Here is a 72089-nt window from a genome sequence, read left to right as displayed (position 1 = left end):
TATTACCAAAGTCCACCTCTGCTCTGGGTCTGTCTTACATTTTCTAGGAAACAATCTAATTTAATCTGAATATTATTTATTTCATTTTTAGTCTTAGTGTTTGGGGTTTTTTCCTAGTTGTGAGTTGATTTGCTGCAGGTTTTTTTTTTTTTGCAAAAGCAGAATAAAAAGTTTTCAAAATAAACAAGTAAATAAAAACTGCTATGACAGCGTTACTTGAAAATTTCATTCTGCTGAGGCATTTCAAGAGAACAAATGGTGAGAAATGCATGTGGAATAAACACCAGCGTGAGCTGATTTTGTAACTACGGTGAATAAGTGTCTCTCTATGCAGCAGAGTTCTTTGTTTTTCTGTCAGATGAAGGATGTATCAATAGCTATGACGTGAGCTTTATGCGAAGTGTCACCATTACTGGCGAGAAAGAAAAGGTGATATTCACATGGTGTAAATACTGAATTTAGGTTTATTGGTGCATGTGTTTATTTGAACATAGTACTGTTTATAAAGAAAAAGAAAAAAAGATTAATACTATGGGAAATGACATTTAAATCTCTCAAAACACCCTGGATTCACAAAATGACCATCAATGTTTTGCCTCTACTTGCAAACATATCCTTTTTGCTCTTGATGAATGCTATGACAATATAAAGTTGGTATTTTTGTCAGATGGGCTGGTGAAAATTCAGGAGGAATTGAGGAATGATAAGGTCTGCATCAACAAGTTTCAATCACAAAGTCATATGACATTTTTGAAAAACAGACTGTGTTGAAGAAAATATATTGAGTGGTTAAAATTGGATATTGTGTGAGTTAAGTGCACTTAGGCTGGATCTATACAGGTAAAAAAATGCTACAGAAAAAAGTGTGTTATGAAAGTTCTTAATGGAAAATCCCATTGGTGGCTGATCACTGCTTTGCAGCGCCATCTTTATAACACAGTTATAATGATATAATTGTCGAGTCCTTAGTCTATAATAGCAAACCCAAGGGATCTATTTCACTGAACTCAGTAGGAGTACTTCTGAGTAAACAAGGGCCCCATCTACACTATACATTTAAAGCAGTATCATACGACTTTGAACAGTCATGGCTTCCCCAAAACATTATGGGAATTGTAGTTTGTTAAGGGTGCTGAGGCCTGCCAACCTAGCAGTTCGAAAGCACCCCCGGGTGCAAGTAGATAAATAGGGACCGCTTACTAGTGGGAAGGTAAACGGCGTTTCCGTGTGCTGCGCTGGCTCGCCAGATGCAGCTTGTCACGCTGGCCACGTGACCCGGAAGTGTCTTCGGACAGCGCTGGCCCCCAGCCTCTTAAGTGAGATGGGCGCACAACCCTAGAGTCGGACACAACTGGCCCGTATGGGCAGGGGTACCCTTACCCTTACCCTTATGGGTGCTGAGAGTTGTTAGGAGACATTGTTTCCTGCTTGGCAGGGGGTTGGACTCGATGGCCCTTGTGGTCTCTTCCAACTCTATGATTCTATGATTCTATGATCCATTCCCCTTCCAGAGCTATGATTTCCAGAGTGCCCTAAGAAGGTAAAGAGGAATTGTTTGATAAACAGCACTGGGAATTGTAGCTTTCTGCAGAGAATTGTAGCTTTGTGCACTTCATTAACTACAGTTCCCAGGATTCTTTGGGGGAAACCATGATTTTAAAGTGGCATGATACTGCTTTAAATGTATAGTGCAGATGTGACCAAGTTAAGACTGTACTGGCTATTCCACATATAATATCATAGAATTGGAAGGTCCCATTGTACTGTGGAAGTCAACTAATCTAACCTTGGCTCGGTTCAGGATCTACAAGACAGGATTCCTATGACTGAAATAGACGCTAGGATTCACGTTGTACCTATTTACATGAAGACTGACTCTGACTCTCTCTCTCGCTCTCTTAAGTATAAGGAAATAAGCTAGTTATAATTTATGGCAACACAAATACTCAAAGGTAAATTAAAGGACAGATAAACATTTGCAGTCCCAGACATCAGCAGCCTATTATCAGCACACAAAGAGGAAAGATTGCTGTAATTGTACAACTCCTGAACAATAAACTCTAATTAGATTTCTCTCCACATCAGAGATTTATTTATTTCTTTTTCTTTTTAAAATGTTTTCCAGTTTTCATGAAAGGTTTAGGGGGGAAATGATGAAGCAGATAATGATAAGAAAGAAAGAAAAAATGAAAACAAAACAGAAACCTGAAGGGCAGTAGGGAACAGACAAAACATTCTACGCTAAGCTTTCAGTAATGACCTTGTTTTAGCATTTTCTCACAATAGAAAAATGATGACTCACAACTCTATGATGCTGCAATTAAGCATCATGGGTATAATCAAGTATCAAAAGCATCGTTCCCCTAGATGCCTCAGAGTAATTTATGTTGTTGATTTGTCAGTCAGTCCTGTGTATCTATTTATCTATGGCCCTTTGATGATTACTATAGCTCTATTCAATTGTTTGCTGAGTAGCTCCACCCCTTAGGTAATGTGCTGTGTATCTTTCTCCACCTTCCCGACCTCTACACATGCAACAGAAACATCTGTAGAAAGAGAGTGTGTGGATGCATAGGTGTACATGCAAAGGCTCCTAGGTGAATCTGGGTCCCTATTGCACCAGGTTTTAGGCTGTGTGGTAACCTTAGCACATTGTCATCACCATAATTTTATTATTTATAATTCACCCATCTGACTGGGTTACCCCACCCACTCTGGGCGGCTTCCAACAAATATAAAAGCATAATCAAATATCAAACATTAATAATTTCCCTAAACAGGGCTGCTTTCAGATATCTTCTAAAAGTCAGATCGTTGTTTATTTCCTTGACATCTGATGGGAGGGTTTTCCACAGGGTGGGTGCCACTACCAAGAAGGCCCGCTGCCTGGTTCCCTGTAACCTCACTTCTCACAATGCAGGAACCACCAGAAGGCCCTCGTAGCTGGACCTCAGTATCCAGGCTGAACAATGTGGATGGAGACACAGGTATACAGGGCCAAGGCTCTTTAGGGCTTCAAAGGTCAGCACCAAGGCATGCAGATGTGTGCCAGATGGGCTCCTCCAGTGCTCTTGCATCATGCCAACCTCCCTGCCACATCCCCCCTCCCCTCCCCAGTGAACAATTTTTTGTTTGGACGTTAGTATAGTGACTCTGCTCCACCCAATTCTGGTTTCTTAACATGGGACAATAATTACTGAATGGGCTTTTATCAGTGACTTTAAAGGGTGTGAAGGGACCCAGAGACAACATTCAGCCAGAATATTTATTTAAAAAATTAACAAATCTTCATTTTGGTACATGTTCTCATTCCATATCAAATGAAACAACCAATTTCTCCCTGAGAATTGAAGCAGAGACCTATTTAGGAAGCATTTGCAGGCAATGACTCTCAAAACTAGTCCCTTGTCCCTGTCAATGGGTATCTGGAAAGTGAGACTTCATAAGGCTTAGTATGGAGACTTACAGCAGAAAATTCAAATGAAAGTGCCCCTTGCCCTCAAAAGTGAAAGTTCTGTAGGAATTATCTTGCTACTGCAAAGAGCTTAGGGGTGTGTGTGTGTGTGTGTGTCAGGCAGATGAAAGCCTTGTGTGAAAAGGACAAGACCATCGTCTCCTTTGGCAACCACTTCATCTTCTTCAACACTGCTTGTTGATTCCCTGCTCCCATTCCCACCCCCATCACTTTAGCTTTCACGTCTCCCGCTTTGACACAGATTCCTTCCTCTCCCTTCATTATTTCAGCGGTTGACTTTCTCTGCTCTTTGTCTTTACTTGTCTCCTTTAATTTTCTTTTTCTGGTAGAAGCCCTTAGCTCAATTTGTAAACTTGGGTTGTAGAAGCAAAAGCGCTGCATTGCATGTGTCTAGAACTAAATATGCATTATGAATTGACTTGCCGATATATTCATTCAGAAAATATAGCCACAAATTGACTACAGGGAGCATGGGCTGTTTTGTCTCAATAAACTCCCTCCACCTAAGCTTGTTTTCCTTCTGTTATTCCTGCAATCATTCCATACACACACACAAACAAAAAGCAAAAAACCCCAGAAAGGGCACTCTGGGACCTTCACTCCACTGTTTTGAGCAAATGAATTTAAAGAGGTGACCAGAGCACTGTCTAGTTCTGTTGTCTTGGATGACTCTCACTTAGTGAGTCTCGGGGACATGGATAAGCTGTTCAGTCTGATCTGGGTGACCACCTGTGCTCTTGCCCTTTATGGCTAATAAAAGTAGCAGGGAGGGCATAAACAACTGGGCCAGGAAGGAGATTAATGCTTCCTTTACCAGAAGAGGGCGTGGTCACTGTCTACTTAAAGGAGGGAGCGGTAAAGCCACTCCTCCAGAGACCCTATCTGGAATTAGAAAATCTAAATAATTATTGACTGGTCCCCTTGGGGAAGGTTCTTGGGGAAGGTTCTTGAGTGGGTGGCCATGGGCCACATCTGTGTTCTCTTGGATGGAACTGGTTTTCTACATCTATTTCAATTGAGATTTAGGCCTGTCAGGAGTTCAGACTACACTTGAGTAGGACCCTGGCAGAGAAACATGCCCTCCTGGTCAATCATTCTGGAGCTTCATAAGCTTTCTTCAGCCCGAACATCACAGCGACCGATGCCAACCGACAGCGGCACACTTAGGGATCCGCAGAGTTTGCGCATCATGCAAGCGATAGACCTCAGCAACTCAGTATTTTGGCTAATCTACTTTATTTACATATAAACACACAGAGAGCACTGCAACATGGCTCCCTCTCTCTCTAGCATCAGACAGCAAAGAGAAAAAGAACCAAGGACAATAGTCCCACTTCACAGAACACAGTAACACAAACATTATGTCTTCGTCACTTCCCACTCTGTGGAGACAAAACATACAACAATCCCATGACTGCAAACATGGAGCAGGAATTCTAACACTTGAGTGGGTGGCCATTGGCCAAGTCTGGGTTCTCTTGAATGGAACTAGTTTTCTACATCTATTTCAATTGAGATTTAGGCCTGGTTTTGGCAGATAAAGTGCCTGGGTCATCCTGTATGATGACATTTGTCAGGAGAGAGGCAGGGCAGGAGAGAGGTGCCTGTCAATTACCCTTGATCTCTCAGAAGCTTTCAGTACCATTTACCACGGTATTTTTCTGGAGTGGCTGTCCATGTTAGAGGTGTTCGGCACCACTCTGCCGTGGTTCTGACCCTAAGGTCCTTTATAGAGGGCGGTGCTTGGGGAGCTCTGTTTGATGCCATGGAGCCTGCAGTGTGGACTTCTGCAGATTTCCATTGTATCCTCCATGCTATTTAACATCTATGTGAAACCACTGAGTGGGGTCACCCAGGGTTTTAGAGCTTACATTGTCAGCAGTATACTGATGTCAAGCTGCTCTACTTCTCATTTGAATCCTTAGGTGTTTGTGTCAGTGGTAGAGCAATGTTTTGCATTGATAATGGAGTTTATGAGAGACGGTAAACCAAAGTTTAATCCAGAAGAGACTTGGGCACTATTAGTGGGTGGTTCTGTATCCTGGATGGAAGCGATGTGGATGGGATTACACTTTCTCAAAAGGACCAGGTAGATAGTTTGGGAGTTCTTCTAGATTTATTACTGTTGCCTGAGGCTCAAGTGGCACTGGTGGTGCAGAATGTCTTTTGCCAGGTTTGATTGGTACTCTAACTATGCCCCTATCCAGACAGGGGCAGTCTAACTTCTGATGTCTATCCTCTAGTAGCCTCCAGGCTAGAATACAGCAATATATTATTGAAGACGGTTCAAAAACTCTAGCTGGTGCAGCAGCCAGATCACTGAACTGGGTAAGGCAATCTGGGCATGTAAAACAAATTCTGACATGACTGCACTGTCTACCAATTCATTTAAGGGATCAATTTAAGGTGCTGGTTTTGACAGAGAAAGCCTTTTGTGGCTGAGGACTCAAATACATCAAGGACCACCTCTCCCCCACATGAATGAAGAGGGACCCTGTGTCTGAGGCCCTTCTCCATGAGGGTGGTGTGGAGGGCGGTGACACAAGAACAGGCCTTTTCAGTGGTGGCTCCCTGCTTATGTAATGCTCTCCCTAAGGACATATGCCTGGTGCCATTGCTATCTATTTTGAGGCTCAGACAAAGGTGTTTCTTTTTATCCAGGCTTTTGGCTCTTAATCTGGAGGGGTGTAGCTATCTGTGATCTCTTTTAGTGTGTGAGATCTCTCATGTTACCGCTCATCATACCTTGGATGTTGATGAGACCTAGAGGAGGTGCTCACCTGAGGATCTTAGCACCTGGGCAGGTTTGTATAGGTAGATATGATCTTTCATATAGCCTGGGCTCAAGCCAGGGCTTTGTAAGTCATAAACAGCACTTTGAATAGAGAAGCCTGGAGGCTCACATTTGGCTGGCAATTCTGAAGTTCCTTTTCCCTAGTCTGATCTGACAAAACATTCTGAAGCTACTTGTGGATTAGATTTGATTCGGATTGAGCCTTATTGTTTGCAATGCACTTGTATCCCAGCTGGGCCACTATGTTGGAAAAATATATCTGGACTTTCAAGGAACAGAATGAGCAGTTGCCTCGGCCAAACCAGCCTTGCATACTCACAATATGGCATGAACTGTTTGGCTAAGAGTGTCATAGTTTACCCTGTGAGATACTGATGAGGCTAGCAGGGATTGAATCCATTGCTCCGCACTGATTTCAATGAGTTTCCTACATGTAGCTCAGTGTTGGTTGCCTAACGGATCAATACAGTATGCACAGTGACCTGCTTCTTAGCTTGAATGCTGCTGCTCCTGTAAAATTACTTCTAAGGATGATCTCTGCATGGAAGCGGTAGCTATTGCACAGATGCGCCATGGGGGGGATGTAGTATAGAAACACTGCGGTTACGTCTTCCCAAATTCTCAATTTTTCTCCTTTCTTCTTTTCAGTGTTGATGTGTATTAGTTGCACTAATCATTCCCCACCCACCTAGTAGTGGAAAGTGCATATTTCTATAAACAGGAATCATCTGTTGCCACAAACAATGGCAACCTTTGTTTGAAAGAGGAAGTGAAATTTTGCCTGTTCAGCTGCATATGAATAGAACAGATTGCCTGCTTTTCCAGAGATTGCTTACAGACTGACAGGCATTTAAATCAAAATCGTTTACCTATTCTTTATCTTCTCCTTTGTCTTTTTTTTTTTAAAGGAATAATGCCAATACACTGCAGATTGATTCTTTTTAGGGGCAAACAGGAGGTAGAGCATGGGGGGTGGTTCTGATTGTTTAGTGTCCATATAGTCCATCTTAGCACATAAATTTGTTACTTTTTTGTTACTTTGATTGCGCTAATAATTTGCAGAATGTGTGAATTATGTATGTAGAAGCCAGTTGGCTTCTTTCCTACCGGGCAATGGGACCAAGAGATTAGCCATTTCAGCAGTTTACTTGAATGCTAATGAACCTTGACCATGTTGCTGAAGCTTTATTGAGTCTTTCCTCCCCACATTACTGCTGATGTAGTTCATGCAATGTGCGTGAAGCCTACATGGGCCATCCTCCTGACATATGGTCCACGGCAACCTTTGTGAGGCCATATGGCACAAGCATCCAAGCCATTTCAGCTGGATTCATTCCAAATTTCACACAGCTATAAAGTCAAAGAGTGAAAGTCATCATGTCACAGGACTGAGAAGTGGACCAGGACAAAGAATCTCTCTGAGGACAGGTCCATACCATTGGTATGCATGCCATAATCTACAGTTTACCATGACCTACAGCTTCTGTGTGTATATTCCTCCTTACCTTGTCACCTTGTTGTATATCAAAGACGCAAGATTGTTGGGATTGGGATATAGATCAAAATAAGCCAAAGGTTTAGTACTGCATTTAAAACATTAAAAGAATCAATAAAAAGCTATGTTAAATGAAAATTACAAATGCATATAAGGTCACCAACTGGCCACTAAGTGTGCTTAAACACTGCTCTTCAGCTACTGCCTTCTTATAGACCGACAGAGAAGGCCTCATCCTCTGTAGATTACCTGGGTAGGAACAAATAGGAAACAATTATAATCAGTGTTGCTTGCTGGCTTCTGCAGGCAACAATTTTCTGTTATATAAACAGAGCAGACAGGTAAATCTCTACATTCTGCAGTTCAGGTGGGCAGGAACAAGCATTCTTTACTATTCTTGCTAAAGCAATATCACTTTTTATAGGTTTCTTCACTCAGCGTTGATAAGAATGATCAACAGTGGCAGATCCATGGTAACCACGGTGCTATTAGAATTTGGTGTCTCTACAGTACTATCACCTACACTGTGTATGTTTTTAAACTTTTTTATTTTTTTAACCATACAAACTAACCATTAATAGAAATGTTTATTTGAAAATTAATGTGTGTGCTAATATAGCCACTATATTCCTTCATTTATGTTGGAGGGACACATCTCCATCTGTCTCTGGAGACAGTAGAAGAGTGCACCTTTGGGGGCAAAGTAAAAACCATTGGAAAGTTACAGTGCCTGCTGTGGTTGTAGAGACCTATACAGGAGAGGCATGTTTTCTTGCAGCTGGGGCAGATGAAGGCATCCAGTTGTGCTGGATGGGGTTTCTTCTCTCTGCGTTCTTCACCGTAGTCATTCCTCCTCTGGTCACTGCTATGAATGAACAATCTGACTGTCATGTCTCCAGGCACTGCGATTGTCTGCAAGGGATTATCTCATGGCTTGGTTAATGTTGTCAGCTTCCCTGTCATATTTGCAGAGATCTTTGTAGTGCAGAGTGGGTCTGTCAGCTCCTTGTAGAACACATCCTTGGGGATCCTGCCATCTTCCATTCTGTGGACGTGACCAAGCCAGCATAGATGTCACTGAGACAGGATTGTGAACAGACTGGGAATGTGGGCTTGGGAGAGCACATACTTGTTTGAGACACTGTCCTGCCATTATATACTCCCACTATACTCCTTAGTTTGTGTTGGGAGGGCAGACCTCATAGTTACGTATGATCAAATGATAGTATTACACCTTGGTGTGGTGCCATCTGTTCAGCAAAAGAACTGAAAGCAAGTCACTCATGTTTCCTCTTTCACTGCTTTGGCGAATGTCCAAAGTAGTCCTAAGAGATAATGGGCTTATCCATACAACAGTCGTCTGCAACTGGACTTAACTGTCAGGGGTCCTTTACCTTTACCTTCCCCCCAGGAAAGGTGCTTGTGAAACAGCACCCACTGATTGGCTCATCCACTCAACAAAAACCAGAATTCATTCTACTCAAAGTGTATATTTTCTTTTCCTTTTTTTTATTTCTTCCTGAACCACTTCATCTGAATCGTTCCTTATGTCCCTTTGAACTTCAAATACCTGTTTAAAGTTCATCACATCTGCACATGTCAGTTCAAACATCTGCACATCTGTTTAAACGTGCTATGGTTGTCCAGAACACTCTGCAAATCATGTTCTGCTCTTCTCCCCTCTTGCCATTACCCAGAGGTGCAACTTGTTGACAACAAATCTCACCCAAATCTACTTAACAAGTCCTAATTCTAAACACACAAAGGAAGTGAAACTTCAAGAATCTGTTCCTTCTCACAACGAGAAATTTCTATTAAAAACACATCTTGTAAACGGAATCAACATGGCATCAGAGCATAAAAGAATCTAAATTGGATTTTGCATTTAAAAGAGGCTGAGGTGTTTATTGAGTTCTGAGGACAGAGTTTGTTGTTTTCAGGCTTGCACAGACATTTTAATTATCACCTGAGATATATCCACATTTTAGTTCTTAATTGACAACACACAATTATCCATTTCCCCCCAAACATCTGACTTTGCTGGTACTACAAGGCAATGAAAGCAGAGCGTGTCTAAGAGAAGATGCTAAGGTGGAAGGGAATTCAGTAAGAATAATACAACGGTTGTACACATGTCGTTCTACTTCCAGCTCATTCGTTTTTCAAAACAAAACAAAACAAAAAGTTGTTGTTTTTTGTTGGCCACGCCTGAGCATTTCCTCTGTTTTTAAAAGGTAAGCTGGAAAATATGCTGATATAAAAGGTATTTTTTGACCTTGTTTGTCACATTTTGCTATACATTGTATCAGTCACTCATGGTATTGGGTAATGAGAGCAGGAGAATCACGAGCTAAGCAAGGAAGTGTGGAGGAAAGGGAGAGAATTGCTCAATAGTTCTGCAACAAAATATAAGCAAGGGCAAAAGAGCTAATGTATCAAACCATCCTTGAAACTTGAGCAATATGAGAATACACACACACAGCCTGAAAATTAGCAGCGAAGGCTGCATGTGGTAGCTTATAGTTAAATCAGCTTTGTAAATCTTTCTAATAAAAGTAACAGCTCTCTTCCTATATATATAAATATATATATATCCCTTTGCTTCCCCCTCCTTCTGTACATGAAATGCACAACTTATTTAAGCCAACACAAGGAGTGGGGCAGAGTCCCTACCAGCAAAATATAATAAGCTTGGTCCTGACACATAGTACGTAGAGCAGGAATTGCTTCTCATTTGCAGAAACATCATGTTTCACTGTTTAGAAAGGAGGCCATAAGATACTTTCATGATAATGCCTATCCTACGGAGCAGTGGGAGGAAATAAACAAAGGTCTCTTCTTTCACAAAGCTCCTGAGATGAGGGACAGAGAGGAGGATTGTTGCTATCAGAACTCCATTTAATCCTGGGTGCTGATTTGACTGTCACAAGGTACTAAGATGAAGGCAAGGGGATCTCTTTCAGCCAGACTGTCACACCCCAATTTTCAAGAAACCGGAGCCAATGATTTTGAAAATTAAAGGCTGCCTGCCGTTTGCTTTCCTCCTGGCAAAATTGTGCAACACATTCAATATAGAGGCAAAGTACAAAAGCCACATTTGCACTCCTGTTGAGATTGCGTGAGGTTTTGTTTTTTTAAAAGAAACATATTTCTATCTCCCTCTCATAAGAGAGAATGTGTTGGTGGTTTCTGGATTGCATTCAGGTAAAGGGTGATGAGCCCTGAATATCTTCTGGAAAGCTGGCTGCTCAAATGTTCCCTGTGTGGACCTGGCACTAAAAGATAAATAGAAGGAAAATAAAAGCCAGCCTGGGTGGGCTTGCTGGGGGTCATTTTGGACTAATAGCTGTTCACGAAGGCACAAGTTAATTCTCTGTCCAGGGCAGCTGTCTACCAGCTCAATCTGGTACTCCAGCTGAGATCCTACCTGTCTGTGCACTGTCTTTCCAGAATGGTACATGCCCTGGTTATCTCCCACTTGGACTACTGCAACACATTTTATGTGGGACAACCTTTGAAGGTGTCTCTGAAACTACAACTAATCCAGAATGTGGCAGCTAGACAGGTGACTGGGAGCGGCCTCCAGGGGCATATAACACCAGCCCTGCAAGACCAGTGTTGGCTCCCAGCACATTTCCGAGCACAATTGAAAGTGTTGGTGCTCACCTTTAAAGCCCTAAATGGCTTTGGCCTTGTGTACCTGAAGGAGTGTCTCCACTCCCATTGTTCAGCCTGGACACTGAGTTCCAGCTCCGAGGGCCTTCGGGCAGTTCCCTCACTGCAAGAAGTGAGGTTACAGATCATCACACATCCTTTGAGCAACTGCTATTAAAGTTAGGGATAGCTGGAATTATTGGATTATGTGGTGTGTGTGTTTTTATTTTTTTTTAAAATAGACGTTTTGCTCTGTCCTCTGGGGAACTGAAAATCCTGCATTTGTAATAAAAAGTAACACTGAAATTTCAGTTTTAAATAACCCTCAGTTAGCATTCAACTTTATGAAGTCCATCAGGAGCACACTTTCGTCACGGCGCATCAGAAATAACTGGAAGTGGCAGCACAATTATGGAGTGAAAAAGCTGTGTTTTTATCTACCTGTGTTTCGTGTACTGGCATGTCCCTTTAAGCTCTTTGATGCACTTTGATAAGCATATCCATTTGCTGCATTATTCCTGCCCCCCACCAAATATACCCATCAATTTATTCTTGTACCCAGCCGAAGTGCCATAAATCTTGTTACTTCAGTGCAAAAATAAAAATGCTAAATCAATTTGAAAATATATGCCAAGTCTTGATTTACATCAGCTGTCACCAAACCAGTTGCTCTATTGAAAGCTGATCAGCTTCACTTCCATCTCAAATAGATGACTAATAAGAATGCGGCAGATAAATGAATACAGATAATGACAACATGGAAACCTTTGCTTTTGCAACCTACTTGTGGCACAATAGAACCATGGTGTTATGTTCCATAAAGTAGCAGGGGTCAAAGTAGATGTGGAGGGAAAGACAATAGCTTAGTGACAGAGCACAATCATTTCAGGAAGAAACCCAAGGTTTAGTTGTTAGCACCTTCAGTTAGAAGGATCTAGTAGTGGTTGATGGGGAAAAAATGATTAAATTAAATATAGAAATATGAAAGGCAGGACCTCCAAGGAAACTTTCTCTGAAACACTACCAGGGCCAGGCAGCCAGGTGCAGCTTTGTGGTCTCAATGCATGGATGAGATGATGGCTTCAGGAAGAGAGACTTGGATTTGTTAGGCATGGGACAAGCTAGGCTTGTATGAAAGGGATAGAAGTGGACTGTTGGTGCTAATAATAATAATAATAATAATAATAATAATAATAATAATAATAATTTATTTATACCCTGCCCATCTGGGCGGCTTCCAACAAATATAAAAGCATAATCAAATATCAAACATTAAAAGCTTCCCTAAACAGGGCTGCCTTCAGATGTCTTCTAAAAGTCTGATAGTTGTTTTTCTCTTTGACATCTGGTGGGAGGGCGTTCCACAGGGTGGGTGCCACTACCAAGAAGGCCTTCTGCCTGGTTCCCTGTAACTTTGCTTCTAGCAGTGAGGGAACCACCAGAAGGCCCTCGGCACTGGACCTCAATGTCTGGACAGAGCAGTTTTTAAGCTGATTGCAGTGGGGGAGCCAGCAGGAGCTAAAAGGGATCTGGTATGGAATGAACCTTCCACCTGGGATTATGAGTCTAACATTAGTTAGATTTTAAATGTTGGAGGTGTAGAACTAGGCAGGGGCACAGAATAGCAAGGGTGGGAGGAAAATGGACAAAGTACGCATGCACATTCAACTGCCTAACAGTGTCTGCATCACCCATGAGATTGCAGCCATGAGATAAGAAAAGATGCTCCATCATCTGGAGAAGCTGTTTTCAATGGAGCCCAGCGACGGAAGAGTGAGCTGTATTGAGGCAGCACCAGGTGTTGAAATCTCGCACCCCTAACAATTTTGCACCTGGGGCAATCACTCCTGTACCCTCCCCCATGTGACACCACTGCAATGCACTGCTGGTCAAAATGCAAGTGCCAATGATACTTTCTGTCCCACAAACTTATTATAGTTCTTCGAGCGTGTCAGGAAACATATAGACAGAGGTGATCCAGTTTAAATACTATGCTTGAATTTTTGAAAGCTTCTGATAAGGTACCTCAACAAAGACTCCTGAGTAAGCTTAGCAGTCATGGAATAGGAGGTGAGGTCCTGGTTAAGAAGCCTGAAGCAGACAGTAGAGATAAATGGACAGTTGTCCCAATGGAGGGGGTGTAAAAAGTAGAGTCCCCCAAGGAACAGTATTGGGACTTGAGCTTTTAATTTGTTCATACACAATCTACAGTTAGAGGTGAGCAGTGTAGTCACCAAGTTTGATGATAGCGTTATTCAGCATCATTAAAACAAAAAGGATTTCAAAGAGCTCCAAAAGTACCTCTCCAGACTGAGTGAATGGGCAGTAAAATGGTGAATGCAGTTCAGAGTAAACAGGTGTAAAGCTACGCACACAGAGGCAAAAAATATTAATCTCGTGTAGACAGTGATGGGATCTGAACTGGCAGTGACTGACCAGGAGTAAGACTTGAGGGCTGCAGTGGATAGCTTGCTGAAGATGTCAACCCATTTTTCGACATGGGGATCATTAGGAAAAGAACTTAAAATAAAACTGCCAAGATCAAAATGCCATTATACAAATCTATGGTGTGACTGCATTTGGAATATTGCATGCAGTTCTGGTTGCCTCAGCTCAGAAAGGATCTTGCAGAGTAGAGAAATGTTCAAGAAAAGGACAACCAAAATGATCAAGGGGATGGGGAAAGCATTGTGAAAATATTTGAAGCTTTTTAGTTTAGAGAAAAGTGATAGAGGTGTATAAAATTATGTGTGACATGGGGAAAGCGGATAGAATAATGGGGTTTATCACTCTCTGGCTATATTAGAAGTCCAATGAAGCTGAATGTCAGAAGATTCAGGACTGACCAAAGAGAGTGTTAAAACACTGCATAGTAAAATGATGCTTCTACAGTTATGGCCACCAAGGTGCACAGATTTCAACAAGGTTTAGATAAATTCTTGGAGAATAAAGCTGTTTCAACTAAACATGATGGCTATATTTTGCCTCCGTTGCCAGAGGCAGGATGCTTCTCAGTTCCAATTGCTGCAAATGGCAGGAGGCAAGAGTGCTGCTGTGCTCATGTCCCACTGGCGACCCTCCCAAGGTCATCTGGTTAGCCATGGTGAGACCTAGACTAAACCGGACTATATAGGCCAAACTGTACAGGGCTGTTCTAACAACAGCAGCTACAATAATGCTTTTTTCAGCTGGAGCAAGCTGAAGAGCAGTTCCAGCTCCCCTTGGGTGGGTACCATTGGGAACCGGCACTTCCCCCTTCAGCTTCTTGCATTTACATACTTCCGTGAAGCCCAAAATAAACATTTCAAGTCAAGAGAGAAACTAGCCAGTGTGTGAGTGTCTACACTTTTTTGAGATGTATGATACCACCTAGCTCCCAGCCACAATTGGTCAAGCTATGGGATGGGCCAATTCATATTTCCTGTTCTTCAATCTGTCTCCTGTGTAGCAGTGGCAATCTTTAAGCTTTCCAGCCAGACCTCTACCATTGCACAGAGACGAGTTTGTGCGAGGGCCCTTCCCAGCTGTCCTAGTCATCCGCCTGAATCTAAGAGAATAAGGGAGGCAGGGGCACATTTATTTGAGATGCAACAGAACCAGAGGGGACCCCCCCCCAAAAAAACCAGCTAGGGAGACAGCTTGCCATAGCTTTTAGCATCTCCATGAACGGTTAATGTGGCTGTTTTCAAACCAGCATCTGTTCAAGGCTGCCCCAAGTCGCCCAGCAACTTACTGTAACTAGTTTGTTGTGAGTTCTGGCATCTATTTTTCTTGGGAAAAAGCACTTGATGGTGATGGTGATAGAAACCCTGGACAGTCACTACCAGTCTGAACAGATAATACTTCTGATCAATCCACAACTTCTGCTCACTGGGCAGGGCTGGGACCACTCCTAATGTACCCATGGACAAAGACAAATGCTAGATGGGTAAAAAGGAATCTATACTTCCATGCCACTGCAACTACAATGTTTCAGTGCACGGGAAAAAGTGAGCAGACTTGGTGAGCAGTGGGATCCTTACTGAAGCGTTCATTCCTACCTGATGATGGTATAATTGGAAAAAGAGGAGGGTAAATAAATACACAACAGCCACAGGCTGCTGGAGCATCCAAAACAACTGCCCCCCCCATTTTCTCCTCTTCTCCCACACAGCTGCACAGAAGAATAAGAATAAGAATAAGAATAAGAATAAGAATAAGAATAAGAATAAGAATAAGAATAAGAATTTATTACTTATACCCCACCCATCTGGCTGGGTTTCCCCAGCCACTCTGGGGGCTTCCAACAAAATATTAAAATACAGAAGATAGAAATCTCAATGAGGATTCATTAGTGACATAGCATTAGTACACAATTGCTCCAGCTAGAGAACAGAGAAGACATATACAGTGGTACCTCAGGTTAAGTACTTAATTCATTCCGGAGGTCCGTTCTTAACCTGAAACTGTTCTTAACCTGAAGCACCACTTTAGCTAATGGGGCCTCCTGCTGCCGCTGCGCTGGCGGAGCACGATTTCTGTTCTCATCCTGAAGCAAAGTTCTGAAGCACTATTTCTGGATTAGTGGAGTCTGTAACCTGAAGCGTATTTAACCTGAAGCGTATGTAACCTGAGGTACCACTGTATCCCAATTTGTGATAGGTGGCCACAGATTTGTGACAAGAGGCACTATGTGTTCCCTACCTAGTGGGGCACTTTGTGCAAAGGGATCATTTTGGATAATCTCCAAATAGACAATAGCCATGTAAAACATAAACAAAAAGAATGAAGGGCACATCAATAACATTCCTTAGAACCTGTAAAGATGCTCTGCCTCAGGACTTCAGACACTCCCACTGACCCACCAGGGAGTTCGATCAAAACAGAGTACCTTTGATTTGATTTCAGCAAGCGCTTAAATCCCTTCCATTGAAATCAATGAGAATTTAACTTTTGCTGGATTTTGCACTAAGCTAAAGTTACAGTCTTATACAGTCCTATACCTGGTAATAAATCTGATTGAGCTCAACGAGGTTTCCTTTTGAACATACATTATACAGAGATGCTATAAGTGCCTTTTGCTTTCCTGAAAAAAACCCCCTCTACCCCACTGAAATGCCTACCTTCTAGCTGAAACCGAGGAATATTTGGTGCCATTCTAATTTTTATTATATATTGCAATGGGCATGTCCTCTCTTTGTGATGTAAAATAATTTCTATCCAAGGGGAGTTGTCAGCATCCTCAAAATCACAAGAGATTCAATTTTTCCCTGTCAAGTAAGAACAATGTGATTGGAGTCCTTTGAAGGGAGCTCTCGCTACAGCAAGGAGACCCTGGGAAATGTTACTTAACTGTTATGCAAGCCCACTGGGGAAAACAGACCTGCTAAGAATAATTCCTGCCATAGCTATCCTTTCTTCCATCCCACAGACTGTTGAGGAATGAGGGAAAGCAAGAGAGAGAGAGAGAGAGAGAGAGAGAGAGAGAGAGAGAAAGAAAGAAAGAAAGAAAGAAAGAAAGAAAGAAAGAAAGAAAGAAAGAAAGAAAGAAAGAAAGAAAGAAAAGCTTGAAGACAATGTGATTTAGGCATATTGTTTGACACCAGGCATTTTTCATTCACCCAAATAAGTAATGAAGTACCCTGCGGCAGACTTTTCCATATTATATTTTGCTACACTGAGATGGCTGTAATCCTGTTTTTGTTTTCCTCGCGTAGGAGAGCCTGCCAAAAAAATAAGAAAACAGAAGAGTCCACCCCGTCAGTCGTTAGAAGTGAGATGCGACGCCCGACATGTGCTTCTCATGCAGAAGCAAAAAGTCTCGTCTTGATTATTAATACTGAACTTCCTTTCATATGGAGCCCAAACTATTAATTATACTGACAGCCATTTGCCTCCCATTGGATTCCGCATAATTAATAATAAAATACAGGAAGCAGAGCAACTAAAAGAAAAACAGAATCATTGGCAGTCAAAACATATCATATCAGAGACACAAGAAAGACGCTGTGTGATCGTTCACCCACCCCCACACATTTTCTTCCCTCTTTAGGTCTAGTAGATCCTGCTAATCCTTTAAGGCACAATATCTCAGCCAAGGACTGAAATTTAAGTCCATCCTTTTTCTTTTCCTTTTTTTTTTTAACGATACCTTACAAGTTGACACTTGGTTTGATAAATGGCTAGCAGTATTTAGAGAGCATATTCCAATGGGAGAGCCGAGAGGTAATCACGGGAATGTGGATCTATGTGGTCTTATTTTAGCTGAACTGTCAATACAGAAATCCTCAATGATTAAAACATTTAGGCTGTGGTCCAGCTAAGCTGTATGTGGGATAGAGAGGTGAACCATTGACACACACACACACACACACACACACACACACACACACACCAGGCTGGTTAATTTACCCTGTGGTATAATCATTTGGTATAACCCACTTCCCTAGGAATGCACCATGAAGGACAAAGCCTTAAAAAAAAAAAAAAAAACAATTGTGCATTTATAACAGCCCATTTCAAATTTCATATTTGAAAGATTACAGAGCACAATGGTTCCCAAACCTCTTTTTTTCCTGATGAAAATTGGGTCTTGGCAGACCACTTAATGGTTTTTCTGCCTGTTGCAGCAATTGTAATGTGTTGTGGTAGATGCTACATGATTTTTAATTCTATTTTTATTGCTTCCTTAATTTCTTACATATTATGTTTCCTATAAATTTCAAATTGTCATACAATAAAATGCAAGAAAAGAAAGGAAAGAAGCAATAAAATGCAGTTAAAGACCAATATGCCTATTTAATGCAATGGATGTGTCTTCAGCCACAAATCCACAGATGCAACAAAGCTCCCAGACCATTAGTGGTCCATGGGCCACAGTTTGGGAACCCCTGATATAACACTTCAATGTACAGTGGTACCTCGAGTTAAGTACTTAATTTGTTCCGGAGGTCCGTTCTTAACCTGAAACTATTCTTAACCTGAAGCACCACTTTAGCTAATGGGGCCTCCTGCTGCTGCCGCGCCACCGTCGTGCAATATCTGTTCTCATCCTGAAGCAAAGTTCCTAACCCGAGGTAATATTTATGGGTTAGCAGAGTCTGTAACCTGAAGTGTATGTAACCTGAAGCGTATGTAACCCGAGGTACCACTGTATTGGACTTTGGAACTCCTTGCCTTTTGACATTAGGCATGCACCCTTGCTGTATTGTTTTCGACACCTGATGAGACCTGTTTTATTTCAGCAAGCCTACCCAAAAATAGTAACTTAGTTGCCTATGTCGGTTTTTAAAAAAAGGTTTTCCTGATTTTATCCGTATTTTTAAATGATTATAGTTTTATGTATATTAACTTTTGAATTGTTTTGCGAGTTTTAGCTGTGTTTCTATCTGTAATTTTATTTGTATGCTACTTGGAGAGCTCTTTGAGTAAGCATTCTATAAATCTTCTAAGTAAATAAATAAATCACCCTGCTCTTAAGCATTACAACTTCTGCTGGATGCTATTGGCTTCATTAGTGATGGGTCAAGTTTCTTGCTGGCTCAGTTAGGAACTTGGCTAGTGTTTTATGAGCTTCTCCTGGTGAAACAGAGATGAAAAGGACCTCTGTGGTTGTCCTTTTGGAGTCTTCAACAGGGGAACTGATGGCAAGCAAAGCCTTTTTAAATCCCTTAAGCTTTTCTTGGATAGAAGCTCATGGGAGGGAAAGAAGGCTCTGCATTTCCCTGGAGCCCCGAGTAAGTCAAGTACAAAATAAGAAAGATGGAAGTGGGGAAGAAAAAGCTCCTTTCTTTTTTCTTTTTTGCAGTGAGGAGGAAGGAGCAGGGCTGAAGCTAAGTAACCCAAATTCGCTTCCAGTGGGCTGTACTAGAACGAACTGCACCTTAAAAAGCAGAGACATCACCTTGCCAACAAAGGTCCGTATAGTTAAAGCTATGGTTTTCCCAGTAGTGATGTATGGAAGTGAGAGCTGGACCATAAAGAAGGCTGATCGCCGAAGAATTGATGCTTTTGAATTATGGTGCTGGAGGAGACTCTTGAGAGTCCCATGGACTGTAAGAAGATCAAACCTATCCATTCTTAAGGAAATCAGCCCTGAGTGCTCACTGGAAGGACAGATCCTGAAGCTGAGACTCCAATACTTTGGCTACCTCATGAGTAGAGAAGACTCCCTGGAAAAGACCCTGATGCTGGGAAAGATGGAGGGCACAAGGAGAAGGGGACGACAGAGGATGAGATGGTTGGATAGTGTTCTCGAAGCTACCAGCATGTGTTTGACCAAACTGTGGGAGGCAGTGGAAGACAGGAGTGCCTGGCATGCTCTGGTCCATGGGGTCACAAAGAGTCGGACATGACTAAACGACTAAACAACAACAAGACTGAACTGATGCCAAGAGGACCCTGAGTTCTAGCTGCTTATTTCTCTTACAGATTTGGTTACATGAGGCAGGAGTTTTCCTAGATGGTACCTAGAATACTAGCAGAATGTGAATTTACCTGACAGGGCTGATGAGTGAAAATGTATGTGGAGTTGCATATAAACCTGATTCACCTACCCAGTTCAAGTTAAGGTTTCTGACCTTGATAGATGCTAATGGATGATAATGTATTGGCTGGTGGTTGCAGTGCCCCAAGGCTTGGTTTTATTCACTGGGGCTCTGAGATGGCTTATTAGTGGGTGTGTATTGGATTACTTGATTGAATCATAAACTAGGCAGGGAGGAAGCTATCCTAATTCTGTGCATTAGGAGCAAGAATTATTCCTGCTGTAGATGCTAAGGATGGAAAGCACAGCTGGTTCCCTAAACCTCAGCTTAGTTTTCCATCCCAGATATCCCTGTTTCCTGGAGTCAAGCTGTTGAGATATACATAAAATGAACCAAGTAAAACTCAGCTGTCCACCTTTTTCTGTCTTTGTGCCTCAATAGCCAAATAAAGAGACAGACGAGTAAGCTGAGCCCCTTTTATTTACACCTTAAATTAAAATCAGCAGAGGAGGGTGACTATGGGACTATACTTAACTGTATAACTATAGCCATTGTGTGACATTGCTTAAGGAATTAGGGTGTGGCTCCCTAGCCTGCCCTGATTCCCAGGCATCATCCTGAGGGTGAGAAGGGAGGCGTTACCTTGTCACCACCCCTCAGGACCCCAGGAAGTGAGCCTTGGAGCTGACCCATCACCTGAAAGGAGCCTAAAGGTACCAGGGTAACTATTTTGTTTCCCACAACTAAACTGCCCAAAGGGACCAAATCCAGTAGATTAACCTATTTAAACAACACAGCAAACTATCTAGCATTCTGTCCCGCTATAAGGCATGAAGAGGCCCCAAACCCCATCTGCTATCCAGATTGCGGATTGGGAAAAATTCCTGCATGGCCCCCAAGTGGTGACTCCGAAGCACGCCGGACACCAGGGAGGGAGGTTGGATGGTGCTGCTAATGGAGACGCTAGAGGGAAGGCAACTTGTCCCTTAAATAGGGCTCAAGCACTACCCTCCCTCTCCTCAAACCACCTTAGGAATGCACCAATCTGTGTCAAGGGTTTTCAGTCACTGCCTCTCTTGCCCAACAGCTCAAGAATGCACCCAGCCTTATTTGTGTTTGACTTTGATCAGCAAAGCATTGACATCTGCATGCTACAATGTTTTGCTGTTGTTATGAAGAAACCCAAAGATTTTGCAAGTATCAAGCTGGTCCTAATGAGCTCTTGAAAGAGACATGTTAGGACAAGGAAGACTAACTGATTGAGTCTTTTTGCATCTCTGCTTTGTGATCTTTTCCATATCTGGTTTAGGTCAGAGGTGGACACTGGGCCAGTATAATGATCTCTGGCAGGCAAGCAAGCAAGCCCTGATAAGAAAGAAGCAATGTCTCTCCAGCAGTTTTATATACATTTATTTACAAAAATAAAACAAAACAACAACACATCCAGAGCACGGCTTCTCGTCTCCTCTCATTGACAATAGTTGGTCAGTCTGAATCTTCGCCCCTCCCACAACAGGAAGAACACAGAACTCCCACCTTTCCCCTCTTGGCCTTCCATTGCCCCCTAATCTTATCCATTCTCCTAGAATGGGGACTGAGAGGCTGGCCTCCACCCTCCCTACTTCCACTTGACACAGTCTCAGACCTCCGCTTATCTGCTGATTGCCTAGCTACACTCTGGCTGCCTTCCAACTCTTCCTCTTATTGAGAGCTAACAGTGTCTTCTTCCAGAAAGGGGGGGGGGGGATGTCAAACTGCCCTTTCTCGACTCTGTCAGCCAGCTCTCATCTGCAGAGACTGTCCCTCATTCACTTAGCTCAATTTCTGAGTCTGACTCTTCCCCTGCGCTCTGGGGGGCTACGTTCCTGACAGCCAGGGTGGTATTTTAGACTGTAGATTTAAAATAATTTTATATTAGTATGTTTGTAGTCTTTGTATCCAGTATGCTAAGGCTGTTAGATACTAAAATATAAGGATACCTTCTAATGTACTTTTTCTTTTTCTTCTTGTGTCCTTGTCAGTATCGTGTGTAGGAAAAGAAAGAATCCAGCTTGGCTCTCTTGTGCTGCTGCCACAACTCAAACCAGCTTGTCAAGTCTATGAAGATGGGAGTTGAGGTTTGAAGTTGTTGTGTGTTGTTGGGGGGGGTGCAACCCTGCACGGCAAATTTAACTGGAAAATAATTGTTTTCTGCATGGATGGAATCACTTGATAATCTTTTGCAGGGTCTGAATGGATTGCAAAGCTAAATGCCGTTCAGCTCACTCCAAATGGTGCCCCAAATACTCTTTTGACACCACTATGTTGCGGCATTCATGCAGACTATGACTAAACCTCCAGCTCCTGAGAGATGTGAAAATAATTATATGTTCTGCCTGAGCTGCTAAGCAGTGAAACAGTCTGTCTTGGACTTCTGTAAAGCATGTCAATCTCTTGTTTGCATCCCCCACACTCTCTTTGCCATGTGCAGTCTGCTTTGGGAAATGAAAACAAAAGGCATTGTGAAAAGAACTAGGAAGCTTGAATGTTAGGCAGACGTTGTACTTCCCAATGGATAGGCTATAAATAGAAGCAAAGTCCCATCCATGTTCTTACACATCATGGCACATCCCTCTGGAAGTAAAAGGATCTAGGATTGGTCTTCTCCTCCATGAATTTGTCTGTAAGTGGCTACCAGTCATGGTGGCTATGTTCTACTTCTGCAGTCAAAGGCAGTACACCCTTGAATACCAGTTGTTAGGAATGACAAGTGAGTAATGTGCACTTGCGTTGAGAGCCTGCTTTTTGGCTTCCCGACAAGTATCTAGTTGGCCTTTGTGATAACAGGATGCTGGACTGGCCATTGGCCTAATCCAACAGGCTCTTCTTGTGTTAATGGGCCTATGACTCAGCACCAGGTACTGAATTCAATGCTCCATCTATCTATAAGTGTCTAGTCTAATTCTAGAGTATGCTTATTAGCTTGTTCAAAGGGACATCTAGGTGAAAAGCAGATTGCACCAACTTGATAAACAACCTGCATTAATGTTTTCCCTGAGTCCAGGCAGGATGCACAAACCCCTGTAACTGGAGAAAAATTGTAATATTGTGAAAACCATTTGGGTTTTCCTCTAAATACTTTAAAAGTTTTCCCTAAGCAGGAATATAAATCTTTATCTTAAAATTTCACTGGAGACTTGGGTTTGCTTCCTAAATTTCTCCCCATATTCTAGGTTTCCAGTTACCTGGTATTGTTTCTGAAACTGATAGAATGCATTAATAATCTTCCATCATTTAAAAAAATAAATCTGATTTTTTTTTTGGTACTATGTTGTTCACCAACATGTAGCCTGGTCAAATATCTCAGCTCCTTTTGAAATGCACATCTCTGATAAAAGAGATATCTGAAGAAGAAGAAGAAGAAGAAGAAGAAGAAGAGGAGGAGGAGGAGGAGGAGGAGGAGGAGGAGGAGTAGTAGTAGTAGTAGTAGTAGTTTGGATTTGATATCCCGCTTTATCACTACCCTAGGGAGTCTCAAAGCGGCTAACATTCTCCTTTCCCTTCCTCCCCCACAACAAACACTCTGTGAGGTGAGTGGGGCTGAGATACTTCAGAGAAGTGTGACTAGCCCAAGGTCACCCAGCAGCTGCATGTGGAGGAGCGGAGACACGAACCCGGTTCCCCAGTTTACAAGTCTATCACTCTTAACCACTACAGAACTTAGGATCCTAGAAAGTTGCCCTGCCTTGAAACAGACCATTGGCCCATCTAGCATAATGTCTTAACAGGTGGCAGCTGCTCTCTGGGGTTTCATACTGGGACCTCTCCTAATCCTGCCGGGAGATGCTGGGGATTGAACCAGCGACCTTCTGCCTGCAAAGTGAGTGTTCTGCCACTGAGCTGTGGTCCTTTCCTCAGAAGCAGATGAGAAGCCTCCTTATAAGCAGTCAAGACTGTAAGGAAAGCAAACTGTATAGAACCATTGCATGTAAATAGTAGGTCACAGACCTGGCTTCCCCAAATCTGGTTAGTTGACCTGAGGCTATAAAATCCAAGAACATCCCAGACAAACAAGATTCTTCCCACCACCATTGGCACATTGGTATAATTCATCCCCAAGTCACTCCTTGCACTCCTACTTAGAGAACTGCAGAAAGGTGTCTCATCTCCTTGTCAGCATTTAAAATAGTACACTCAAATGCAAAGGCAGTTCCAGCAACCCACCTCTCAAGCTTCAGAATCTCCTCCATTCTATTACTTATCCAAACTCTGACATTACGAGTCTCATGCAACTAATCTGACTACAACTAATCCAGAATGTGGCAGCTAGACTGGTGACTGGGAGCGGCCGCTGGGATGATATAACACCAGTCCTGAAAGACCTACACTGGCTCCCAGTATATATCTGAGCACAATTCAAAGTGTTGGTGCTGACCTTCAAACCTCTAAACAGCCTTGGCCCTCCGAGCATCTCCACCCCTGTCGTTCAGCCCAGACACTGAGGGCCTTTTGGTAGTTCCTTCACTGTGAAAAGTGAAGCTACAGAGAACCAGGCAGAGGAATTTCTCAGCAGTGGCGCTCACCCTGTGGAAGGCCCTCCAATCAGATGTCAAGGAGATGCAGCCATTAGAAGACATCTGAAGGTAGCCCTGCCTATGAAAGTTTTTAAATGTTTAATGTTTTATTATGTTTTTGTATATGTTGAAAGGTGCCCAGAGTGGCTAGGGCAGCCCAGTCAGAAGGGTGAGGTACACTGTTGGTGGATTATTGTCATTGTCTTGTTGGGCTGTGTATGTGATAAAGGGGAGCCATACCGGGGTAAAGGCATCTTCTTCTGTTTGTCCCCGTGTCAGTTTCAGTTTATTGGTTAATTTTTTCTAGTAGGCCTGTTTCCCATACTATTTGATCCAAAACACCCACCCACCCCACTCACACACGAAAACAAAGATCACCACAGCCAATCACAAACAAACAACCACACCCTAGGCCAACCCCAACCTCTCTCACCACCAAAGGAACACAAGTGAACAGCAGAGAACCTGCACGAGCAACGCTGACACCAAACCCTACATACAAGAAGCATAATAGAAATATCGCCACCCGACTCCACCCCTATCCCCACCCATCTCCCCCACCCCCACCCCTTTTTTTCTCCCCCTAATATCTCAACAAATGAAACGGATTTGTAAAACTGTTATATGGAAAAAATACGAGAGACATTACACATACTTCTGTAAAACAAGAAAATCTTTAATAATAAAAAAGACTGGAAAAAAGGAATGGTGAGATATAATAATAATAATAATAATAATAATAATAATAATAATAATAATAACAACAACAACAACAACAACAACAACAACAACAACAACAACAATAATAATAGTAATAATAATAATAATAATAATAATCATCATCTACCGACTGAGCTAGATTGCTATAGTAAGATTGAAAGCAAAGAAGTAGCTTCAATGCTGAAGGAGCAGCCTCAATGCTGGCATTTCACTCGAGAAGGACAAACCCACCGACAACAAAACCCCCGCGATAAAATGAAAGTTTCCCTAGCTCTGTTTAATGTTTCTGCCTTCCTCCTTGGAGGCTGGCATGATAGGGGTATGCAATCATCCATCCATTTGCTCGCCATAATTAACCCTCCTATCACTACTTCACAGGGGTCCCAAGCCTTTGCACTTATCACTCCACAACAGAACTAATACATATTTACTGAATTCCCAAAAGGCACCCCCACCCTGCTTCATTAATGGTGATGGTGTGCAGCAAATCTATTCCTCAGGCAGGTTTTATGATATTAACATCCCTTAATGCGACAGTTTCATCATGTACAACAATTGATGCTTATTGGTGTCACACGGTATATTTAACAACATGCTTTCATTTGAACAAATCTAATGATAATTATACATGCACGGCTCTGCTCCATTATGACAGTTAAGTGTGCATTTTGTTCCCTTAGCATACGTTTCCCAAGTTGATCTGAATTTAGGTTTCTTTTTTATTTGTTTGTTTGCCTATGGACAATTTTCAGAGGCTGGGATGAAAACATTATTTCATTCTTCTGTCAAATATTCCATCACTTCAGGTACTTTACAGTACTGTTTGTTTGTTTGTTTTTCATCTGACAGGGAGAAAATAGTGCTGGTGGTCCAGACAGCTGACAGTTACTCTCCCATTGGCATATAATAATTTTCATTTCTTCTGTGCTTCATCTGTGCCAATGTGGAAATAATCAATAACAGCAACAGCTGCTTGTCCGGTTCTTTTAAGCTAACTGTACAATGGTCAGAGGAGAGATAGTTAGATCTACGCGATACTTGTTGCTTTTAAAATATAAGATGTTATTCTCTGTAAATGCCCAGATGATTTCAATCATCTTTATTCAGTATATGCTAACATGGCAGACCCACGCAGAAATAAACCCAAATGAATCCGATCTACTCCCAGGTAAGTTAGTTCAGGACTGCTACCTGGGAGATACTGGTTGACAGGATTTCCCTGTAAAATGGCCTTGGACCAGTGCTATTTTTTCTTTAAAAAAATGGTGCTGGAACTCACCATGAACACCTCCCTTGTTCTCTTAGAATGGCAATGGCTCACACCTCAAAGGTGCAGGACTTGAGTTCCAGTGAATTCTGGTTGTGGAAAACATACAGCCTGGAATACATACTTAAACTTCAAAGTTCAAGAACTCAGGTCTCTTGTTGCATCACAAGAATTGGACGTCCCTAAAGTGGTTTTTTGACATTGAGGGGGCAATTGAGATGCCCGGGCATATTCATTATTTTAAATTTTAATCTCCGGTGTGTCAGCCTGCATAGCTGTGCTTGCTCCTCTACAAACACCATCATAACAATGCAATTGGTGACTGACAAAACTAATAAATTAAAGAGAAATGTACACCTGGGTATAATTAAATTAAACATGGGGAGAGTAGTAGAGATTAATGCCGGCAATCAAAGCATGTGCTTTAATCATCTCTACTGTCATGGTAATTTATGGGCAGAGCTCTTCAACAATCTCTTTTACCTAACTTTTAAGGGATATATATGAAGAAGATAATGTTACTGTACTGGTGGTAGGATCTGAGTGCATGGTAATCAATATCTTCTTGATCTCCTTGGGCATTTAGACACTCTGCTAAGCTTATTTAATAAGTCTACCCATATAAGATCCTACAATGCATACATGAAATCACTCAGAATTATCTGAATTATTTGAAAAAATGGCTGCTATTCTGGTTTACTCTAGGATAGAAGAGGTTTATAAACCTCTTTTATTGTAAATACACAATAAAATATGATGTGATCTTCCTCTTCTTCTTCTTCTTCTTCTTCTTCTTCTTCTTCTTCTTCTTCTTCTTCTTCGCCTATCTGACTGGTATGTCCCAGCCACTCTGGGCACACTTCTGGGATCCAATGGAGGTGAGGCATGATGGCAGTGAGGTTGCAGTAGTGCAGACTCACTGGCAGAACCACTCTGGTGCTTCCACCTGTGCACCTACATTGCTCCAATCTGGTTGCCGCCTTCTCCCTCGCCCAGCCTTGTAAGCATAAGCAATGCCACTGTCGAGAGCCCAGTTTTGTAGTACAGCATCACTGGCTGCTATACCCTAGGCATTACTGAGTTTTCTGAAGTAGTCTGTGGGCTTCAAAAATAGGTAAACCTGGAAGAGAAAGGTATACATTCCTGGAACTAAATGGAGTGCTGTCACATATAACAAAAACAACATATTATGCTCTGGGTGAAAAGCTTTCTACCAACATTCAGTCTGAAACAGTTTGGACCCCCTGAAAATAGGAGTATTTAAGAAACACACACTTTTGTGTATAGTTCTAAGACACTGGTGTTGTTTTTAACAACAACAACAATATCCATATCCATCTGACTCCACTGAGTCTTCTCTTCTCTGTGGCTCACTTGTTCCCCCACAAAGGCTAAGAGCTATTGCACACATTATACAGCAGGCAATTTGGGATTGTTGTCATGTTTTCTCAACACGAGCTTCAGCCACTCCTGTTTTTCTGGGGCAGGGGTACATAACAGCAATGGTGCACAGGTGTTCACACACCTCTTTGTCATAGTCACACTTTACTTTTTTGGGCACCTAAATGTATTAAATGTGAAAAGACTGTAAGGCACAGCCATGAAAATAATTCTGATTTGACCAGTTGCCCTGGGGGGTCTGAGTCCAACAATGATGCAAGGTCCCGTGTGCTTGGTCAGTCAAACCATCATGCCTAGTTTATTCCCCATAAATACTGGATACATGAAATAATTATACAGGAAATCAGACTTAGTTGCTTCATATTAGCCAGTGCTATTTTTCCAGAAAAAGAGGTTCCGGAACTCACAGTGAACACCTCCCTCGTTCTGTTTAGAATGGCAATGGTGCCCACCTGAGAGGTGCCAGAGCTGAGTTTTGGTGAGTTCCGACTGAAACATTAGAAGTTTTAGGCTGTGTACATGTTGCCATTTACTCTGGTTCTTTGGCATTCCCACAGCTGGGATTGGAAGCTGAGCCCCAATCCATATGTAATCTTGTAGCGAGTGTGTGGGTGCTTGAGTCCAAGTAAGACCAACTGATCAATGTTTGAGTAAATCCATTGGACTGTTTGTTTGTTTAATTTTTTGATTGATTGTTTTAGAGGCAGGATGAATTAAATGAATCGCAACACAGAATATTTATTTGGGCAACTGTGCATGTACTCACCTATTGCTTCAAGGACTGTCTCTAGCTGTCACAGTACTTGGCTTATTTGAGATAAATGACTTAGTAGCAACAGCTACAGAACCATACAAAATAACAGATTATAACACACACACACACACACACACACACACACACACACACACACACATTCATATGCTTCTTCCTAGCTATCTATGATACCCTGCAAGGTGTTAGAAATGGGTGGGGTTGTGTGTCCCTCTACCTCCTGAGAAGCTCACAGCGGTCTGGGTTTTAAATATATTGAGTTAGTATTGTGAATAGATTATTATCTTACTAGCCCAATTCTACACATGCTTATTTGGAAGTAAGACTCACTGAATTCAGAGGAACTAAATCGCCCCATTCATTCATTCATTCATTCATTCGCCGTGCATAGGAGAGGTAGTAGGACTGTGTTGCTGGCTTATCTCCAGAATAATGCGGCTTAGCAAGCATGTGTTGATCATGGACATCCAAAGAGGAAGCCTACACATGCACCAGGTGCACCAATGCTAGGGGGCGGAGGTATCATCAGCCCCCCTCAATATTCCTTAGCAGGGGGTTTAGCCCCTCAGATATTGAGGGGACTGAGGAGGCTGAACCACCAAGCTGAGTGCTGTGTGGCATCAAAGGCTGGCTCCTCCAGGCAATGCCCCTTCTCCCGATAACATATGTATGTGATGTCACAGGCACACACCACACCACTGCCCTCAACCTTTGGCCCAAGGCAGTGTCTCTGACATGTATACCTCCAAACTTAAAAGCTTCCCCCCGTCAGATGTCCATACTCAATGCATGCTGGCCTCTGCAAAACTGAAAGCAAGTCAAAGTGTCCATTGTTTCACTCTCCACAGCCAGGACATGCCTCACGTTGAACAAAATACTCCAGGCATGCCACGATGAAATCCCACACCATTATTTTCCTAACCTTATCGAGAGCTAAGAGGACTGGGCTTTCACTTCCATGTCTTCTGTGTCAATATCCCACAAGATCTGGGAATCCTGGATCCTGTGACACCTTGGGGGCAGGTGCTCTCAGAACAGTGGCGTAGCGTGGGTTGTCAGCACCCGGGGCAAGGCAAGTAATTTGCGCCCCCTAACCCGTGGATTTGCGTCCCCTAACCCTAACCCCCAGATGTTGCGCCCGGTGCGGCCGGCCCCCCCTGCACCCCCCACGCCACGCCACTGTCTCAGAAGAAGTCCTTTAGTCATCATGAGAGCTCATGGAGCTGCACTGCAAAAAGGGGACCCTAAGTTATCTTCCTCCACCCCAAAAACATCCCCACACACCATGGGACAGCTGGAAATCAGCTGAGTCTTTATAATAGCTTTCACACTACTGTGAAAAAGTAGGGGCAGGGAACCTTATTAAGTGCAAGTGACCAGGGTCAGCTTGCCCATGAGTTGAGGTAAGGCTCAGGTGGCGGGGACCACTGGGGCAGCCGAGTCCAATGTTGAATTTTCTTTCTCCCCCATTCTGGTTCCTGATGTAGATCTTCCCTGATCCCTTTCTTCCCTGGTGGGCAGGGGAGCCATTCTGAGCTCCGTCTTTGGTGTTGAAATGTCTTGGGCAAGGGACATATTATCTTCAAAACAACCTCCAAGAGGCTACATGATGGATGGGGCACAAATGCAAAAGTGGGTGGAACAACAAAAACAACAAAAAGTATGTTAATGTACTCCCTTATACTTCTCTATCTTCCACTCAGGCAAGCAAGAACCATTATTTGAGTTTCAGGATTTACCATATTCCAGCCAAAAAGGGTTCAAAGTAGGGCTGGTGGGGTATGTGGCCCGTGGAGAAGAGGTGTCATGTAGGGGAGAGTCCTGGGGGCTAAAATAGAGAGGTTTGGAGAGTTGGATCCGACTCAAAGCCTGAGATTTCACATTTCTGTGTTAGAATAACAAGCAAACAAACAAACAGAAAAACAACTGTTTGCCCACTCTGATTAAAAATAAATAAATAAATACTTTGGGTTCACGTTTTAAGCTCACTTAAATCACAGCATCACAGGACTAAAATGCCTCCTGCTGCCCCGATGCTAAGCACATTTACTTGAGAATAAACACCATTTGGCCGCAAGGAAAGGATAATAAAGTAAAGCCAATAAAAAGGAGCATCTGGAACAATGTAGCTGCCCGTCTGGCTACCCCCTGACTATAGATTGTGTTTGGAAAATAGGGAGGAAGAAAGGATGCTGCAATGACCTGTGCCTGCACCAGTGGGCTTCAGGATGGCAGCTTTTGGTCAGGTACTGCTGATCCAGTTTGCTACTGCCCTCATCTTCTGCCCCTCTCTGAGTCATTATTTGGGGTCCCTGGACTTCCTGAGTTCCAGCCCTAGCTGCACCCCTGCCCACTACGAGCACCTTCCTGCCTCAGCAGTTCATCCCGGTGTTGAATTATAAACAGCTCTTTGACATAAAGGTCCAGAAGAAAGTGGATTTGATGCTCTTCATTAAGCCTTTTATTGCTGGACTGAGAGAAGTAAAATAAAACGAGAACCATTCAAATGAGAACCATATACATTAAATAGTAGCATTTTCCCGTGGCCTAACAAGCAAAACAAAACACTAACGTATTTGTTCAGCTAGAGATTGATCTCCGAGCCTATCGCCAAAGGAGATTATGCTTTTCGTAATAAACAAAGTAAACAGATATATGGAAGTGGTTGTAATGCAAAGCTGTATTTTATTCCATGTAATCTTGCTCCTTGCCATCTCATTTGGAGAAAATGGTTCCGTTTTCTGAGATCCCAAAAGGTAGGCTTCCAGGCAGCATGGATTCAGCTTAGTGCCCTCACCCTGTGGTGGGAAAGGCAGAAGAGAGAACAGGAGTAATACAAAAGCACACAATGCGGAAAGATGGAACTGGCTGTTTCGTTAAGCTGGTTGTTTCAGCTGTTCCTGAAAACAGGAACTTGGTCTGGCAGGCTGGGTCAAAAGGTGTTATTCTGGGATGATCATTTTTTGTTAAAAGAACACATCTGTTCTCAACAGGTCACAGCTCAGTGGTAGAGTACATGTTTCGCATTAAGAATGGCCAGGTTCAATCCTGGGCATCTCCAAGTTAAAAGGAACAGGTATTAGGTGAGACCTTGGAGAGGTGCTGCCAGTCTGAATAGATAATGTTGCTCAAGATGTCTTGTTTATAAGGCAGCTTCCCCTGTTCAATGTAGTGTTTCTAAGCAGTACCTTGTGTGGAAATGCTGCAACGCTTTTGACCAGACAACTAGAGGGAAGTTTATGAGGGGTAGGAGTCGGTCTTGCTTAGCTGCTTGTGATGCATGCATTACAATACGAAATATATTTTCATAGAATAAGGTGTTGCTGTGATACATATAAGTTTGATTAGCTAAAGAAAGATACAGTAAAAAGAGGGCGCTGGAGCCTGATACTGCATTACCTGGAACAAGGCAAATGTTGCACCTATCACACACCTGCCTTAAAAACTACCCATCAAAACCCTGTCTCTTATCCATGGGGATTTTGTCAACAATTACTTCAATTTTTTATCATTTTTGAATGCAGTTTATTTGATCATCAATTGTTGGAGATTTGTGGGGTTGGGAGGAAGATTGGGAGAGGGGTTGCGCAGCAGAATATTTTTGGTGAGCATGTTCAACAATGCAAGTTCTAGGACATGGTTGTTGATTACTGATAAAGCTTTATGCACTTTAGACTGCAAATAACTCTGAAAACTATGCTTCTTCATCATTTCAGACCTGATGACCCCCAGGTGCCTGCATAAAGACCTTCTTGAGCAATTGTATATAGCGGCAAAACTGTGAATTGCACATCAATGGAAGCCTCCCAAACTTTGATAAAGTTTGGGAGATCTTAGGCAGCAAGTGCAGTAAGTAGGGAATTTCAATTCTCCAGTTCTGAAAACTCACTTTTAACAAGCTAATATTAATCAGTCGCTCTTGGGTATCCATAATTGTTTAAGCTGTTTTGTTTTAAATGTTGTGGCTTTAAGAATTAAACCCAAATGCCATGCACATTTTTCTCATGGGGAAAAAAAAAGCCTGGACGAGAGCAATGGATTTGCACTTTGTTTGTTTTAGATACTGGGGATCTTGAAGGACCAAAAGAAAGTAATGCATACAGTAAAGGTAAAGGGACCCCTGACCATTAGGTCCCAATTAGCCCACACAGTATGTAATTGTTCGTGCATTTCTAGGATGGTTATTTTGAAATTATTCCAGTGACAAGAGCTTCAGCCATTCTACAAATAACTCAATGGGTGCTGTGTTTCAGAAGCCAAAGTAAATCAGGCAGAGTAATTGCCCTTGCTAGGATTTTTGGACTGTGGGAAACCCTCCCCCGCCCCCATCTTTAAAATGTACAATTCTTTTTTAAATGAAAATGTCAGGAAAAAATGAATGGAATAACCCTTTCAAGTAAATCCTCCCCCTCTCATTCCTGAAACTCATTGTCTCTCATTCAGTTTCTCATTATTGCAAAACGCCTTTGAAGTCAATAGAGAGCTTCACACAATTGTCTTTGGAAGCATTGCTTTTTGGAATATTCAGCAGAGGGCAGTAAAAGACAACATTGCCCAGCTGTTTGAATAGGCCAGGTCATGCAGATGGCAGCATGTGCAATGATGCAATGCTTATCTCTTAGGGTTGAGGGTTGAGAATTTCCACTGCACTGCATCATCTACAGCTTTCAAGAAGAGCTACCCCAAGCCCTGTTCTCTCTTTGCTACCTTGTTCTACCAAGTAACATCCACCCCCATTTTGATCCATTCACTCTCTCACTGGGCACCTATGACTTGCAGGTCTGCCTCCAACTCCTTCCTGACCAACAAGGTTCCTTAATTCTGTGGTTTTGGTTTTCTGCTTCTGAAACCTCTCTTCTTCCTGCTGTCTTGGGACCCTGCCCCTGTTTCCGTTGCATTCTGAGTTCCTTCAGTCTATCTGCTCTAGCAATTGAACATGTCCTCTGGCTACAAGATGCCAACCAATGCCTAGCAGGGCTGGGTGATGTCTGGTTTTCAACATCATATCCCCAGCTAAACATCGTAATATACCAGTATATCACAATGTCTGAAATAAGGATGGAGCTATGTAGAGGCGTTGGCTAGCTTCATGATTTTCCCCGCATTGTGGTTTTTGCATAGCAAACACGCACAAACATTGCCCGGTCAAAGAATATGGACATTAAACTTCTATTGAGTGATATATCACCCAACCCTAATGTCCAGTGAGCTTATTTTTAGGTATGCCTACAGTTCTACTTGTTTATTTAAAGTATCTCATATACATCACCTCAGCAATTCTTATTAGCCAACCTTAAAGGGTTTTTGAGTTAATGTATCTGTAGATGCAGATTTGGGATAGGAGGGATGAACTAAAGCATACTTTTTCCTGGGGTATGTGTGTTGTTGTTTAGTCGTTTAGTCGTGTCCGACTCTTCGTGACCCCATGGACCAGAGCATGCCAGGCACTTCTGTCTTCCACTGCCTCCCGCTGTTTGGTCAAACTCATACTGGTAGCTTCGAGAACACTATCCAACCATCTCATCCTCTGTCGTCCCCTTCTCCTTGTGCCCTCCATCTTTCCCAACATCAGGGTCTTTTCCAGGGAGTCTTCTCTTCTCATGAGGTGGCCAAAGTATTGGAGTCTCAGCTTCAGGATCTGTCCTTCCAGTGAGCACTCAGGGCTGATTTCCTTAAGAATGGATAGGTTTGTTCTTCTTGCAGTCCATGGGACTCTCAAGAGTCTCCTCTTGAGATGTGTGTACCCCACCTCAAATTAAAGCTCAGCTTTAATTACTTTTATATCAAGGATGCTATAATTTCTCTGGCTATCTTATTCACATTGGGGCTAGCCATGACTTAGTGCTAGAACATTTGTTTCACATGCAGGCTCAATCTCAGCACCTCCAGATAGGGCTGGGGCAGAACCTCGCCTGAAACTGTGGAGAGCTGGTGCTGGTCAATGTTTCCAACACTGAGCTAGATGGATCATTGGTCTGACATGATCTAAGGCAGCTCTCTCTCTCTCTCTCTCTCTCTCTCTCTCTCTCTCTCTCTCTCTGTGTGTGTGTTTGTGTGTGTCTGTGTGTGTGTGTGTGTGTGTGATCCATGCTGAAAGTGCCCTAAGGCTGCAATCCTATAATTCTTTACACAGGAGTAAACCCTACTGAGTTCAGTGATATCTACTTCTGAGTAGACCTGTATAGGATTTGTGCTGTGAGAAGCTCAATGGTTTTTCTGCTTGGATTTTTATGACTATTGTTTCTAGTACTATGATCAGTCAACCATATAAGCAATTCTTCTCCTTCCTGACATCCTTTAAGACATTTGAAAACTATCTAATCTGAGCAGACTTCCAAAAGGAAGATCTCTTGTGTAAGTACTAGCATGTTCAACTTTATGAATATTTTACCATTTACTCTTGTTTAAACTGAACTTAGATGATGTACTTCTGACACTGACAGACTCAGAAATTCATTTGACTAACAAATGCCCACGGCGGCCAGGTACCATGGCACGGGAATACTTTTGAAATGGAAAACTTATTAGTGAATATATCTGCATCTATACATGATTTCTTTTTAAAAACATTGTGGGTGGGTTGCAATTTGACTTGCACACCTCCCCAAAGTCTTTCATCTAAGGTTTTTGAACTAATAAAAATAATATTTCTAACATCTCCATTTGAAGTAATAAATGATATTCCAAACATTTTCATTTGATACACTATATTGATACTGTGAGAGGATTGCAATGTGGTGCTATGGGAATAGTTCCGCCAGAGCAAGCATTTTAAGTTGCAAGATGAAATTATGCCCCCTCTTCTTCCCCTGTGCACTTTCCTGGGGGTTCCCCCAATCTCCCCAAGAGCCAATTTAAAGAGGTAAAGGGGCATGTGTGGGGGAAGGAGATACAGCGAAAGCCCCATTGTACTAGCAGAAGTCTTTGAGTGGGCTTCCACTAGTTAGCTGAATCTGGCCTTATAACCTCTGCCTCCTCAAGGCGTGGTTTATGATTTTCAACAATTCCCCTTATCTGCTGCAGCCTTTGTACCACAAAAAAACAACATATTCCACCTGCTGCTCATCCCCAACATCTCATGCTCTGAGGTTTACAATCTCTAAATATGGAGCTTCCATTCTGAGCTTTTCTAACTACTGGCTACTGATAGACCTATCATTCATGAAGAACATTTTCCTCAGTAGATCCAGAATCAAAGGCCTTTTGTGTTGAACTTACTCAGTTTTTACTAACATATTCCCTTGAGCCATGAGGCTAACTGGGAAAGAAAACATCACAGTCCCCTACTACATACTTCTGAAAGAAAAATTATCTAGCATGTTATTACAACTGAGCCATTTCTAACTTTCATTACTTTGGAAAATGTTATTTGTATGCCATTGTTCTTGAGGATAAAAAAGTGATGTCATGCTAAGCTGAAACCTGAACAGCATCTGATTCTTTGCCAAATACTTGGAGAGAGAATGCTGACTCTTAAGAATATCTATCATTCATGAACACTTTGCTTGACAGTAGGGGAGAAGGGAAAACTAATGACCAGATGTATCTTTGTACATAAAACTGGAGAAAACCATAGCTTTTCTCCACTTTTGCTTTGCAAATTTGTGTTTAACAAATACCATTCTAACTTACTAACATTGGTAGGGAGGTGACTTTGTTAGAATTCAGCAAACAATAGTGCCATCCCCCCAAATGTTAAATCCATAAATAGATAAGCTTAAAATGTAGTGCAGAGAGAGAGAAAGAGAGAGAGAGAAGATAGATGCTTAGATAGATAGGAAAAGGCACACACATTCATGCACACCCCAAACACAGAGAAATAAACCACAGAAATGTAATACATTGCACTGAAATGACTAATTCCACAGTACAGACTTAAAAGCATATTCTTTCCATCACATTAGAAGCGTATTCTGCCCTTGAAAACTCTTTTGAAACTTGGCCAAGGAAATAAAAAAGATGCTTTCTTCATAACCTTTGTCTTATTGTTCAGATTTTCTTTCTTCCTTATGTTGCAGTTACAGATCTAGAGGTGTTTTAAGTTTCCAAAGAACCATTTAGCAATTTTACTGTATGGAACACCAAGGGAATCATTAATTTAAAAGTTATTCATTCCAGGTTGCTTTTTTATGAACATATCCTATAGGGTATTCCCAGCGTTCTGGGTGTGTAAAGGAGGTTTCTGATGTTCCTTTATGCCACTCTGCTCACATTATGAGGAGCAGCCAGAAAACAGACACAGGTGGACATCTTTGTAGCAAGAGAATTGAAACCTGCATTTTGTAATTGGCTTTCTCTACCACCTTACTCTGTGCTATTGAAAGGACATCTCTGAGCATGTTAAGTGCTGTACTAGGCATTTAATGGAGTGCTCCAATTACCACTTCATCAATCCACATCATTTCAGGGGGACAAAAAGAGTGCACATCGACCGAAAATTAGCCTAAGCTGCAAGAGTGAGCAGATGCACTTTGGTGTGGCGATTTGCATATTTGCACTTATTTATTTATTGCAAAGAGCAGCACCATGACTAATTCTAAGGATCAGTGTTGGGAACTAACTATAGCTGCTGCACAGTAATCAAAGGGAAATGACCACAATTCAATGGTAGATTGTCTACTTAGTGTGCCCAGGGTAAATCTCCACTTGGGGCTGGGAATGGCCATCTGTCTGATAACCTAGACAGCCACTGTTAGTTAGTGTAGACCAGTGTTTCCCAACCTTGGGTCTCCAGCTGTTTTTGGACAACAACTCCCATCATCCCTAGTTAGCAAGGTCAGGGATGATGGGAATTGTAGTCTGAAAACAGCTGGAGACCCAAAGTTGGGAAACACTGGTGTAGACAATGCTAAGCTATACTGTATCTTATACTGTATCAATATACTGTATCTTATACTGTATCAATATGAGGCAGATTCTGTGTTTCTAATGTGAGAAGGGGGAACTCTGTCCTACTGGTAACCATCAGGAACTAGGAGTGGAGTCAGGGGACAGCTCATGTCATTAGCATGTAAGTGCATTGCTATCGATCGGCTAGGAGCTCCTGACATGAGTGTAGAACGCTGATGTCATGGAGACTGCCAGCCAATGACCTACCACTTGCCTGGTGCCTGCGTGATGCTGACTGAGCCATTTGCATCACTATATCCTTGTGGACGCTGGTGAGGACATGCTTTCTTCCTCTTCCTCAATCACTCCATGTTAGTCGAGGTGATTTCAAACAGCAAAACAGTCACAAACGCATAGCCGGATTTGTTTAGCTTCGTAGTGCACCATATAGCAGGCATGCCTCTGCTATGTGAATGTCATTTTATTTATTCCCTAAGAAATTTAAAATCCATTGCAGCAGCTATAGTTCTGTCACTGGAGAGGAAATGTTTGCTCACTTCAGTACCCTGCAAGCATGACTTTTGCTGGTCCTTGAGCTTGATGGTAGAGCACATAAGTCTTCTGAAAGTGACTCTGATACATTGATTTATGAAAATGTTGCAGAAATAAAACAAGTAAGAAGAACAATGGGGTGACTAAAGGGATGATGCACAGCTGTGCAAACATAGGAAGACAAGCCAAATATCTGCACCATGTGCCGAAGCTAACAATCTTTCAAGTTCTTTTTTAAAAAAGAAAGAAATGAAAATATACAAGGCTTCATTGCCCGAGTTTCATTCAAGGCTGTTGAGCACCAAAGTAAGGACAAATGTGGCTGAATTCTTGAAAAGATAGAGATAGCCATTATCTTTTCACCGGGTTCAACTTAACTCTTAAGATCAAATTTTTATGTAGTGGCACTTATGTAGCCATGATTTTATACAAAGAGCATGAAATGCCAACATTTTAAGACACACTTAGGCTTTGCTTTATTTTTTTTAACAAAAAACATAGGGATGTTGACATAAAATTTAGATATAATTGACACTAACTTCAATGGGAGTTGCTTCTACTTTGGCATGCACATAATTTTGGCCATTAATGCCACCATTGGTGTACACACCAAGCTAAATACACAAACATCTCATTTTTTATTATTATAGTGATTTATTAATGCTCTGCACTTTTTACACAGAATTCCTTCAGTCAGCAACACAACAGCAAGCTCCACATGAGAAGTGAAGCTCCCTGAGACCCTCCATAATCATGATTTGCCAGTGGAACTTCAGGAAATCGTGCATCGGATTTCAGCCCAAATAATGAATGAAGAGAATATTCGTGTACATCAGTGCCATGTGAAGACCTGTCTTCTTGTTTCATGGTGATAATACCTGTTTTATAAATGGAATAAATGGGAAAGAAGAATTATTATCTTTTACCACTGACAACTTGCGAAACAGAAAGATTGCTGCCTATGTTTGACAACATTCACATGAAAACATTTCTTTAAAACCGAATTACTCAAACCTCCACTTCTAGGTCACGCTCAGAGGGCTCGGTGTTGGGTGCTGCTTCAAATTGTTCATCTTCCTTCATTGGTGAACTTCAAAGTCTCAGTCTGATCATGTGGGTTCGTCTGTCCGCTACAAATAGTGTGTCTGCTGCGTTCCATTGCTGACAGAGGGGGCGAGTGTGGAGACGGGTGGAGGTAATTAGGCAGTAATGTGGAAGGGGGGAGGAGCAGCCAATTTGCAGTAGAGGCCTGGAGTGCCAAGAACAAGGAGAAGGAAGGGGGGAGTTCAAGGGAGAAGATGCAGACTGACAGCTGTAGCTCATACTCAGAGGGAGAGCTACCGGGAATTGCCCATCCCCAGGTGTGTGGGCTCACAAAGATTAATGAAAGGCGTGAACAGGAAAGGAAGCGTAAGTGGGGCTTTAAAAGTGGGAGGAGGAAGGGGCATACCTCAGACTCAGCAACAGCAGACTGGGAAGCCGACACTGAGTGACTGAGCTCCAGAGTGATTTGTGAGTTTTGCGAGTTTTGAGCAATAAAACCTGAGTTAATTGCTGCCAGAGTTGTCTTGCTTCTGTGGGAGAGACCCAACCATAACAGAGTGCGATGGGAACAGCTTTGTGTGTGTCCTGATTGGAGGTGAGGCATGGATCATGGAAGTGTGCCCTAGATGGAAGCATCCGCTATGTCTGACCTAACATGTTGACACCTGTTTTGCCAACAATGCCGGGGGGGGTGGAGCTTAGAAAGCTATTTAAGCCCACGTTTTCCCAAACCAGACCCTTTCACAATATGTGGCAGCTGGTTTCTTAAGAAAAGTTATCTTAAACGTTTTTTTCAACTCATTATATATCATTTCCCAGCAGGCTTTTGCCTTCTTACAGGCCCACCACATAGGGGAAAGGGAACCTTCTTTCTCTTGGGGATAATGGGATTAGAGATATCTATATAGCATAAAAGATGGAAAGAAGGCAACATCACAACCAAAGAAGAATGGCAACAAAAACTATTTTGGAATATGCAGAAATGGTGAAACTTGCTGGAAGAAAAAGAAATCAAGACGACAAAGTCTTTAATACAGAGTGGAAATCATTTATTGTATACTTTCAAAATCACTGTAAATCATTAGCAGGATTGATATAAAGATGTGCAGTGACATAACAAATATTGAACTATATGGGATGAATAATAATTAGGTTTAAATTGGAAATGCAGTAAAAGTATTATAAATATAAGCAACCACAGAAAGAGGGGAAAGAGGTTGAAATAAGATATTTGAACTTGATGTGGAAAATGTTTTTCTTTTTTTCATTTGTTTGTTGTAAAATGCAAAACTATTTAAAAAAATATGTGGCAGCTGGTCACCCTCTCTCCATAACAATGTAAGAGAGCTGGATCAGGCCAAGGGCTCATGCTATTCTCATAGTGGCCAATAAGATGCCTGTGTGATTAGGGCACAGTGTAAGATTAGCTAGTCATGTAAGCGTTGCATGGAAACAATTCACCTTTTGGGTAGATTGGCTCAAATGTGATTCCGACTACTCTACAAAGTGGCTTTCCTTGGTGTTAGCAGTTAGTGTTGGGATGCGTCTGGGGAGATGGGGGTATTTGGCAGTCCCCCAGCCACTGAAACTTTCTGAAGCTGAGCACGCTCTTATCAGCAGAGTGAATAAATCTTCACAATGGAAGTGTCGGACAGAGACATGTGTAAGCATTATTTACAGGCGTTTATTCAGCATAGTTCAGGAATAGTTCAGGAACAAAGGAAAAACATGTCTGCTTCCCTTTGTGTCCAAGCAAAATGGCTATAATAGCAAAAGCAATATACAAACGAAAGTTCCCAGCAAGCCTTTGCTGGAAGTAAACAGGCATGTGACACACAACACTCATGCCTGTTCCTTTTAATGTGGAACAGAACTATATCCTAACAGTTAGTACTGGAAGACCCATCTAGAAAAGGAGTTATGTTTGTCCCTTTGGAGGTTGTGGACTTTCCTTCCTTGGAGGTTTCTAAGCAGAGGTTGGATGGCCATCTGTCATGGATGCTTTAGCTGAGAGTCCTTCATTGCATTGGACTAGATGATCCTTATGGTCCCTTCCAACTCTATGTTTCTATGATTCTAGTCACAACTATGTGTCAAAAGACATAGGAATTTGATGAGCACTTGGAGGCATTTTGGAGGTGATTCTCACATACCTCTCCAGCTGTGAGACCTAGGGATAAAATATAGATTCCCTTTGGGGTCAACCTGAGCCCTGATTTTCACCTACCCAGAGCCATGGGGCTTAAGGTGGTAGCCACTGAAGAATGTCTTTCTCAACACCTGAAGATGTGCAACAGCATGACAACCCTGCCTTTAAACCATATAAAGGGTAAAGGGACCCCTGACCATTAGGTCCAGTCATGACCGACTCTAGGGTTGTGGCGCTCATCTCACTTTATTGGCCAAGGGAGCCGGAGTACAGCTTCCAGGTCATGTGGCCAGCATGACTAAGCCGCTTCTGGCGAACCAAAGCAGAGTACGGAAATGTCGTTTACCTTCCCACCAGAGCGGTACCTATTTATCTACTTGAACTTTGACATGCTTTTGAACTGCTAGGTTGGCAGAAGCAGGGACCAAGCAATGGGAGCTCACCCCGTCGCAGGGATTTGAACTGCCGACCTTCTGATCAGCAAGTCCTAGGCTCTGTGGTTTAACCCACAGCGCCACCCGTGTCCCTTTTAAACCATATAGTCTCACCTTATTTTCAGGCAAGTTTAAGTCACCAGGCAGCTCTAGCATTTGGTAATAAAGCATGCTAGTGATGCAGATCTAAGAAGATAAGAATATCCTTTTGGAGAGTGAGCCAAATACCCATCTAGGCTAGGCAGGTGCTTCTAGGAAGCCCACAAGCAGGTCATAAGTGTTGCAGCACTGTGCCCAATTCAGATCCTGGCAACTGGTATTCAGAATTGTTGGGAAACCCTTATGCCCCTCACGGAGCCACAGTTCCCAGAGCCTCCTGGGAAGAAGGACTTATAGTTAAACCACTCTGGGGTTGGTAGCTCTGTGAGGGGAATAGGGGTCTCCTCACAACTTTCAGCACCCTGAACAGCTCCCAGAATTTGAAGGAAGACATGGCTGTTCAAATTGTTATCATAGCACTTTAAATGTGCATGCGAATGTGGCCATAGACAGCACTAGTATAGTGGTATCACAAGGCATAACAGCTGTGCAAAGGCTCTCCTTTCTCCATCTGATTGCTACTGTGTGCAGAGAAATGCCTGAAGAGGGCTAAAAAAGTCACCCTATCCAGTAAAGAAAGGTTTGCCTGACCAGGAACACTATTCAAGAATGCTGCAAGTCATGTTGAGTAGTTGTTGTGATTGCTGGTAGTTATGAAGTGTTTCCAGTAAGTGAAAAGGCATATGAGACATTGTTGTTTCTTTATTTCCCAAGTACTACCCAGGAACCCCTTGAAAGTTGCAGCAAAGTGGTGAGCAGAGAATTGGTTAAACTGAACTTGCTGAGTGAGGAAACGAGGCTGCCACAGAAGCCTTTACATCTCTTACGCAAGAGATGACTTATGATATATATCTTTCAGAGTGAGACCCTGTGATGGAATTCATGATTCAAAGCAAAACACTCAGCAGACAGTATGCACACTATTTACTGGAGGTAATGAGATTGAGCAGGAGTATATGTGAGCACAGTGTCAGTCTGTATAACACTGAAAAAGGGTTGTTCGGTGTTTTATTACTATCTAGGATGTGTGTGTGGTTGGGTTTGTTTTTTTTTTGAAAAGCAGAAATTGCAATCTCTGTAAAGAGCCCTTCTGGACAAAGAGTCATCCTTTATTTTTAATGGATAAGAAGTACCGTACTTTTCCTTCTATAGGATGCCCCCATGTATAAGATGACCCCTATTTTGGGGGCCTAAAAATTTTGAAAATAGGGGGGATTGAATTTTGGGGGAGGATTATTTGGGGGGGGGGATGCCAAACATCGCTCACCTGCCAGAACACAGCACACAACTGCTTGCTTACAATTGCCACTTCCAGTCTTGGGCTTGTGCTTCATTCCAGCAGGTGAGCAATTTTCTGCATTTGCTGCTTGATTGTGGGGTGGGGAGGATACCAAAAATTGCTCACCTGCTGGAACGCAGCACACAGCCGCTCGTATCGCAGTGGCCCAATCACCGCATTAGCCCTCTCGATTCCGCTTTGGCAGCCAAGAGACAGCTGCCCTTGCCACAGCAAGCAGGAGCATGATTGGCGACCGCTGGTGGTGATTGGTCAGCTGGTAGGTGGTTTCCGTCTTATACATGGAAAAATATGGTAATTTGGTGGGTTAAACCACAGAGCCTAGGACTTGCTGATCAGAAGGTCGGCGGTTCCAATCCCCGTGATGGGGGGAGCTCCCGTTGCTCAGTCCCAGCTCCTGCCAACCTAGCAATTCGAAAGCACATCAAAGTGCAAGTTGATAAATAGGTACCGCTCCAGTGGGAAGGTAAACGGCATTTACATGTGCTGCTCTGGTTCACCAGAAGTGGCTTAATCATGCTGGCCACATGACCTGGAAACTGTCTATGGACAAACGCCGGCTCCCTCGGCCAATGAAGCGAGATGAGCGCTGCAACCCCAGAGTCGGTCACGACTGGACCTAATGGTCAGGGGTCCTTTACCTTTTAAAAAAACAAAACAAAAAACAAAAACTGTTGGGGGTGCCATGGACTTGAATTTATGTCTCGTGGTTTGTGGCTGGGACCTAATCTCAATTCATTGAGGTTGTTACAACTTTCAAGGCCTACATAGACTGAGACAACAGGCAGAAATAAGGGCAGAAATCATGGACCATCATAGTAATGTAACTGCAGAGTATCATTTAGTAAGCATTGTGGTGTTTGCCCTCCTAGGTGTGTGACATCATACAGGGTCATAAGGAAAGGGTTAACTAAGTGTAAAATGATTAACCAATAGGAACCCAAAGGGAGGAGTTAGAGTTAGAGTTGTTAAGAAGTCAGTCTGGAGTTAGAGAAGAGAGAGGGAGGATAAGTCTGTGGGTTGGGCTAGTTTGATGTGAGAGAGTGAGAGAATCTGTTAAGAGCAGTCAGTTGGGATAATCAGTCTGAAGGTATAGGCCGGTTAAGAAACTGACAAGAAAAATTATCTGAAACCATAAACTTGTTAATGCTTATAAAATAAACTTGTTTATTTGGTTTAATGTGAACAACTGTCTGGACTCAGTGTGTACCTGAGAGAAACGGGTTGGTGGCAGCGGGGAAGCAATCACAATGGTGGCACAGGGATCAATAGACCGTCAAACATCCGGGGACCCTGTGTGATCGCCACAAGCATATTGCTGGTTTCATTTGTAGGCTTGCAGTAAAAAGTTAAACAGCAAGTTACTTTTAACCTTTCTAATTTAAAGAAAGCAGTTAATCAATTCATTAATTGCTTCCCTTATCATTTTCTTCTTTTTTAAAAAAGGCAACTTGAAAAGCTTACATTCGTCAGCTCCCTAATTGTCTCCTATGCTGTTCTTCAGCAGTGCTTATTCATTTCCACCCTTAACTAAATATTGCCCCCATTATTTAAATATGAATAATAAATCACAGCTATCATTTATTTAGAGTAAGTTAAAGTGGTCAACATGTCTTGGCTGAGTTTTATTGTGCATAAGTGTATTTACCAATGATCCAAGCTCTGTCAAACAGATTTCACTTCCCCATAAAAAGCAAAAGGAACGCAAAAATAAATTATATGTGTGATTTCTCCCTCCCCCTACTGGCACTAATATTGACTTTTAAAAAGTGGTTTATCTAGCAGGTTGGGTGGTGGTAGTAGTGTCTAATGCACCTAAGCTGGACAAGGACGGGGTTTAGAGCAATTCCTCTTGTGTTATTATTAGGTTATTTTGTAGGATTGTAATTTAAAAGCTTATTTCAAGAAAACACAAAAAGGGAACAGTGGGGTTGAACTGCTAGATTTGCACTGCCCCCTCCCCTCCCATCCCCATCACCCTCCAACTTGTGGAAGGTTTACCACACATTGTAGAATAGGCATGTGTACCAACCACACAATTTAGTTTTGAACTCTGATTTAACACTTCAGAAAACAGTTTAATTTGATCCTAAGTACTTTGGAGAATGTCTAATGCATACATACATACATACATACATACATACATACATACATAATTTTTATTTGTATGCTGTCTTTCCACAGTTTAAACCATGCTCAAGATGGCTTAACAACATGAAAAAATACATAACTGCAACATAACAAAATTAGTCTTAAGCAATAAATAGAACATTAAAAAATACACAATCAAGCCGAACCATTTCCACATACTCACAAGATCTAAAATAAAGATATAAAAAATCAGCAGTAACAAACCCTTCAAAAAACCCACCAGTCCAAGATTCTGTTCAGCAGCCTCCCAGGCCACTTCAAAAAAGGACTGCAAGGCCAGGAGCAGGTATTCCAAGACTCACAGCCAAGATGGTCTTTGGCTTCTTCAGTGTCCTGCTCCCCTAGGTTCTTTGGAGAGGAGAGGTAGTGCATAAATTGATTGATTGATTGATTGATTGATTGATTGAATGAAAGAAATAGTGTCTGATACCACATCCCAGTTCAGAAAGGCAAAACTTAGTGCCTCTCCTATTTATGGGGAAATGAAAAGCAAAGCAAAAATGCAGTTGTGGCTATTTTTTTTTCTTTTATTGCAAAAGCACATGAAATTTGCAGGCTTGCTAACCCCTTCTGAGATGATAAGTCCTGCCCGATTTCAGAAGGAAAGATGCAGTGATTTTCCTGCAGGGTAGGCTTTACAGTTTGGGTGTAGTTACAAAAAGGGATCGAGTTACTCTTCACTATTGTTTTGTGAGCAATTCATGTGAAAATATTATATATATGAGAGGAAGCACTGCAGAAGAAACCTGCAAAATTTCAGGAGGATGAATGCAAAAGGTTTTTAAATGCTAGGTACATTAGTTTATCTGTTGGAGAGAGAGAAAAAAAAACTTTTGAGGAGGGGGAGAGAATTCAAATATATTTACTTCCATTCCTGGGGTTTTGATTTCTGGAAACCATCATGAAGAGAAAAGGTTGCAGCAGCAGTTACAAACTGTGTGACAATGGCAGTCCTGGGTCTAGTGGATGGGCAAGAGGGGGTACATGCCCTGGGTGGCAGGTTAGAGGGGCAACAAACAATGTTCCCCACCCAACACCACCAAAAAAAGTCTTCCTCTCCTTCATGTTCCCTAACACTGCAAGACGGAAGCCTCTGCAGCATTCCTTTTTTGATAGGTGTGGAATGGATGAATCTCTAGGCTTCCTCCTCTTCCTCTTCCTCTTCCTCTTCCTCTTCCTCTTCCTCTTCCTCTTCCTCTTCCTCTTCCTCTTCCTCTTCCTCCTGGTGGTGGCTGTAGTATTGGTGGTGGAATTAAGAGAAGACAGTCCTTACCTCCCCTTCACCATCTATTCACCACTGGTGGAGCTGTTACCTGGACCATGGAGCCTTGCCACAGCACATAGCTCTGCTGTTGGCTGGCTGGCTAAAATGGGATTTGCTGAATACATTGAGTTCACTGCAGAGGTGACCTGGAGGAGGGAAAAGAGAGAGGAGGTGCTTACGCGAACCAGAGAACCGCCATCTTCTTCTACCTTGTCCAGTTGGTAGGCTCTCCCACACAAGAAACAGTCTCCGACAGTTTTATTCCTTCAGATTTATTCAGCAATTAACGGCTCAGCAGTCAGAGCTTCGTTAACTCATTCGTCACTTTCGGGTTCAGTTGCTGGATCTAGCCAAGGGCATACGAAGGGGGGGGGCAGTGCACCCCGGGTGCTACCTGGGGGGGGGGGTGATGAAATGGCCCTCTGCCTCCCTCCCAGCTGTAGAGCGGCCGAGGGATCTAGCCTCTTTTTTCCGGTGGAAACAAGGCACCCTCCACCTCTTCTTCCTCCCCTTTCCTGTCATGCGCTTTTCAGCTAAACAGCTCAAACTTCGGGTTTTGGGAGACCCTTTTTCTATTAGCCCTTCCCCCTCCTCTTCTACATCCTGTTCTCTCTTACTTTCAGAATTGCCAGGCTGCATTCCTGAGCGAGGTAAGTTTACCTCACTTTCACTGTGTAAAGGAGTCAGTTTCCTACTAATTTCTGGTTCTCCCCCCTCCCCTTCGGATTCCGCTCCGTCTGTCAGAAAGGGAACATCTCTGACATACGTGTGTGGGGGGGGGCAGGGGAGAGAGACTGACTAGCTGGTATGCTGGTCTGCACATGGCCATAGGGTTCACTGAACCATTCCCCCCTCCTCAGGGGGCACTGGGAAGGCAAGAGAGGAAAAGGAATTTTGTTATTATTCATTGAACTGGGGGGCAGCTAAGCCTTGAGTCTTGTGGGTGACTTTTTCACTCACAGTTGTTGTCTCTTTCCTTCTCTCTCTCTCCCTTGTTCCCTAGCACACCCACTAGGGAATGTAAGTCTCCGGAGGTGCACTGAGGGGGGCACTGGACTGTGGCTAAAGATGTGGCCCCTATAGTCTCTGTGTCAGAAGCTCTGCTCAGCCAAGCTGACAAAGCTCATTTTCTTCCCAAGCCTTCAGAATCACCTTTCGACGTGTTTAACGACCTCGAGCCTTTGATGAGGCTCCAAGGCACATTTTTATCCAGCAGAGTTCCCAGCACAGGGAAGAGACGAGAGGTCTGGGCTGCATTGTAAAGAGTTTTATTTCTAAGCTACGCAGACAGAAAAGACATCCTCTCTCTATGAAAGCAGAGAGCAGCGGAACAAAGGAACAAAGGAAACAGGAAACCACTAACGTCACATCCCGACTCCCATGAGACTTCCAATAGTATGGAATTCCAGGAATGTAAACAGAGTTCTGTGACTCCAAGCAGCTGCACAGTGATAAGAACAGAAACTAACACTCTGCTCCTGTTGTCCCTTCATAGCTGTAACACCTGTAAAGGACTCCTGTCCCTTAGTCTTGATCTGGCAACAGGATGACTCCCATTTAGTTTCTTCTAGAACCAGAAATTCTTAATCTGGATGGAGCCACCACTAGGCCAGCAACTCTAGCTTGAGTTTGGGCTTCTAAAATTTGCTGAAGATCCTGAGAATGAAATGAAACGCCTGTGCAAGGTTTCTTATTCAACGTAGGCTTTAAATGTTCCTAGGTTTCACACACTCGCTTCCCACCCAGCTCTTTTCAGCAGCTTCAGTTGTGGTGGGCAGAAAGATATGCCCTTTTTACCTTTACTCAGATGAGAGCACAAAGAATCAATTTATCCCAGAATCCTCTAGGCCTTTTGGAATCATTCCCAGCCTACCCTGGAATGAGATTATAGCAACTCGTCTCTGGAGGTGTTGGAGCTAAAACTGTGGTTAGTCAGAGGAAACATGCTGTTCCAACTAGACTATTTTTGAAGAGGAAAAAAAAATAGAAACCACAGTGAGAAACTGTTAAAACAAGAGCTGTGCTTTTTAAAAAAGGACTGTCAGGTTTATTTGTCACGCAAATATATATTAAATATAGACTCCAGACTATCATATAGTACATTGGAAATAAGGAAATTGATTCAAGCTGCTCTGCTTGTTCCCTGTGGTAGATACTGTTCAATATCCACTTACAAGTGTTAAATTTCACCCTGGGTGGGATGCCAGATGAATTTATAGTCTATATAAACCAAAACGTACATTTAATAGAAAAGTCCAGGTCAACATATCGACATTTCAGAAACATTATGAAGATGCAGACTGCTTGCCGTTGTGTTTGCAAATGAAAAAAAAAATCCTGAGATTAAGTACTGTTGTGAATATATCTCTCATTTAAATTTGATTAGGGAGACTGTTGTGGAAGGCTGTTTTTAAAATTACTGACCCTGGAATGACACTTACAGTTATTTGCTCAGTTTCAGATGTTAACCTGATGTTCAACTGAAGCTGACAGCTGTGTGCAGTCTTATTGATTTCCAGTTTGATCTTCCATTCCAGGCGGTCCACTGGCATGCTAAGGAAATGAGTGGGAACTACCAGCTAGAATAACTTTGTTCAGAGACATACCTATGAATTGTAAACAGGTTTGCGGGGTTTATTCGTCTCTTCTTCAGCATGACAGAGAGATAAATGTGTACTAATTGTTGTGTAATAATAGTACCATACTGCGCAATAGCTATAACCAGGTTTTTTCCCCCCAGCTGAAACTCAGTTCCAGCACCTCTCAGGTGGGCTCCATTGTCATTATAAGACAACAAGGGAAATGATCTTGGTGAGTTTCAGCACCTCTTTTTCTAGAAAAATAGCACTGGCTATAACACATATTTATTAATCCCCCACCACAACCCAATAGATGTTGTCAACTAAATCTATTCAGGCCTCAGGTGCAAAATGGTTTGAGAAGTTTACTTCTGGATGACTACTCTCTATGTTATCCTAGAGGGAGGCCAAAAATAAAATAAAAAGGATATGCAGATCTCCCATTTTTCAGATATTGCAAAGATGGTTTGTCCTTGCCTATTATCCCATCAATGCAGATAAATGTTATCCCATCAACACAGATTGATGGGCCTTCAAGCCTATCTCAAGGCTGCCTGCCCAGCAATGGACCAAATTGTTGACAAGATGCCTCAGATCCCTCATGCAAATGAGAACCTAGATAAACAGCTAATAACTGATCTAAGCTGTTGGTTGAACACTTAAATCCACTAGGCTGGGTAACTTCCTTTAATGATGTGAGGTGTGGGATAATTGTTTTGCCACCCATCCTGAGAAGGCAATAGTAGCATGAAGATTGACATAATTTACAACTTTGGAGAGGCATGCCACGCAACTGTCCCATTTTAAATGGAACATTCCAGATTGATAGAAGCTGCCCTGGTTTCTGATCTTAATCTCAGATGTCCCATTTTGGCTCCCATACTCTGGCTGTACCAAAAGACAGATGTTTTCTTTTCTGCCCTGCCCTGTGCTTTGAGTCAGTTGGCTCACACCAGAGTGCGTCATCACAATTCTTCCTCCTTCCGTCGCAGCTTCCAGAATATTTATTCATTTATCTATTTATTTTGGGCACCAGAGGATGTGGTAGAGGCTGAACAGGGTGGCACAGCTTCTCCTAAGGTGGTGGAGGAGGAGGAGGCCATGGGTGAATGTACAAGTGGGGCAGGGAGTGGGGAGATGAAAGTGGAAGTGAACAAGCAAGGGGGAGAGAGGGGGATATGGTAGTGGCAAGGGGGCAAGGGAGCAGGCGAACAAGGGGGACAGTGGGGGGGGTGCCTCAATTTGTCCTCCCAAAATTTTGGGGGATATGGAGATGAGGTGTTCATTAGGGACAAGTAGATGCAAAGTTAATAAGACTTGAAGCCACTAGTCAGGAGATGAAAGGATCCCAGCCATATTACCTTATTACACGAACCATTCTTGCCTTTGCAAAAGCATTTCTGTTGCAGTTGTTTAACCTGTCAACCATTCAGAAATTCTTGTGGGACTGTGGCAGGCGATGTGGATGGATATCCTGTCAAGTAAACTTGTGTAACTGCCTGGGAAGAAACCTATTTATAGGAAGTCTTTTTCAGAAGTGAAACTGGGTTGCAGCAGTCCAGAAAAATACACCTGGGTGTCACACTGAACACAGCTTGTTGAATCCGTCCCTAATATTTCACCCAGTCCAGCAGCAATGAGCAAGACATCTTGGGAAACAGAAGAAGAGATGAATATATTCCCAAATCTGCTTGTATATTAGATTATGATTGGGGGAACACCCTGAGGAATGTTGTAATTTGCATAGGAAATTTCTGATGCCATTTTTTGCATGATCTCCTGCCCTCTCAAAGGGTTATCATGGAGATATTTCAGAAGTGAATGAGCATCTGGGGTTTGGTCAGAGATAATGGGCATAATCCTGACAGGCACATATGAATCCATTGATAATATTGAAAATCACCTCAGCTAAAATCAACGGATCTTGCAATGGGCTGACTTTGGCAAGGTAAAGTTGACAGGCCTTTTCAGCAGTTTATACTTGTAAGATGAGCCAGTCGTTGTTGTTTTTAGTGGTCTTTTATCTCTTAAATCATTTTTGTTGTACATGGTTGCAGAACCAGGCATTGGATTCCCATACCCCAACTCATGAAAATTACAGACCAGTGAGGCTGGTTTTTGGGGGTCAAAACAGGCCACAACTTTATTGAATACAGATGAAAGAGGTTTGGCTTGGGCATGGAGCAATCAAAATACTTTCAGCCCGCCCACTGGAACTGATGTATGGTCAATCCAGACCGGGGTTCCTAAGACTTACATCCAATAGGGTGACCCCCGCAGGGAACACCATCTGGGAGAGTGCCTTCAGCTTTGGCCCTCACTGGGCATGGACAAGGCCACTCCCCCCAGATCCCTTTAATGGGACACCCCAGCGTTTGGAGGGGCAGGAGGGGACCACTTCCTCCCCTCTATCCAAAACAATGGATTGCCCCAATGCCCAACCCCAGTTGTGATGATTGCTATGAGGTAGGCAAAACCACCGGGTCAGTGCCAATTAGCCCAGTGGGCAAATTCCTACATGGCCCCTTAAAGAACGGCAACCACCGTAGCCACAGCAAAGTCATTGACTATCAGCTTAAACTGAGGGTGGGTGGGCAAGGGAAAAACCCAGCGAAGGAACAAACAGGTAGTGCCCCAGGTGTGGGCTGCTTAAATGGGCAAGGGCCGGATCCTAGGGGAGCCTACTTGATCCATCCGCTCCACCCCCTGGCACAAGCCAAGTCCCCAGCCTGCATCCCCATTAGCCAAAGCCGGGTGCAGGCTAGGATCCAATTCCTGATAGGTGGAGGGGGCTTAAGCCCCCCCCCCCATCAAGAAGTGCACCACTGTTCCAGTTCCCTCGTCGGGGCCATAGGGAAGTCTCTGCCATCCTGCAACGCTGCGACACCAAGAGGGGTGAGCAGACTTGTGGGACAGTATAAGTATTTTTAAAGGAGGAGAAGGAGAAGAATGTCATTGGCTAGGAAAACAATTCTCATGAACATCTGTCACTGGGAATTCAATTTCGCAATAACTAAAATATTTTCTCCATAAATTGAAAAGTCAAAAGTCAAAGAAAGAAGCTTGAGAGATTTGTCTGCCACAGCAACCCCTAACATCAATCCACATAATGTTTTACACAGATGTCATTTAAAATTAAACTTCAGTAGGAAATTCCATTGTGTTATAAATGATACGAAACCTTGTCACTTTGTCCAGGCTCTTTGAGTTTGTATAGAATTTTGAACCCTTATCTACTGCTGAGCCCTGAGATAAATCATTTTTACTTACACTGAAATGAAAGAGGGGCCAGTCAGGAACTGATAGTCATCTAATTAGCCAGAGTTTCTTTCTGTTCCTTTCAACTTGGTTTAGCCTGTAATTAACACCTTCACCATATTAATAATAGGTTTGATCTGAACTTCCAGGTTTGAAGTTCAGATCAAAATGTGACATTTTAGTTAAAAAGAATGACCCCCCCCCCGTTGTTGAAAAAGTCACCATATTTCAAAAATGTACCCTATCTCCAACTTTTTTTATTCTTTTGTAAAAATATAATTCTACTTTGTAGGCTCTATGTGCATTAGTTTCCTCCTTGATTCGGAACCCTGCATTATCAATGCTCTAAACCGCAGAGGAAGCCTATCTGCAAGGTCTGTCTTCTCCCTGTCAATATGTGGGGGTCGGGGCGGGGGGGGGATCTGGCAGAGATGCCTCAGTGGGGTAAGAGCTAGAAGGTATAACTGTGCCCTCAGGTGAAGGTGGATGTTTTCAGGTGAGGGGGGGGGGCAGAGAGAAACATGCATGCTTCTTGTCATTCTACTTCACTAAAACAAAAAACAAAAAAGCATGACACTAACATGGGGGTATAGATACACTGTTGTTGTTTAGTCGTTTAGTCATGTCCGGCTTTTCGTGACCCCATGGACCAGAGCACGCCAGGCACTCCTGTCTTCCACTGCCTCCTGAAGCTTGATCAAACTCATGTTGGTAGCTTTGAGAACACTGTCCAACTATCTCATCCTCTGTCGTCCCCTTCTCCTTGTGCCTTCAATCTTTCCCAACATTTGGGTCTTTTCCAGGGAGTCTTCTCTTCTCATGAGGTGGCCAAAGTATTGGAGCCTCAGCTTCAGGATCTGTCCTTCCAGTGAGCACTCAGGACTGATTTCCTTCAGAATGGATAGGTTTGATCTTCTTGCAGTCCATGGGACTCTCAAGAGTCTTCTCCAGCACCATAATTCAAAAGCATCAATTCTTCAGCGATCAGCCTTCTTTATGGCCCAGCTCTCACTTCCATACATCACTACTGGGAAAACCATAGATTTAACTATACGGACCTAATAATGTGCAAATAACTGTAAAGAGGAGCAGGCCATATTCAACCTAGTGGGTCTCCTTTGGGATGAATTCTGCCCATTTGTGGGGTAATTTGTGACCCACTGTGTTGTATATGACAACTTCTTCTTTTCTTCTTCTTCTTCTTCTTCTTCTTCTTCTTCTTCTTCTTCGTCTTCGTCTTCGTCTTCGTCTTCGTCTTCGTCTTTGTCTTCTTCTTAGTGTTCCAACATGGTGTTATTTCTTGTATCAAATATTCCGGTCAAGCAACTTGTACCAGGTTAGAAACCTCAAGCAACATCACCCTTGCTTGTAGCTGATTAGGGAAATGCTACTATTCTAATCTCAGTTTATTTTTATTTCACTGCCCTACTTATAGGTAGTATTCAACGATAAATTATATTTTCCGCAGGGAGAGAGAGGTTTGGGAAAACTGAAATTAGAACTGCTGCATGTTTAAATAAGCTCTTTCTTCCTTTCTTGCCTTCACAAATAATTATTCCAACATAAATGTTTCCTGTCTCTCCAAGGATTCTCTCCCCTCCCCAATAGATTATGACCTGAGATAGTTATCCTGAGTTTACTTTAGTCTCCTATTTGTTTCCTGAAATGGCTGGATTCAATGGCACTTGCCCTCCATTGTCCAGGAAAGGCATTAGGATCAGCAGACAGAATTTAGGACTCAGCTACATTAGTAAAGAAAAAGTGTTTTATATGCTTTATAACACTGTAACACCAGATGGCACTGTGGAGTTCCATCTTTCACTAACGTGATTTCCCCCTTTGAGGTTTACAATGCGGTTTCCTGAAGCATTTTTTTTTTTAATGTGTCTAGATCCAGCCCTAGTTAGTCTTCCCATGGCCTAGTGACTATCAGCTTGTGGTGATATGGAAGTGGGTTGTTTCATTGATGGGCATAGTATTATGTGGGACTGTGGGCAATTCCAGCTCCCCCCCCCCCCCGCTTATCTGCTCTGTGATGCCAGTTTGTGGCTCCTGCATAGCAACTCCTAAGGCTAGAGAACTGTCCCAAATTGTGTTGTTTTGGGTAGCTCAGGGACTAGAAATTTCTCTGGGGGCTTAAAACTGGAGGAGCTTCCCCCCCCCCAACACTGTTCTCCTGAACCAGTGATTCGTGTGCCCAAGACTTGAGAGAAGGAGGAGACAATCTCAATCAATAGTGAATCAAAAAAACTAAACAGCTTTAGACTCTACAGAACACCAAAAAGGGAGCCAACATTTAGAAAGCAGAAGAATGGATAGTCCTTCCAAGTCTGAAATCTATAGGCGACATTATGGTGAGCTGGCTTTTGAACTCTCCAGAATTCTTATCTGGGTGTTTGGTATTGCAGGGCCTATATCAGGCTTCCTCAAGCTTGGCCCTCCAGATGTTTTTGGCCTACAACTCCCATGATCCCTAGCTAGCAGGACCAGTGATCAGGGATGATGGGAATTGTAGCCTCAAAACATCTGGAGGGCCAAGTTTGAGGAAGCCTGGTCTCTATTAATGGTCAGTCAGTTAAATTGCATCTGACCATTGCAGTGAGAAACGAGTGGACAGAGGACAGTAAGTTTTATGGCTCGTATTTAAAAAGTGGTTCAAAGGACTGATTTGAAACTTGACAGTGTGTGTGAGTTAAGCTTGAGAATGGTACTTCTGGAATGGTAATAATAATAATAATAATAATAATAATAATAATAATAATAATAGTAGTAGTAGTAGTAGTAGTAGTAGTAGTAGTAGTATTTGTACCCTGCCTATCTGACTGAGTTGCCCCAACCACTCTGGGTGGCTTCCAACACATATAAAAACATAATAAAATGTCAAACATAAAAAACTTACCAATACAGGGCTGCCTTCAGATGTCTTCTAAAGGTTTTATAGTCACTTATCTCCTTGACATCTGATGGGAGGGTGTTCCACAGGGTAGGTGCCACTCCTGGGAAGACCCTCTGCCTGCTTCCCTGTAACTTTACTTCTCACAGTGAGAGAACCACCAGAAAGCCCTCAGAGCTATATCTTAGTGGCCAGGCTGAACGCTGGGGATAGAGTTACTCCTTCAGATATATAGGACTGAGGCCATTTAGGTAGTTCCAGTTGCATGATAGCTAGTGGCTTATATACCCAAGGAGTCTATACCAGTGAACAAACAAATCTGGCATTCAGGTCTATTGCTCTGCCACTAACAGTGCTCCAGCTCCAACGTAGTGGTGAACCTGGAACCACTCACAGGATAGGATATTGCCTAAAGAGAGTCATTATTAAGGTGGTAGCCCTTAATAGCTGCAATTTTGCGGCATGTTCAAGCTTGAATGAACATGGAAAGCCCTTAACATGACATGAGAAATATAAAGGGTTTTTTTAGTTAATTGAATATGTCTTAAAATAAGAGTGTGGGAAAAGGTCACCAATTTAATAGATTAGGCAGCTATGGAGGTTGGTTTGCTTTAGAGCTACAGGCCCTTTTCCCATCAGCATCCCATAGGGAGAAGCTTTATGCAGAGTGAGACTATTAGTTCTCTCTATATAACTCTCTCTATACAGCATTAGACTATTAGTTCATGTAGCTCTGTATTGTCACCAAATGGTAAAAGAGATGTGGGCAGCACTCTGGTCTAAACCACTGAGCCTCTTGGGCTTGCCGATCGACAGGTCAGTGGTTCGAATCCCTGTGACACGGTGAGCTCCTTTTGTTCTGTCCCAGCACCTGCCAACCTAGCAGTTTGAAAGCACATCATTGCGAGTAGATAAATAGGTACTGCTGCAGTGGGAAGGTAAACGGCATTTCTGTGTACTCTGGTTTCCATCACTTTGTTCCATTACACCAGCAGCGGTTTAGTCCTGCTGGCCACATGACCCAGAATGCTGTCTGTGGACAAACACCGGCTCCCTCAGCCTGAAAGTGAGATGAGCACCACAACCCCATAGTCGCCTTTGACCCCGCAACCCCATAGTCGTCCTTCACCTTTTACCCTTTTACCATTACACCAACTAGTAGCAGCTGTCCAGTGTGTTGTCAAAATTATTTTCCACTTGTGCCTGGTGATGCCACAAACTGAAGCTGGGGTACTTTTGCATTCAAAGCATGCACTCCTCCAATAAGCTATGGCCTCTCCCCATCCTCATCACAATATGGCAGAGTTGAGGAATCTGTGGTCCTCCAGATTGTGCAGGACTCCAACTCTGGCACTCTGGCCTATGCTCAGGGATGATAGATTTATTCCAGCAACAGCAGGAGGAGCAAAGGTTTCTCACCCCTGTAATATGAGTTGACATAAGACTTTGGAATGTGGTAGCCAACAATTCTGATTCTCCACTTTGGGGGGATCTGTTTTGTGCAGGAATGGGTGTGCCTCCCCATGCCCTCTTACCACTTGGTTGATGTCATATGTGAGTGGAAAGATCCCATGAACTGAGTGTAGCTGATGTGTTCACTGCTTTGCGATCTGCTTTGGGCATGATTTGGAAAAGTGGCTTATAAATAAACTTGATGATAATACAGATAGGTGGCCGTGTTGGTCAGCCGTAGTTGAAACAATTTTTTTTAAAAGAATCCTTCCAGTAGCACCTTAGAGACCAACTAAGTTTGTTATTGGTATGAGCTTTTGTGTGCATGCACATTTCTTCAGGAGCACTCACATCACCTCTGAAATTACTTTAAGAAGAGATGCCCAGCTTGCTTTACTGGACAAAGCTAGGCCTCAGAACCAGGCCTTAAATCAAGACTAACTCCTGGAAGTCATGGATGAAATGTTTGGTGAGCAGTCCTATCTTTAATAAGATATATAGGCTTCAAGAAAGAGAAAGACATTAAGCTCTGTTTTGCTGAAATGCAAAATATATTTCAAATGACCATGCAGAAATCCTTTCCCCTTTTAACATTCTGTAAATGGGTGACAGGTTATTTCATCTTCTCTTCTTATTCTCTGGCGATCACTCAGCCAAATAAGATTGCCTTCCATGAACATGGTCTTAACAGTGACTCCATAAGTGACTGTGGAGGCCAGGTGACAGGTTATTTAGACATTTGTAGGTGAGTAGCATAAGGTATAGGTTGCAAAGAGTATAGAATTATAGAATCTTAGAGTTGGAAGGGATCCCAAGGTCATCTAGTCCAACCCCCTGCAATGCAGGAATCTCATCTAAAGCATCCATGACACAAGGCCATCCAACCTCTGCTTAAAAACCTCCAAGGAAGGAGAGTCTACCACCTCTCATGGGAGCCTGTTCTACTGCTGAACAGCTCTTACTGTCAGAAAGTTTTTTCCGAATGTTTAGTCGGAATCTCCTTTCTTGCAACTTGAAGCCATTGGTTTGAGTCCTACCCTACAGAGCAGGAGAAAACAAGCGTGTTCCCTCCTCCAGTGTGGTGTAGTGGTTAAGAGCGGTAGTCTCGTAATCTGGGAAACCGGGTTCGAGTCTCCGCTCCCCACATGCAGCTGCTGGGTGATCTTGGGCCAGTCACACTTCTTTGAAGTCTCTCAGCCCCACTCACCTCACAGAGTGTTTGTTGTGCGGGAGGAAGGGAAAGGAGAATGTTAGCCACTTTGAGACTCCTTAAAGGGAGTGAAAGGCGGGATATCAAATCCAAACTCTTCTTCTTCTTCCATCAGTTCTCCTGAACATATTCTCAAGACTCTTGGCAAACACACTTTTGCCAAGTGCTGTGAGGTGCAGTCCATCTCTCTTCAGAAGTCCTACCTCAAGGAAGCGGAGACCATGATCCAAGAAGTCAAATCTTTCCTGATGACCTCAACCTGTGCAGTGAGTGGTTTACCTCAAGTATTTTCCTCTCTCTTCTTGGGCCACAACCTTCAACAGGAAGGAGTGATGAAAAGACTACCTGTGCTCTAAGTCTCTTCAGCTCCCTGTCCAGTGTTTTATAGTCCCTTTATATGTCTGGCAGCATTATTTGTAAATGTTTTTTAGTGCTTGACCTGATGTTTTTTTGTGGTTGCTATAGTGATGGCCCATCTGTTTATAATATTTGAAAAGTAGTGATTCACTGTTCTTAAGAGAGAGACTATAACTAACACACAAATAGAAAATTAATTTGCTTCCTCCTCAACCCCCATTCCTTGTTTTATAACTTGGATGGATTCGTATAATTTTTAAGAAGAAAAACATGTTTTTCCCCTCCTAATTAGAATGACACACAAAAAAACCCCTTCTCCCTTGACTTCTTCCATTCTTTTGTTTTCTCAGATGTTTTTACTAGCAAGTATTATTAGAAAAGAAAAATAGGAGAAAAACCTGTGAACTGTGCAGTTATTAATAATGTGAAGGGATGGAATGATAGATGCCGTTGATTCATATGCACTAGCTCTTTTCTACCTGTTACATGGGGATGGAAAAACTGAATAGCTGCAGGCTTCATGGTTTCAGAACTGGGGATGGAATCCATTTCCAGCCCATGTTATTTTCCCCACCCCATGTAAATTCCCTTGTAACCCTAGGCTCTGGGATGTGGGTGGCGCTGTGGGTTAAACCACAGAGCCTAGGACTTGCTGATCAGAAGGTCAGCGGTTTGAATCCCCATGACAGAGTGAGCTCCCGTTGCTTGGTCCCTGCTCCTGCCAACCTAGCAGTTCGAAAGCACGTCAAAGTGCAAGTAGATAAATAGGTACCGCTCTGGCGGGAAGGTAAACAGCGTTTCCGTGCGCTGCTCTGGTTCGCCAGAAGCAGCTTAGTCATGCTGGCCACATGACCCGGAAGCTGTCTGCGGACAAATGCTGGCTCCCTCGGCCTATAGAGCGAGATGAGCGCTGCAACCCCAGAGTCGGTCACGACTGGACCTAATAGTCAGGGGTCCCTTTACCTTTAACCCTGGGCTCATTTAAGCTTCCCTTTGTGCTGCATTTCTAGGCACAGTTTCACGCTCCAAAGTTTTGTGTCAGTGGTGGTAGTGGTGTTTTCCTGCCCCAGCAACCTGCTTTTTACTGCTGAAAACAATTCCACAGAAAACCCAAATTGATGTTTGTTCTGATTCAGCATTTAAAAGTGAGCTTTCCTATTTTGGGGACCCTACCAATGACGCAGCTCCAATGTCAGCAGTGCAAAGACTGCAGAAGTTTCCACAGTGGGAGGAGGCATCTGATACTGGACTTCTCTCTCTCCAAAGCTGGAGATCCATAGCTTCCGCCAGCCTATAGGACACTTTCCCAGGGACCACAGGATTGCTGAAGGGCAAACAGGGTGCTCCTCCTCCAAAAATCCTACAGAACTTTGGACAGTGGCTGGCAAATGGTAGTGGAATGCTGAAGAACAGGAAGAGGGAAATGCTCAGGGGAGAGTCTTCACAACCTTTTATAAGCAACCTATTCCCCCAAACCTATTGGGCAACCTCATCCATGTGAATTGAACCCTCACACACTACCCTTCGAATGAAATCACACAAGGCTTCCTACTTCATTGAAATGCATCAACAATGCTCCAAGTTTATGGCTCAGAAGGATAATGTCTCATATCAGTTAAAACTTGCCACTTGACAGGCTGCAGATTCAGGTAAGGTCCAAGGCAGTTCCCAGTAGGTCCTATTGGCTGAGTTATAAAAGATGTTGTCTCAAGCAAGGATGATCATCTGAAGGCTGAAGAAAGCTGCCAGGACCTCAGGTTCCAGCGGCTTTGCCCCCACTTGGTAGAAGTGTCTGCAGCCTTTAAAGGGTCCACAGCTGATTCAGCAGCTTCATGCTCCTTCATGGCTGTGGAGCAGGAGAAGCAATGGTGAATCTAAGACTCAGGCTGGGAATTGTTGAGGAACATAATGTTGCAGAGCCTGTTGCATCAGGCCAATGGCCCATTCAGTCCAGCGTCCTGTTCTCACAGTGGCAAGCCTGTGGGAAATCATCAAGCGGGACCTGAGGACAACAGAACTATTCCCTTCTGTTGTTTCCAGCAACTGGTAGGGCAGATGCAAATGCTGAAGGCTACCAATGGAGTGGTGATGGTGGCATGTCACCTGCAACCTAGTTCTCCTCAGTCTGACACTGAGACCCTTGTCCTCATCCATAGGGCCAAAAGTGAGCCTTTGCAAGTAGTTTGCTGCAGGGATACCAGAGTGGTCAGGTCTAGTGCTTTACTATAAGAAAGGCCTGCAAAGCCCCACTGCCATTACAGATTCAGGATGGACCAAACCAAAGCAGTGGGAGGTCTTCATGACTGGTCCACACACCCAAGCAAACTTTGGCCGGAACCTCCCATCACTCTGCCTGGCTGATGAGTGCATAGGTGGCAAATACCCAAGTCTTACAAATAACTCCCTGCTCTGGGCCCAGAGCCAAGCGCGCACGTGCACACACACACACACACACACACACACAGATAAGCATAGCATCAAAGCAAGCCAATTAGCATGTATCGAAGCAAGTGTGAATAAACTTAGATGAGCTCATTGCTGCAACAACAACCAATTAATTTTGAGGTTATCATGGCTACTAAAATGGTGTTTGCAAGTCTTCTGGGAAAGTCTCAACTTTGGCTCAACACAGACCCTGCAGCAGGCGACATGGCAGAAGCCATGGCATCCAAGGCCCAAATAAACATGTCTAGGTTTGCCACCTTAAGAAAACAAAACATACCGCCTGAGATTTCTATCAAGCTGTTAAAAATATCCCACTTCCATGTGAGAAGCGCGGAGATATCTCATGCTGTGAGATGGAAGGGTATATATTTTTACAAGTTCTACCCAATGCAGCAGGAGCGGGAAGAAGTCATCACATGAATTTGTTTTTCTGAGATGAATGTAAGCTGTAAACCAGCTCCCAGGCCGTTCCAAGGGTGGAAGCAGACATACCTGTGCAGCTTTTGATGGATATGGATCTGATTACTCCTTCAGCCTGAATGAGGCAGCCTGGGTAAGAGATTTCCTGACCAACTGAGTGTACATGGGTCAACGGATCGGAGCAACTGTGTCTTGCAAAGATTTCGCTTTCATTACTGTAGCTTAGATTTCACAGGCAACGTATTTGGAATAGAAAGCACACTTTTCACATAGGAAACAGACATTTGGGCCCTTCAATTTCAGTGGGATAGTAATTTACCTTGGTACTACTTCCCAGGTAATTTGCTGCAAGCACTTTATTAAGCAGGGGCAAAGATCATTATCCCCATTTTTCTAGCATTAATCCCAAAGAGTGCATCATCTGTCACTAACTGTGCCATATAGAACTGCTCATTTTGTTTCCTTTCACTCACTCTGAAAGCAGAGCACAGAACACTCCCTTAGGCATGTTCATCAAAAACTGTGATCTGGCTGATTAAAATGCAGAGATACAAACATTCGTCTTTTATCTGGAGTCCATCATATCTGTATTGTTTGAATCTCATTAACACTGTGATTCCAGCCTTCCTTTAGTGTTGCTTTCCACTTTTCAGGCAGTGAATTCAATCACCACATCTTGTAATTTAGCATGTAGATTTCTCGTGTTAATTCCCGAGATAGCATTAGAAACAGGTAGACAGGTTTTCAAACGTTATCTTCTTCTTGGGGAGAAAAATATTGAGGGCATAGTGTGCAATAAAATGTCACTAAAAATGCATTGCCATTGCATGAGACTCATCACACCTTAACTATTTCTGAAACATACCTATGGTTCTTCATCATCTTATTTTTATGCCACGTTCCCATAGTTAAAGCTATGCTCAAGGTGGCTTACAACGTAAAAAGATTTGCATAATTACAACCACGGCAAAAGTAGTCACAAACAATAAACCCCGTCAAAAAGTACACAACCGAAATGAATAATTTCCATATAAATCATAAGATCTAAAAATAAAGATTACAAAAAATAATATCAGCAACAGTGACAAGCACCCCTAAACAATACATCAGCCTCAGCTTTTGTAGCTAGAATCAGTCAGGTCCCTACTCTCTCAGGCCAAGTGAAAAAAAACCTATGGTTGCTATTTGAACTTCTCTCCCATGCTCTATTCCGACATCATTGTTTGGGTCATTTTTCTTTTGCAATTGACATGTTTTGTTCTCTGAGTTCCCCTGCTTAATCCCTACCTGGACTTCACCACTCTTCAATTTTCATTCTGCTTTTAAATTTTAGGGATTTGCACCTGCAGGATGCCTTTGCTATGTTGATTCACAAAAATCCCCCCTACTTTAGTTCACTCCTTAGTTTTCCACTGGAATTTGTCGTTCAAAAATAAATATTAACTTTTGTGAGTATTTCAGTCATATCACCATAACATCAATAAATATGTTCTAGCTCTGGGAGCTCTTAATAATTGATAAGATATTAATTAAGTAAATATCTTCAACTCGGATTTTCCTTAATTGCTCCCTCTGCAGACAATTCTCCTTATTCCTAAAGAAGTAGAGTACCACTTTCATATTACCATGATAACCTTCCCCTATGTGGGTTCTCCTCTGATGTTGCCTCATTTGTCAGCTCAGAAACATACAGATAAGAAGTCCAATCACCCAACAATTTTTATTTTTATTTTAGCTTAGATCTAGATATTTTTCTGATGGTAGATTTGCATAAGCATAACATGTACCCATAGTGAAAGGGGTTTTGTGCATAACCAGCTAGGAAGCTTCTATTGTGGGACAGTGCATAAGAATTACAAATGTCTAGAAATAACAATGGAAGTTCTTAGGAAAATGTAACTTTTTCATTATAAATGGGCACCACCATGTTGCTGGAGGAGACTCTTGAGAGTCCCATGGACTGCAAGAAGATCAAACCTATCCATTCTGAAGGAAATCATCCCTGAGTGCTCACTGGAAGGACAGATCCTGAAGCTGAGACTCCAATACTTTGGCCACCTCATGAGAAGAGAAGACTCCCTGGAAAAGACCCTGATGTTGGGAAAGATGGAGGGCACAAGGAGAAGGGGACGACAGAGGATGAGATGGTTGGATAGTGTTCTCGAAGCTACCAGCATGAGTTTGACCAAACTGCGGGAGGCAGTGGAAGACAGGAGTGCCTGGCATGCTCTGGTCCATGGGGTCACGAAAAGTCGGACACTACGAAATGACTAAACAACAACAACATGTTGGCCACATGACCCAGAAAAGCTCTCTGAAGACAAACATCAGCTCCCTCAGCCTGAAAGTGAGATGGGCGCCACACCCCATAGTTGAATTTGACTAGACTTAACCATCCAGGGGTCCTTTACCTTTACTGTACAACATTGTGATTCTACTTGAACACAACACTTAATATTAATGGCTTAAAGCATTAAGTCCAACAAAAGTACAGTGTAATCCTTACCATGTCTACTCAGAAGCAAGTCTACTGAATTCAGTGGAGCTCGCTCCCTGTTAAGTGGGGCTAGGATTGCAACGTAAGTCATGATTAAGGTAAAGGTAAAGCTACCCCTGCCCGTATGGGCCAGTCTTGACAGACTCTAGGGTTGTGCGCTCATCTCACTCTATAGGCCGGGTCACGTGGCCAGCGTGACAAGCTGCATCTGGCGAGCCAGCGCAGCACACGGAAACGCTGTTTACCTTCCCGCTAGTAAGCGGGCCCTATTTATCTACTTGCACCTGGGGGTGCTTTCGAACTGCTAGGCTGGCAGGCACTGGGACTGAGCAACAGGAGCGCACCCTGCCACGGGGATTCGAACCGCCGACCTGACGATCGGCAAGTCCTAGGCGCTGAGGTTTTACCCACAGCGCCACCCGCGTCCCCAAAGTCATGATTAACTCCCCATCAAATAAGTAACTGACGTTCCATTTTCCTTTCTTCTTAAAATAATTTTATTAATGCCATATTATTACAATTCATTGCAAAGTACCATTTTCAACCAACTTACCTCTACTGACATCCTCTGGATAGAGTAACTGATTTCAAACCTTCTGCTAGGCACTGTGACCATTCATTTACTGAGTTCCCATGGATCAGCCTGTGAACGCCAGACCACAATGAGTCATAATCAGGCATATTCTAAGGAAGAAGAAAAAGCTGTTTAGCTTTCAAGAAGCTCCAATTAACCGCAGCAAGCAAAAAAAGAAAGTCCAATGTTACAGAAAAAGGAAATCAAAACCTAGGGTTTGAACTTTGGCGTCTGGCTCCAGTTGCAGTGGTTCAATCAGCATCTACTTTACACTGAATGTGTTAAGTTGTGGTTTGTATATCTGAATTTGGCAGCAGGCTTTCCCTAAGAATTCTTGAAAGCTCAGAAAGACCCTCATCTGCCCATTTTCCTTTTTGGAAACTTAGTAAGTTGAGAGTGGAATGCAGCTTCTGAACATATCAGAAATTCCATTCTCAGTGTCTGGTGGGGCAGTATTCCACCAGGTTTTACTTAGAGTAGACCTATTAAAATGTATGGACCTAACTTAAGCATGTAAGTTATTTCAACGGCTGAGATTCACCTAATGAACCTTGTCAGTGGAAGCCCTGCCCAAGGGCTCCTCCTTGCACAAAGGTGTGTCTTATTCCCTCACATCTGCTGAGTTTGGGTCTGGAGGGAGTCCAGAGAACCCCCAGAGCAGCATGTGGGGAAGGGGAGGGGATTGTTCCATGTGATAATCTACAATGCTTGCACAAGAAGAACAATCGGAAGACTGCAAGGTTGAATGCCATCCCCAGCGTTTTACTAATTACAGCCACTTTGGGATGGATATATTTTTTGGAAAAAACAGAGCGGAGAACCCCAAGCCTGGATCTACCTGCCTGAAATTTGGCATGGGTAATCCTCTGAGAACTAGGGGTGCAGGTAGTGCTGTGGGTTAAACCACAGAACCTAGGACTTGCCGATCAGAAGGTTGGCAGTTCGAATCCCCACTACGGGGTGGTGAGCTCCCGTTGCTCGGTCCCTGCTCCTGCCAACCTAGCAGTTCGAAAGCACATCAAAGTGCAAGTAGATAAATAGGTACCGCTCTGGTGGGAAGGTAAACGGCGTTTCCGTGCACTGCTCTGGTTTTCCAGAAGCGGCTTAGTCATGCTGGCCACATGACCCGGAAGCTGTATGCCGGCTCCCTCGGCCAATAATTCGAGATGAGAGCCGCAACCCCAAAGTCGGTCACGACTGGACCTAATGGTCAGGGGTCCCTTTACCTTTACCTCTAATCCTCTGAGAAGTTGGGGAGGCCCACTACGTCTGCAAAGCTTCATGCACCTATGGAATGAAACTAAAAACCCATGACCATTTTATGTTACAAATGTGTTTTGGGCGGAAAGCAAACTTCAAAGAAACCCTTCTGCTTACCTGTCTGGAATGTGGCAGTTTTGATCTCCATTTGGGGGGCTACTACACCAGCAGGTTTCATGCACCTTTGTGGAAAAAACCAAACTTTACAGCTATTTTGGTTTCCCAGTGCAAGTCAGTGGAAGGACGAAATCTTCAGTTTTTCCATTATTGCTTTGGATTCAGGGTGTAAGGTGAGCCCTCCTGCAAGTGTTCATGTAAGTGAATAAGGGCCTAATCCAAATCAATGGATCAGACCCTGAAGCAAAGCTGGACGACCTCATACAGCCATAACTAGCAGCCCTTTACTTTACACATGTCCTGATCTGAAAAGGCCCTATGGGAGACGTTATTGCAATATATCTTCCTCTGGACTTTGATTTCAAACCCTCCAACATTTTTCCGATGAAAATAGTGACCTCCCATTCCATAATGATAATTTTACTGTTTATACCCCACATATCTTACTGGTTTGCCCCAGCCACTCTGAACAGCTTCCAGCATATATAGAAACATAATAAAACATTAAAAAAAATTAAAAAAAACTTCCCTATACAGGATTGCCTTCAGATCACTCAGGGTTCGTATAACTCCATACCCTCCAACATTTCTCTTACGAAAATAGGGACATCCTAAGGAAATTTGGGACATTCTGGGATCAAACCAGAAACCAGGACAGCTTCTCTAAATCAAGGATGCCACTGGAAAATAGTGACACTTGGAGGGTCTGTGATTTCTACATGGCCACCCTGGGAAGATGCAGAGTAAATGTGCCTGATGAGATAGGTTGCCAAATTAAAGAAGGGCCATTCACAAACACCCTCTCCTTGACCTCAAAAGTAAAGTTAGTGCAACATTTTTTTAAAAAAATAAAACTTGCCCCTTTGAAAAAAATTTAATGCAATATATTTTCTCCTCAATTGATGGTGAATAGTCAAGAGACAAACACTGGAGAAATTTCCAGCCCTGCCTAGGAGAGAATATTCTGGAGTTCTAACAATAAAGCTAACACAAAGACGCTGGGGGACAAGGAGGGGAAATTAAAAAGGATCTGAAGTCATGATATGTATGCCTGTGTGTAAATAGACTTAGAAATTAATGTCTGAAATAAATGAAAAAATATTTTTAATGCAGGGAATTGGTCACGTGAACTGAGTTAGGCTTAAATTATGAGGGGAGGTGTGTGGGTCAATGAAATTTACAAGCCTCATCTCTAAATCCCCGATTTTAGCTATATTGTGATTTGAAAAACAGTAGGGGAAGGCAGCAAAAAAAAAAAAAAAAGGAACGCTTATGAGCTCCTTTCAGAAAATGTTTAGCTCCTGAATTGCTTCTTTATGACATGATACCAGTTAATAATGCTCGCAATGCTGTTCTATAAAATGATAGCAATATTTGAACCTAGTCAAATTCATTTTTTTGCATGAAAGGGCTGAGCTTCTATGTGACAAAAAAGCTAGTATTTTGTAGGTCTTGAATATGACAGAAAAATAACACAGAGTAGTGATAAATGAAGCAATTAAGTATCTTGTGCAAAGTGAAGGCAAAGATATAAAGAAAGAAATATCAGATCAAGAGCCTATCAAGAGGAGCAACAAATGTAAGATTTAGGAAACCATCTCATATCATCTGCATTCAGCAAAGCTTAGGAGGAGGATGTCCTGGAACACAATAAGGAAATGGTAGCATATATAGAATGGCAGAAGGGAGGAATTACAGTGAAACAGTAAAAATTACATGATGGCAAATGGTTTCAGTCACCCATCTAGTCCACCAAGAAATATTAGGGTCCTCCCCACTTGTGTCTCCGCTAATATGTTTGAAGCCTTATGTATTGTACTGGATAAAAACTTTTGATTCATATATTACCACCCATAATTATGTGGTAGAACACTGGCCTACCGCAGAACGACCCAGCTTGAAGCCCTGGTATTTACAGGATGAACTGGGCATGTCCCCTGTTGGAAACCCTGGAGAATTGCTACTAGTCAGTGTAGACTATATAATACACAATACAGTCGTATCTTGGAAGTCAAACGGAATCCATTCTGGAAGCTTGTTCGACTTCCAAAATGTTTGAAAACCAAACCCCAGCTTCTGGTTGGCTGCAGGAAGCTCATGCAGCCAATCAGAAGCCGTGGAAACCCCGTCAGGTGTTCAGGTTCCTAAAGAACGTTCGCAAACCTTAACAATCACTTCCGGGTTTGCAGCGTTCGGGAGCCAAAATGTCTGAGTTCCAGTGCGTTTGACCAACCAAAGTACAACTGTACAATAGATGGACCATTGGTCTGACTTGGTATAAGGTAGCTTCCTATGTTCTGATACCTTTCTAGATTGCTCACTTTTGCAGTTTTTAATTGGGGATTTAGACATGAATTAAAACAGGATAGGTGAATCTGTGGTTATTCAAATGTTGTGGGACTCCACCTAGGAACAATAACCTCCCTTGCCCTTACTTTGCTGGCAGGTGGGCACAACAGAGCACTGGCCGGAGAGGTGGGGCACATGGGGCGCTGGGGTTTCCCTGGCTTTCCAACACACTGGGGCACTGAGAGGGGGGAGGTGGAGGCTCAGGGAGCTTGGCCTGGTGTGCTGTGTGATGGTGGGAGCATCATGTTGTCTCTGCTGCCATGCACCACACACCAAGCCCCTCTCCTGTCCCTCTCAGTAAGTTATGTAGATGGATAGGCCTTTATTCTTGAACCTTTGGGTCACACACCTCGCCCCAGCCTCCAATACAAGCATGTTGATTTTTGTTAGCAAGAAGACGAAGGCTTGTTCATCTGAAAGTTAGAAGACTACACCATTTTCTTCCCCATAAAATTAACTTATAAAAGGCATTTGATTATGTAAAACAGGTTAAGCTCTTAATGCAAATTTAAGACTGTCTAATCTCCATTCAAATCTCTCTGTAAGATTTGGTTGTTCCTGGCTGTCAAAAGAGCCAATAGTTCTGAAAAGATGCTTGAAAGTTGCTGTGTCTGGAATGAGAGCTAAAAAGGCAGAGATAACTGCAGTAGATAAAGGAAGTAAATTATTAAGTAACTTCTTAAAGCTCAGAAGAACAGGGTTTTTAAAGAGAGAGAGAGAAAGGGAGAGAGACAAAATCAAGAACTAATCAATCGCAGAGACATAATGGATCCATATTTCTCTGCTCATTTATGTGAACTTTCAGCTTTGATTCAGAAGTACAGTGTGCAGCCCAGAATTCTCAAAGGTAGCAACAGGGAAATGAAAATGACGGATCATTAAGATTTTTGCACATGTCTAAGCCCCGCACAAAAACCTGAAGTATCACAGAGAACATGCTTAAGTACTGTGCCAGATCATTTACGCAGAAAGTATATCATTGCTACTAAGATTTCCTCCTTTGTAGCTTGACCAATGCATTCCCTTTTCTTGTTTTTATTTTAAACAATTATACCTCACCTAATTTTCCAAGGAAAGGGAAGGCAGCTAAAAAAACAGGCAACAATCCTCTAATGAAACCCAATCGCACAATCAATGCATTGATACAAAACTAAAAACAAATTAAGCAGTTCCATATCAGCCACCAAATAAAGACAAACTATGTCAGTGAAGAAATTGCCTAGTGAACCAAAAAGCTGTTGTCATCAGCCGCCTTAAGCAGTATAATGATGCAGACTGACATGCACTTCGTTGGAATTGTAATGGGCTAGTAATAGAGCTGAACCATTGAGTTCACAATTATGAATCCCCTTCCTCTGTGAACTTTGCCATCCAAACTCTGGCAGTATTACTAGTGCGGACTTCACAACAGTAGCACAGAGCTTTGTTTTGAATGCAAGACGGAACCAGGTGAAAACTAATGAAGCCAAAGTAACAGTGGGTTATAAAATTGCTATTCTAAGCTTTGTAGGCTTGGGTGCTTTCTTGCAATGTTGCACATCACTTTATCAATGGTCTTGAAATATACCGTATTGGCCCCAATATAAGCCGCACCCGAATATAAGCTGCACCTTTAAAACTGGGGGGGGGGGGAGAGAAAATATCTGAATATAAGCCGCTCCAATCCTTGCTGCTCCTTGCTTCATACTGGGGAGGGAGGAGAGTTAGAGCTTCACTGAATTGCCAGTGGCCTTTCCCCTTCCTTGTTCTCTCCCTTCTTGGCCTTGGGGGAGAGGACGGTGAACTACACACGGGACAGTAACTGCTTTGCTGCACTTCTGGCTCTGTTTGCCCAGTGCTCTTGGCTGCATACCGTAAAGTCGTGAATATAAGCCGCACTTTAACTTTTCACAGTCAGAATTTGGGGGGAAAGAGGGAGGCTTATATTCAGGCAAATATGGTAAGTACTGGAAAAAGCATAGACTGATGAAGTGATGAAGGCAGGATGTACCACAGGAACTAATATTTGCTGATGGGACAGTTGTTCCTGCTGCTGTCAGCAGCCTATGCCATGGTGACTGTCTTATCTGTTTCTTCTCCTGGCATTTCCCAACAGTTAACAGGGGGAGGGGGCAGAAATTCCATTTCCCCCTATTGGTTACGTAGCAGCTGCAAACCACCTCACCAGTGGTCTTTGGCTGTAAATAATAAAAGTATCTGTCCATAACCGTAGGAGCCAACTGATGTACTTTGAGGGTCACTACACTCATAAGCCATCGCTCTTGTTGTGTACATGACACTTCAATTACTGGTTGTATCGTTGTTGCAATTCTTTGACAGTGTGCAATAGAAACAGTTAAAAAATATATTAAGTGAGAATTCAAGCATCTCTCCCCCCCCCCCCAATTATCCATCACCTCCTGTTCATTTTAACATCACGCATAAGCAGAAGGATCCACAAATGCAACATGATTTCAAACACAATTATGTTAACAGAGAGCTCTAAATTTGTTGGGTGGTGGTATTCCATATCCGCCGCACCCCCCCCCCAAAAAAAACCCCTGCTTGTATAATTGTCTTTCTCAATCCTTTCCATCAAACCTCATCCCCACCTTTTCGAATGGAAACCAAATATAACAAAAGCAGATCCAAATTAAAGAGGATTTGTCAGGTTCTGGTGAGAACATGATTAATGGGTTGCTTATCCTGACCCTAAGGCTTGATGAGAGGGTTAGAATGTGGAATAGGAATAAGGATTACACTAACACTGCCATAATGATAAACTAGGGGGTGATGGGCAAAAACAATAGGGGCTGATAAAGTATTTTATGCACACACTTCTGAGGAGAAAAGGATTGAGATCCCCGCGTACTTGAAAAATTGCTCCTCGGCGCCTTATTAAATATCAGCAGATAGCTTGAGCTAATTTGCCTACATAATATGATAAAGGCATAAAGGGGTGGGGGTGAGATTGTCTGGAGTAGAAGAGTCTAAATTTGAAGAGGGGTTGCCTGGCTATGGCAAGGATGCATTCACTGATACGGTAAGTACCTTGTAATCCCCAAATCATAGCAGGCAAAAGCAATTCAGGGGGAGAGGCAGCAGGAAGCACGGTGGGAGGTGGGGGAAAACCTTAGACTGCCCTAGCAGCCAAAATAAGGCGGTATGGTTAAGGCCCACTCAGACCGAGCCTCGGAGTAATGGATATAAATGGCTAAGCAGCTAGCAGCACTTCTTCCCGTCGGTTTGAGTGTAAGGGAAACATATAATTTATTACATCTGAAACCTGGAGAAAAGAACAATTAGTAAAAGAGCTACGCAGAGCTGTGTCATGTGGTGCACAAATTGGTATGCATGGCAGAAAGAGAGAAAAAGAGACAGAGATCTATGCACGTCTTCTTCTTTTCATATCAAGGAGACAGACAGATCGGGATTCTGCAGACGTCAGAAACAAACTGGCTGGCTCAACTAGAAGCCATAATCACAGGACCCATCTCACTCAAAATGTAGAGAAAGAGAGAGAGAGAGGGACGGAGGGAAGGAGAGAGACCATGATCCCAGGAAGTCTCCTGCGCAGGTTTTGCAATCAGACCCACCATCCCTGTCAAAATAGAGCAATATTACGTACTTCAATTGGATTGGGAGTGGCTTCCAGCAGGCAGTCATGCACAAAAGGGAGCCTTCACTCTGATAGCACTAAGTACCGTATGTGTCACATCCAGAGAAGGAAAAATGAATTTAACACCACCAGTATTATGTGTCTAAAGGCAGGCAGCCACTCTGCTGGGGGGGGGCTACTTAGAAGGGGGATCATTCATGCATCAGGAAGAATCCAAGAAGCACTGCAAATGTGCTTATTTTATCTTGTTCTACAGACATGGGTGGCGCTGTGGTCTAAACCACTGAGTCTCTTGGGCTTGCTGATTGGAAGGTCGGTGGTTCGAATTCCCACAACAGCGTGAGCTCCCATTGCTCTGTCCCAGCTCCTGCCAACCTAGCAGTTCGAAAGCATGTCAGTGCAAGTAGATAAATAGGTACCGCTCCAGCAGGAAGGTAAATGGGATTTCCGTGTGCTCTGGTTTCTGTCACGGTCCTCCATGCACCAGTAACGGTCTAGCCATGCTGGCCACATGACCTGGAAAACTCTGTGGACAAATGCCAGCTTCCTCGGCCTGAAAGCGAGATGAGAATCGCAATCCAATAGCTGCCTTTGACTGGACTTAACCATCCAGGGGTCCTTTACCTTTTACCACTCAGATTCCTGTGGGTTTCTGAGCACGCTCC

General features: G+C 42.9%; 2 long non-coding RNA genes across 2 annotated transcripts; one reads left to right on the top strand and one right to left on the bottom strand.

The window, feature by feature from the left end:
• Positions 1–21914: 21914 nt before the first annotated feature.
• Positions 21915–38775, top strand: LOC310696636. Its single transcript, XR_014520666.1, has 3 exons — positions 21915–22000; positions 23651–23742; positions 38660–38775. It is a non-coding gene; the product is annotated as an uncharacterized lncRNA (long non-coding RNA).
• On the bottom strand, positions 31145–65545 carry LOC310696633. The gene is made up of 3 exons (XR_014520663.1): positions 65478–65545; positions 64080–64210; positions 31145–31394 (listed from the first exon to the last, which is right to left on the bottom strand). It is a non-coding gene; the product is annotated as an uncharacterized lncRNA (long non-coding RNA).
• Positions 65546–72089: the final 6544 nt, after the last annotated feature.

The sequence above is a fragment of the Podarcis liolepis genome (assembly GCF_965112155.1).
Source record: "Podarcis liolepis genome assembly, chromosome: 17".
Lineage (NCBI taxonomy): Eukaryota > Metazoa > Chordata > Lepidosauria > Squamata > Lacertidae > Podarcis > Podarcis liolepis.
This window is presented reverse-complemented; position numbering and strand designations above follow the sequence as displayed.